The sequence below is a fragment of the Amphiprion ocellaris genome, chromosome 24 (genome assembly GCF_022539595.1).
Source record: "Amphiprion ocellaris isolate individual 3 ecotype Okinawa chromosome 24, ASM2253959v1, whole genome shotgun sequence".
NCBI classification, from domain to species: domain Eukaryota; kingdom Metazoa; phylum Chordata; class Actinopteri; family Pomacentridae; genus Amphiprion; species Amphiprion ocellaris.
The window spans coordinates 13,665,707-13,737,795 of NC_072789.1; the positions used below are offsets into that span (position 1 = coordinate 13,665,707).

The 72,089-nt window shown below is 40.1% G+C and overlaps 1 protein-coding gene and 1 long non-coding RNA gene across 2 annotated transcripts; one reads left to right on the forward strand and one right to left on the reverse strand.

Moving 5' to 3' along the window:
- Window positions 1-21,174: 21,174 nt before the first annotated feature.
- Window positions 21,175-24,550, reverse strand: pou3f3b (POU class 3 homeobox 3b). Its single transcript, XM_035957406.2, has 2 exons — window positions 22,668-24,550; window positions 21,175-22,329 (listed from the first exon to the last, which is right to left on the reverse strand). The coding sequence occupies exons 1-2, from the start codon at window positions 23,877-23,879 to the stop codon at window positions 22,231-22,233; spliced, it is 1,311 nt and encodes a 436-aa protein (XP_035813299.2). The 5' UTR covers window positions 23,880-24,550; the 3' UTR covers window positions 21,175-22,230.
- A 2,010-nt stretch (window positions 24,551-26,560) lies between these two features.
- On the forward strand, window positions 26,561-42,143 carry LOC118471656 (uncharacterized). Its single transcript, XR_004849002.2, has 2 exons — window positions 26,561-26,936; window positions 39,078-42,143. It is a non-coding gene; the product is annotated as an uncharacterized LOC118471656 (long non-coding RNA).
- The last annotated feature ends 29,946 nt before the right edge of the window (window positions 42,144-72,089 follow it).

The following is a 72,089-nucleotide window of genomic DNA, read 5'->3' on the forward strand; positions in this document are numbered from 1 at the left end:
AGAGTAGAGACTTGATTTAGGCAACCAGTATTATTGAACTATACAGATTACTTGCAATAGGACTTTAAAAGAACTTTTTTGTTGTTTTTTGTTTGTTTGTTTGTTTTTAATTTAACATTAAATTAAACTATTTTTCCCTTGGTTTCTAGGTAGATCTCAATTCTGGATCCAAAATATTAAAGCGACATTGCTGTTTATAGTATGTGTCTGCATTTTACAGTAGTGTTTATACATTTTCAAGGGAAAATGCTACTTTTAAAATTAGTGTAGATTACAATGGCACCATTATGTAAATACAGTATATAAGTGGGATGTCCAGTTATAGGGTTAAACAGTAAGCTTCATATTCTGTAATCAATTATACAGTAATTAGCTGCATAGTTGTAGAAGTAAATTATGATTCTAACACTGTAAAAAAAATTTACAGTGTACACTATTAAACATTGACTTCTGAGAAAATATAGCTAAAATGAAAAGAAAATGTTGACATGTATCCAGAAGAAATGAGAAGTCACTAAAAAATCTCTTCCAACTGAACAAAAAGAAAAGGAAAAAGAAGAGCAAAAGCTGGATAATCAGTGCCACATGACAGCAGACCACAAAGTTGTATAATCTCCCCAAAATGACAAATGAAGCAAATAGAGAATGTGTACATACCAACAAAGACAGAATATTTTAAAACAATTCAGCACAGTGACTTACATAGACCACTTCAATTACCCCACTTTTTTAATCTCACAGTCCACATCACATCACAAACGTCACAGCTCATTGGAAACTTGTGCTGTGCAGTGTGATCCTGGAAATTCAAAACATGCTGGCCACATGATGCAGCTAAAAACAAAATCCGCAGTTATCCAGTACACATAAACTATTCCACATGCTTTTTTTGACCTTGTAAATTAACACCAGCCACTGCCCAACTCCTAAACACTAAAACTCGCAAAAGCTTATTCATCTACAGTTTTAGAAAAGGCAAATGGTTCTGTAAATGTTGATGCTAGCAGAGAAAGGATCCCTAAACAATTGTATGATGACTATGTAATTTATTTTTGCATTATTGCATTAATTTACAATTTTAGGTGTGAATGTTAGAATTGCCCATTTTGGTTTCTTCTTAGTTTGGTCTTTTTTTTTAAACTAATGATTCAGACTTTGACAGCACGTGATCATTGTCTCTGGTGCCATTTTTTTGCATTGCAACTGACAGACACATGTACTGGAAACCACTGTCACCTCAGAGAACCAACAACAGTTTACTGCAACAGTTTACCGGTTTACTGCAAGCTGCATGTGAGCACCATCTGTCTTTCATGTAAAATCCCAGACAAAAGGAGGGGTACTGTAAATGTCACGCCACAGGATTTAAACCAGTAGAGCCACATGAGTTATCAGAAATAACACAATAAAAAAAATGCTCAGTCAGTGTCTGCCAAACGCATTGGCAAGGCTACACATAAAACAGATTGTTTTGCATATGTGGTGCAGTCGGTGCAGAGATGGATTAACACAACATTTTGCGTGGATTCCTTGAGTAGATGAGCGCAAGCTGCCACCTTAGACAAACTTTATAGATCGGGATGAAAATAAACTTCTTTTCTCCAGGGAGTGATGACTGATGGCTTGTCAGTACATCACATAGCAACATGTGTTGTTGTTCAGCCACAGTTTTCTCCTTGCGAACGCTGAGCAGCAGGTGGTCGAGTGCCTTGCTCAAAAGTGTATGAACATATCTTGTTTGATTTACAAGCTTGTTTGGGATAAATATGAGCAAATATGTTTCATTTTCCCTCTCTCTAGTTTATACATTCAGTCAGCCAGCTTGAATTAATGTGGAAAAATGTTCAACGGACACATTTTTTGTGAATTAATTTTTTAGTTTTTCTAAATTGTTGTACTGTTTTGCCCTGTGCTTTAGAGCAAATGCTTTGCTGAGATGCATTTATGATTACTGCTATGTTTACTTTTTAAACTATTTTCTAAAATGGACCTATTTGCCTGGATCACCATTGAATCACATGTAACATTGCTATAAAACAGCATATCTCCAGATAATAGAAGTAAAACTGATGTGATAGGAGAGTTCAAGCAACAACAAACAACAGATCTCCCAAAATGAAAGAAGGGGAAAACATGCATACAAATAAGTCTATAATAATAATAAGACGTGATTGAAAAAATACAAAGCAAATGAATCCATAAAGAAGTTGACAATATAAACAAGCAAACAACCATACGGGAGGAAATTCAACATCATGAAGTAATGAATATGATGACAATGTCTTGATAATATGTCACATTTGTAAACCATGAGTTCTTAGGATAATACTGGCCATGTTTTGCTTTGTAGAAGGGAAGATGAAGACCATTAAATTGTCTTTATTGTATGAATAAAAATGTCTCAAAACGAATATGTCAAAGGAGAATATATATATTTGCCCTATACATGAGTGTAGGTTTCATCTGAATAGGAGGAGGAAACTAGAAACTTGTGGTCTTTGAGTGTAAAACACTATTTATTGTTTTTGGTGAATATTTATGCACCAGATTGGGCCATTTCTAACTATTTATGTTACTGCAAAGGCAAACACAAAATTCGGACAACAGAGACAATTCAATATTTAATGAGACACATATGGATCAAATTGCATTTTCAACTCTAGTTTGTATTGGCTCACAATTTGGAAATTTCTGAAACCTATGACACATACAGACAACTAATGAATATTAATGTCATATAAAGTGTGTTTTTGTTCTCTCCTAAACAACAAAAAAAGTTGAGCTGTTGCTTAAGATAAACCAACAAGATGAGTTCTTTTATGGATTGAAATGTTTCCCTTCTTCTTAAGCTACATAAACCATTAAACCCCCACTGGATTAGCAAAGCAACACAGACACAGATCCGTTTTCTTAGCTTGAGAAAAGTTTAGACTTTGGAAATACGTGGGTTTTACAGGATGGTAACAATGCAATAATGTGACTTTTTCTTCTATATAGAAAAACTTTGCACTCGGGTGATGATCAATAAACTTTTACATATGAAAACATTTCAGAAATGATCATGTATGTGATATTTGCCTGTCAGAATTCCAAGAATTGTCCCTTTTCCCCTCAGTATGTGTGTTTTCAGTACAGTAGCATGCTGTGTTTACAGATCAATGCTGTGTGTCTTCACTTAGATTACTTTGATAGAGTTGGAACAGGAACATGGGGAGATTAATCAAAGTGAAGGGGCACTGACTCCCGGGCTGTGCCAGTCGATATGGCCGCGTGGTTAATTTGCCCCGAGGAGGGCTGTCGTCAGGCAGATGATAAACAGTGTTTGCCCCATTTTTCCGCCACAAGCGTGCTCCTGCTCACCAAGAAAAATAGTTTCGACCCATGGTCTCTAATTCACAGTGGGGGGTGAGAGGTGGAACATTAATCATCCTTCTGCTATGGTCTGTCTCTGACAAGCAAGCCACCATGGGTGGATTGGGTGGAGATATTCGTTTGGTGAGCCCGCAGTGGACTTAGGTAAACCCTGCAACTCACTGTAGTGAGCTGACGCCGTGATGACTACAAACTACGGAATTTCTCCATTTCGCTGTGTTAATAAATCCGTACACCTTGTTAATGAGAAACAAACAGTGACAGTTGCTGTGAAAATGGTGAATTTGCACTGAGGCTAGTGAAAGTAAAAGGATTTAATTTAGGGAACCTTATGGGCGTCTGTTTTCATGCCTGGCATGTGCCATTGATGCTTCATATGAGGCTGTAACTCAGTGCCAGGCATTAGAGAGCTGGCTCTCATCCAACTGTTCCAACAGATCTCCATATGGACGACGGGGATTCCAGCACCGTCTTGAAAAGGAAACACTACAATGGGCGACATTGACCTCCTCTCAATTTGCCCTATCCCCAGATTGAGTGACATCCTTTTAATTGTACAGCTAAAACAGCGATGGAGCAAGAAATAATGGAGGATATCACACTGTGGAGCTTTGCCAAGTCCGCTCCTTCCCCCACTTTCCCAAGGATGGTGTGCTGCTGAATTGAGGGCTTATAATACTAGCGAGTTGAGGCTTTGCTCCAGTCATCATTTCCATGCTGCTTTACGCTGATTCCCTAATATCCTTAGCGCCTTGCGTAGGGATAAGCCCATCGTGCCGAAACATGGCTGTCATGCCTATAAACCGTTCACGGCTCTAAAGAATCCATTATGGTTGCTCCACAAACATGGGGACTCAAAGGGCCACTTTGCTCAAGCTCATTTACTCTTTTAAAGCGTATTTATTTACCCTTAGTGCTGCCATGGAGAGGATCTCCAATACTCCACAATACATCACAGCGGGTTGTAGAAAAACTGTATTTAAGTCTAAGTGGTCATTTACACCATGAATCGCATAAATTGCATTTAATGTACTTAGCTGCATATCTTTTTATGATTCACATGTTGATCTTGTGCTGCACAGCAAACACTGTACAGTATACAATATACTGTGTTTGTGCTCGCATTAATCTACAAAAACAAATGCTTCAGGATACACTAAGAAAATGAGAAACTGGTGAGATAGTTTCTTATAGCAATATAGTCAATAGTGAAGCTCAGCTCAGTCAATTTTGTTCTGCTTCTGTCAGTTTTAGATCTTTTCCTTCTGCAGATAAATGAAGAGTAAGGCACTAACACACTCCCCATTTCAATTAATGCTGAAGCCACCCATTCTGCAAACGTCACTACTTCTATACTGTAAAACAAAACATTCACTAAAGAAGATGTTTGACCTGAGAGAGGTGATCAAGAGCCAAAAGGAGAAATTCAGTTGCTTTTTACTGAAGCTATTTGGATTACCATGACCTAGATGACTGAGAACAATCCTATATTCATTAAAGAGTTCATAAACTTGGTGCCTTCATGCCAAAATGGATACATAGCAGAGTTTGTTTGAGAAACAAATCTCAAAATTAAACATATCTGTGATTGCTGTGCAAGAATCCTTCATATCAACCTGTTACAATTGTGGACCGCTCCAAGTCTCAGTTCTTTTCTCATTTACATGCCCATGATTATTCCAATTTCAATTACCAGTTCCATTGTTATTTCTATTCTTTGTCAACTGTAGCCCAGTTCCCATTTCTATCCCATTTCCCTTCAGATTTTTTGTTCAGTTTCTAGTCCTTTTTATGCCTGTATTTTCCCCCTATTTATATTACCATTAAATGTATTTTTCTATTTCTTTTAAATTTCTACTCCTATTCCTTTTATTCCTCTTTCATTTTCCATTCATATCTCTACTCCATTTCCATTCTAATTTCTACTCACACTCATTTTTCCAGTACTGTTACCATTCTGATTCTGTTATCAGCATCTATTTCATTTTGGAATACTAAACCCTTTTTCTGTCCACATTTATTTTCCCATTCCTTGTTACAGTCCTCTTTTCTGTTTTAATTCGTATCCCACTTTATTTTATTTAGATTTTTTTTGCATTGCTCTCATTCTGATGTATATTCCCATCTTCCCAGTCCTATTTCCATTCCTGATCCCATTCCCATTCTTTTTCCAGTTTCCTTTCCTTGGTTCATGTTGTTATTCTCATTTCCATTTCATTTCCAAATCATAATTATATTTCTACTTCATTCCCATTAGTATCTCTATTCTATTTTATTTATTTCTATCAACATCAGTCCTTTTCCAGTAATCACTCCATTTGGATCCCAATATCTAACCTTTTTCTGTTCCCTTTCCTATTCCTTTCATTTTTTCTATTCCTGTCATCATTCATTGTTTTTATTTGCTTTTCCCACTTCCATCATTATCATTGTAATATATATACCCCCACATCCATCTCTGTTCCCTTTGCTACTTTTGTTCCAATTTTCTTTACTGTATTTGCACCTGTTTTAATTTCTATTTCAACTGTATTACCAGTTTTCATGAGGATTTCTTTATTTCTACAGTGATACTGACTGTATTATGGTTCTGCTGTTGAAATGCTACAATATTTCTTCCACTTCTGCAGTCAATCTGACACAGACTGCTGTCACTGCTATTAGTTTAATCAATGGTATATGCAGAAACAGCGATAGTGAATCACAGACAGCTGTGCATTAAAATGTGCACGAGTGAACACCCACACTGATCTTAGTGTGAGGTAAACCAAGTTATATGCTATGGTTCAGGGCTCTGTCAGAGATTACTCAACCTCAGTCTCACACACATGCACACACAATTTGTAGATTATCAACAAGTATGGTCATTGAGTGGAAATTAATTTGCCACTGGTAATGGATAGAGACATTTTGCTGAGATGCGTAAAAACAGCTGAACTGCCAGCGATTACCTGCTGGAATCAGCCTTCATCAATATCAGGATAATTACAAAGCACTTCTGGCAGTGCGTGAAATGAATGGAGCGTGCAACAGATTGGGCGGTGGCCATAGATGTCTGCAGATATTAGGTTTCCTTCTCAGAGTGGCTCCACAGGGGAGAAAGCTACCTGAACAGACTGGAGTTGCAGGTTCAGGAGGCAGTTTGAGAGGGTTTCATATTGAAACAGTCAGATAGAGTAGAACAGAGCTGACTGTGACTGAATCTAATAGAATAGCACATCCCTGAATAGAATAAAATGGAGCACTGACTCAGAATAAAACAGAGCAGAAAGCGCTGGAACAAAAGCAAAGATTAGAACAACACAAAGCTGCACACAATGCAAGTAAACAGAATATAATGCTGAGAGCACTATGTACAGTACAGCGGAAGAAAACACTGACACAAGTGAATGAGACATAAATAGAGTACAAAGATGAAACAAAAGAAAGATCACACAACAGAGTGAGAGAGGGTAGAATAGAATGGAACAACAGCAAAAAGCGGAAGAGAAATACACTAGCATAGTGCAGAGAATGTAATAGATTTAATAGAACTGTGCAAAAAATGAATGGAATGAAATACAATATGGGAATCCAGAATGAAAAAAGGATAAAAAGCACAAACCAGAGCTGAAGAGAGCAGAATTACATCAATTAGAGATATAAAAAAGACAAATAAATATAAATAAAAGATAAATAAAATATTAGTAAAACCAAATTTATTAGCATGCATGTAAAGAAATGCATGAGATGCAGAATGTAGTATGCAAAATAAAATGAGCAAAATAAAATGATACAAATATTTTCGTCCCCCTTGGAAGCTTTCCTCTTTTATTGCCTTTCAACATTGAATCATGGCTCCTCTGAAGGAGTTACAAGCCTCAGCTGCTCAGATGGGAGAGATTGTGCATACAATTGTTGCCTGTTCGTCACCAGTCAAAGCTTTAGGGAGAGTGACTACTGAAAAAAATCTCAAATTAAATCTCAACTTGAGTTTGCCAGAAGGCATGTGGGAGACTCTGAAGTCTGGTTTGCTGTGGCCAAAACTGATCTTTTTGGCCATCAGATGCGACAGCATGTTTGGTGGACACCAAACACTGCACACCATCACAAACATAACATCCCTACTGTAAAGCAAGGTGGTGAACACGGGCAGGTAACTCCTTTAGAGAAGTCATAGGTGTCTTGGTGGCTTCCTTCACTGGGGTTCTTCCTGGACACTCACTCAGTTTTTAAATTGTTGAGGCTGATGTATGCGTGTTATTTGCAGATTTTTTCTCCCATTTTTTCGAATTAAAAAAATTATAAATCGAATGTAATAGTACGTTTAAAAATAAATAACAATGCAATATTCATCCTGTTTGTAAAAACTGAAATTGTTTTTGATGTAAAAATATTGCTAAAATACATTCATACATTTTTTGTAATTTTGCAAATATTTGCTTTTTTTTGTATAGATGAAACTGCTAAATTCAAGTTTAATAATGTAAATATATTAGAAAATTTGATGTGTTTAATGACAATTAACAGAAAAAGGTTTAATAAATCAAATTTTGCAAAAAAAAATAAATGTCAGTACACAGTCAGGAGGACCAACAAAGCTTTCAGCCATAGCTGCTAGGAATATTTAGTCGAGATACAAAGAAAAAAAAACACAAATAACTTCTGCTGAAATATGATACTCTCCCCACAACAGCAGTGTGCTTGTTTCAGGATGCAAAATGAGGAGAAACCAGTAAAAAAAAAAAAAAAATTAAAAAAGCGCAAGAGCCACAAAAGAAGTCACTGATAATATGCCAAACAGCACAGAGACAAGCCTCAAAACCTCTGAAAACAAAGTCATTTGGAGTCATGGTCACAATCCAAATCAGCACCATCTCTACAGTGCAACATGGAGATGGATCTCCAATGTTTTGCAAGATGAATGTAGTGTATTATTAGAAAACACTGGAGGACAATTTGCATTCATCCGCCCAAAAGTTGTCCAGGAGACACATTGATATTCCAACGTGACAATGATCCAAAACACACAATGAAGCCGACCCTTCAGTGGCTTTGGCAGAAACAAGTAAACCTTCTGTCCATCAGCGTCTGTTGATCACAGTATCATCGATCCACTTGGTGGAGATCTCAAACGTGTGGTTCATGCAAGACAATCAGAGAATTTCTAGGGATCTGGAGAGTTTTTGTCAAAAACAATACGTAGCTTTACCATCAAGTGCATCATGCACAAAAAGACCACAAGCTGTCAAGAACTACATGTGTATGCACATCTAAAAAGGGACTATGTTCTATTTTTTAATGACTATTAAATGACTATTAATGGCTGTTCTGTGATGTGTTAACATTGTGTCTGAATCCTATTAAATATTAATGTCGATTGTTATGGTGCCCTTGATTTGTGTCAAATGTTAGATGTTCAAATTTCTGCTACTCCACCCAAACGACTCTGAAACTTACTCTTTGACAAAACAAAGATTTGGTAGTTGTTCTGGTGCTTTGAAAAGGAGTATGTTTCCATGTTTGCTTAAAAGTTGAGGTTTACAGAGAGTTTGATTTCAAGAGGAATGAATTTAAGATCATCAGGAACATACATCTGTGCGCAGAATAGCAACTAAACACAGCACTGGCTGATTTCTTTCTAAAGATCTAAGGGATGTAATAGGCTTATACTCCTCTGGCAGAATGACACTAATCAGCCCATTTCTCTATGTCCAGGTCAGAAGATGGGGCTGTGTAAGGTGGTTTGAGTAGGTAAGCAGGGAGAAGGAGGGATGTTAAGAGTGTTGATCCCTGTCTTTCCCAGACTTCACTTCCATTTCTCACATGGAACCACTTTGGTTGCCCCCCTCTCCCTTTGCCCTCTCCTTTCTGTCCTCTCAGACAGCGAGCAGGAGGCAGTATTGGGTTTCCTCTCCAGCTGAAGGGTTACTTCAGTCCACTGCCAGGATGAAAAGATGACTATTTTCCTCCCCGTCTTCCATACCACTCTTTTTTCAGGTGAGAGGCTAGGGGAGGAAGGAAACTATTACACGAGGGGTGAACCGGGGCCTGGAGATGCAGCTGCCACCCCAGCAGCCCCAGCCTTTTGGGGAGGAAGAGGATCTGGATGTGAGACTAGACGGGGAGAAACCTGAGATCTCTGGAAACGGCTGGGAATGACCTAAGAAAAACTTCCGTAGCCCCTCCACCATCCTCATCCCGTCCTGTTGTGTCCCTAAGTGTTTCCCGTAATGGTCTTAGGGGTTCCCTAAAGGCTCACAGACTCAGGCAAGTATGTGTGAAAGCATGAGCACACAGAAACCACCTACAGGAATGAGCACTAAGACGCACATATACACTTTACTTGATGTAATCAATTTCTGACGTTGTGCCATATTTGAAATTAGGAATTAGAAGACTGCATTGTAAACCAGAGGATGACGCTGATTTGTCCGGCGGTGTCTGCGACCTCGTCGAATTTCTGTTTTGGCTGCACTGACACCTCCAGGCTTGCAAAGACTGATCAAAACCAGACATAGCTGCTTGGCTTGCGGTTGAGCAACATTTGCATATCTGGGTGAATGTTTTAAATGCTGGGCTGGATCTGAAAAGTCAGGGGAAATTCCATCCTTCGCAGAATGTTTTCATTTTGTTTCCATTTCTTCTAGACATACTCTGAGCGAATTCTCGCATGCAGTAGCATATCAGTCTCTGCCCTGCTACAAAGAGATCTCTGGTGAGAAACAATGCTTTAAGACAATGTATAGAACATGACTGTATAATGGCAGCTTGTTTGCTATCAAGTCAGAGTTGCAGCTTGTTTACATCTACACTCCACCACTTTGTCTTCATATGCAATTAGTTTTTTTAAATTGGAAGCTTCCTTTAAAGATAACTTGTTTGTGTGTTGCATTGAACGACTAAGAAAAAATGTATATTTTACGGGTTTTGGAAATAGTGGTTAACTGCAGATTAATTATTTTAGCTGAAATGCAAGAATTTTAGAAGAGGAAATGAGTCCAGTAATGGTAGCAAATGGTTTGAAAGCAAAACACTTTTGCACAATAACCAACTACATCAATTTTACAAACCTGATTACTTATATTCACAGAAGCAGCATTTCTTCCCTATAATGTATACTAAGCATTTTGGGGAAGACCTCTTCAAGTGGATGTGTTACACCTCACCAGCTGACAAATTGCTAGAGTGATTGAACTGAAGGACTGATTGCTAGGTTAATATCTACCATTGATCTTTTCATTGATCATTTGTCCCCTGCTAATGACTGTGACTGGACTGATTTTAAATAATATGTCTCGCTTGTAACCTGACATCAGTGGAAGGGATAAGGATCGGAGTATGACCATTTCTCGGGGAAGGAAACCGCTGCGAAAAATCAGCTTGAAAGGCCAGAGGAAATTGAGACAATATTAAAAAGAAAAGGTTCAATCTGTAAGCTTTTTTCCCTGCTGATCAGAAGGGCTGTGGACTACCGCTGGGCTCCTTAACATCTGGTTGGGCAATTTAGCCCGCTCTGACGACTGGAAAGGTTAAACCACTAAAATCTAATATTTGCCTAGAGGGGGTCAAGGCACTGCAATTACAAGGTACAATCGGCAGGGCTAATCAGCTAGTAGCGCGTACCAGGGGCTCGGCTGGGCAAATAAGCCCTGATCAGAAGCACTGTTCTCTGCCTCTCCTGTTTACTTATTAAACCCTGTTCTCATGTTCAAGGGCCCCACTGCAGCCTCTGGCCCCACACACCCCAAGGCACAGGGGAGTAAATTTAGCTCCTGACGCTTTTAAATGGGACCGCGCCACTTGGCTAGAAAGTAGCCCCCGTGTTAATCAGTATCTGCGGCCTTTGTTGCGAAATGATCTCAAATTACTTTCCTCCAATCTGGCAGGCATTAACACCTTGGGAAGGAATGGGATAGGTGGAGATTTGTACCCCGAGGAGGAAAACAAAGTGCAAAGCAGTGAGACAGATGTGTGTGAGGACATCGATGAAAGCCCACGTAGGCATCACGTCTCAGAAGGATGTGTGTGTTCCACAATGCTGTTTACATGATTGCTCTTTGACACACATTTCCTAATTGACTGAGTATCAAGTGCAGGATTAGTGTATAATATATCAGAACTGTCTGGTGCGCAACACTTTTGAACAAGGCTCGGGGAACAATTACTGGTAATTAAATATGTGCCAGTTACTGGAAAAGATAATTATGTCCTTGGTGTATAACACCAATTAATTACTTTTATTTCAGCGAGCAAAGCTTTTAAACGGCGGCGGAAGCCATACAAATGGCACCCGTGTTTGAGTGCAAGCAACCTCTGTGTTTGCTAATGTGCAAGTCGTGTTCTGCTGCTGCTGAGATGAGCATTAAGGCGCCACACATTCAAGCACACTGTTTAAATCAGATTCAGGCATTTCATTTTGCTATAAAGCTCACGTTTACTGTACAAAATTGTAGCAGATGCATGCGTCTGTTTAGCATCAAAGAAGCCATGAAAAATTGACAGTAGCAGTAGCAGGAGCTGTGGTATTAGCTGCAAACAAGCTCCACCAAGGCTACAGTCATAATATTTTTACCTCTCTCCTCGCTCTCTTTAAGCATTAAACATTGACATAATAGGTTGAATGAAAACGAGACTTCTCTCAAGAGGGCAGAGCTCAACTCTCTCTTGCTAAGAGGATTGGTCAGATTGGATATAGAGCCTACGAGGAATCATGAGTGCTCTGTATATCCTCACACCTTCTCTTTCTGTACTTACAACACCTCACAACGCCAAGATAGCGGCACAAGATTAGCTGTAAACCTTTCCTTCCCCTATGTGCATTCAAAACTAACAGCTTTGGATTCAAACCTGTATACGCTGCTCTTATTCACATATCAAAGCAGGCTTGGAGAGAGGTGAAAATGTACGGATTAGCAAATGATCTCATTTTTGGGCAACCGCCTCTAATGTCTAACTTGGAAAGAAACCTGTGGCCGATCATTAGTAATCTATTAAATCCACGACCTAGAAATGGTTACACTGCGAGCTCCTCTGAGCCAAACGTGGCTGATGTTACTTTTCCAGCTCCCCCCGATCAACCCACCCACCCCACATCCCACCACCACAACCCGTCTCCCTCACTCGCTTTGGTTAATGAGACACAGAGTCAGATGGTCCAAATATGTTTTCTCTTCTTTCACCTCACTTGTCTTTCTCTCTGGTCCAGCCATTTTTATCTGTCGAGCCCTGCACCAACAGCTTAATTCATGCTTCCATGTGCATGCTCATATGTCTCTTTTATGTCTAAATGTTGATATGTAAATAAGACTTCTATCCTGCTGAATGTGTGCATGTGAAACTGTATTTCTCAGCCTAAATGCACCTGCACAAGGGTTAGAAAAAGTCATATTAATGTGTGTTTGCATGCGTTGCCTCTTGCAGTATTAATCTGTTTGCACACTAACATTGCAGGAACTTGAAAAATGTCTCCCCACAAGGTCAACGGATCAGAGTTAAGACACGAGCAACAGAACTGCAACTTAAAAAAGCTGACTAAATGTCACAAATGAAAACAAAATAGTTTCCCAAATATTTTACAGATTATGTTTTGCTTCCCGAGATCTATCTGGCAATGTTTCTCCAGCATCTGTGGTTTTTTTATTTTTTTGCGGCTGTCAGGAAAACCTCCTTTTCCTTGTTGTGCATTGCTTTGAGGAACGGTAGTTTACATCAACAGCACGTTTTAGTCTGCATACTGGACTTTTTTTTACTGTAGGTATCTCTAATTTTTGCACATGATTTGGTTCATACCTGTTTAGTCTTTTTCAAAATGTGAATCTGTTGATGTGCAAATAAAACCAGAATGCAACAGTTGCGTGTCTGTTCTGCTACAAGTATTCCTAAGCCAAAGCACGCACTTGCACATGCAATATAAGCAGGCAAATTGGGGGAACTCAGCTCCCATTAAAAGCAATGTTACCCAAGTGGGAATCGAACATATCTGAGCCTTATGAGTTAGTGTTTAATAAAGGTTACAATTAAACAGAACATGAGAAGATGCATGCTTTTTCATATTGCATTTTTGTGCCAACATTACCACATGTCAATGTGGAAATAAGACTACAACTAAATATTTTTGTGCATTCATTATATACTTTGTGTTCACAGAAGTGCTTGTATTAATAGCGAGATGACTGAGGACTTATTTAGGAACAAAAACAATGTAAACTCTAGATTTTAGTAGCACAGCTTTCTTTTTGTTTCATGCTGGCCTTAGATCTGTTTATAAGATTAGGTGAAGAAAATGATTTCAAGTCTATACAGTGTATGAAAATGCATATTGCTCATACAGTGTAGTGTGGGCATGCAGATGTTTTTGTGTGTGCATATTTATTTGTGCGTGTTGGCTCTCTGGAGGGGCCCAGTGTGTGTCACAGCGGGCCCGGCTCCCCCTTGATCTAAGCAGTATTGACAAACCCATCAGAGCTGGTGATGCATCGTGCTCCCTGCCTGCTCCCCCTCCGCCTCACCCTCCCGCCCTCAGCGGTGCTGCGGGGCTGCGCTGACATGCTGTCACCTTGGTAACTGCTGCCGGAGTGAACGGCCTGCTGGGATAGCTGACATAGCTGACCTGAGCTGGCGGCCGGCCGGCGAGCTGCAGCAGGAGATGTCACCGGTGGACCCCCGAGGACCGACCGACCCCTGTCTCTGTCCCTGACCATCGATCCGTCTGCTGTGGAGATCCGTCACCACCCGGGACGCTCGCTGGGATAGTACAGGGCGCACACACACACACACACACACAGATAAAGACAAAATCTAAAGCCCAGGCATACACTGAGACACATTATTGTTCACTTACATACAGGAAGAAACATATAAGGAAGTAGACAACATGAATCAGCTATCCAAGAAAGCTTCAGATCTCAGCCAGGTCAGTCAAAATCTCACTATTCTAATATCAAACTTCCAAAAAACATCAAGCTCACACTCTATTTCTGTTTAAGAAAGAACTAATCTCCCATGTGATGTTTATACTCATGAGTAGAAAGTTTTGGCACCTCTTCATGTCTTCTCCTCTACTTTTTGAGGTTAGCAAGTCATTACTTGGCAAATTCTGAGTCCTTCTCTCTGTACGGTCGTCTTCTGAGCCAACATAAACAGCAATAGTTGGCACGGGCCCTCCGGTGGCTGTGGGCGTCAGTCTCCACCAGTGTTTGCAGCGCTTTGAAATGCTGACCAGCTTCTTTGACACGAAAGTTTGGAAGCAGCCCGAGCTCTTGCTGTGAGACGCGGGTCCGGCTGATGTAGGGAGGATGTGGGTTCAGTTCCTTGGTTGTGAGGGATTATGGGTAGGAACAGAGAAGATTTACACCACAGGCTGCACATACAATGACTGGGCAGTCTGTTCAAAGATAGGATGGATGCCACTCATGCCATGAGGCCCTCAGAAAGCCAGTGTAGGAACATTATTCTGAGCAGTATTATCATTTTATACCTTAAAATAGCTGCGTTTCAGGTGTTGATTGAGGAAGCTTGAAGAGGAGTAGTTGATCAACTTACCACTGAACAAAATATTCAGCTTAACAAACTGGAAACAAATGCATGAGCAGCTACATTTCTGCAATTGCAAGACCTTCTTTACTTTCCATTTTATTCTACTTTTATCAAATCTAAACGATATAATTTCTTTTCCTGCAGCTGGAATACAGAATGCAAGGCCTCACAAGATGCTCCCTTACAGCGACAACACAAACAGGAATGATCATAGATATCATCAACAAAGTAGCCTCGCTGGCAACAATACCAAAAAGGTGCTGCAGCTTTTGTACAATGCTTTCCAAACACACGTGCACCGACTGAAAAGCCGCCTCTCGTGTCATACGAATAAACAACAGGAGAAGATGTGAAAGATCACTAACTAGCTTCCTGGTTCCCATGGTAACCAACAGAGCAGGGCCAGCCGTCTTTCATGGGGATCATCAACACGGGTGGAGCACGTGTTTAACCCGGTGGATTGACGGAAACAAGATGCTGCACGTATGAGAGTGAATGAAACAGGCTCGAGGGTGAATTTTGCACAAAAAAACTGCATCAAAACTGAAAAAGTGCACAACAGATTTGAACAGGAAACCAATTAAGGTGGTAATACAGCTTCAGAAATAGCGTGTGTGAGGAATTGTGACTTTGAAAAAACCAAATAAGCCCTATAGCTTGCTGTTAAAAAAAAAAGAAGCCTTTTTTCATGTGTGAGATCAAACAATATCCTTGAAATTAGCTCACCAAAGTGCACCAAACCAGGATGGAAAATTAGCAAATAAACATAAAAAAATCTCCTTTTCCAGATTTATAGATAAAAAGGATAAAATCTTGATTGGTTGAAAAACAGTTCTCCCATGTCTTCAGATAAATGTAAAATTTAAAACCCTACTGAATGATCTAAAGTTGTCATAAAGCTGGGAAAAAAAGTTAGTTTCTTGCTTTGGAAATAAATGATTTTCAAAGGTCAGCAACAATATATATTGAATTGAACAAAAGGTTAAGTAAAAGAGTGCATCAAAAGTCATAATTCAGTGGCTAAGAATGTCAACAAGACACTGAACAAACGTGTAGTAATACAATATCTCGTGGGTTTCAAATTTTAGATCTTTCAATGCAACAATAAATACATGCAAGGAGAAAGTCCTGCATCTGCAGCCTCAACTTTCAGAATAAAGTCTTTAAAGTGTAACAAACTCCCACAAAATGTAAATCTTTATAACCCAAACGACTTTAAAATCTCAGATTTATTAATTACCTTTGATTAAGTGTGTTTATTCTGGTGAAGATAATGACAGGAGCGCTTGGATCGTGGATTCAACTCAAACCGCCACTGGGTGGCGCTGTAAGGTCAGGGAAGCTGGACGAGAGAGTTCTGTGAAAGGAGAGAGATGGCTTTTATAGGATCTGGATTATATGAGTAAAAGTGGTTTATTGTGGGTAAATATGATTAAAATCATGAAGGAATTATTGGTTTAATCAATAATATGTTGGATAATTTGGATAAAAATGACATATTTGGATGATTTTATGAGTAAAAACTTTTTCTGTTAGTGACGAAAAAACTTAAACATTATTCTAGTACATGTATAATTCACTTATAAGGCGGCTTATGAGAATCTTACAACGAAAATATAGTTCAAATTAAACATTAATGTCTAGGAGTCTGCTTCAAATTAAAGCTGCAACTTTTCCTCCAGTAAGACACAGATTCTCTTTCAATGTACGACTGAGACAAATTATAGTGATCGAACCGAAACACACGCAAGCTGGTGACTACATTTATAAACACAAATATATATATATATGTTTTTGATTTATTTTTTTGTTTTTACAACAAATAAAATCGGAGTTGTGTGTTGAGTGCAGCGCACTGACCTCCAGCAGACACCCAACCGGGGTTATTTCTGAACTTCCCTTAGAAAACTTAATACAATACTACAGAGAGTGGATTAGAAATGGAAAGAAATGCAATTAGGGGCTAAAAGAATCTCACATGTAAGCTGAGAAAGTTACAATAAGTAATATTGTAGGTTTACTGAGATTTAATGTTTTACCTCAGGACGCACTGTGAGAATAAGATGAATATTTCAGAACAGTAACAATCTAAAAAATAGAATCATTTTGAGGATTCATTAAGGGATGTTTTTGAAACATTTTACGCACAGTGGTGTTTATTCGCACTTAAAAATCCACATCTAAATGATTAATAATCGTAACAGGAGACTATTTTGTCACTTATAAATGCATTTGAATTGTTAATCAAAGCCAGAAAAAATCAGTCGTGTTGTTGAATTAAAGGCGTTAAATCTGAAAGAGAGAAGGGAAGTGGAGGGAGGAAAAAGAAGAAGAAGAAAAAAAAAAAACACGAGACTACAGGAGGCTTTATGTGCTTTTGAAATGCAGACAGGCAGATGAGATGCTGAAGCACATTTACCTCAGTGTGGCTGAGCTGCCTTCCGACTCCATTCACCCCTCCTCTACCTATCCATCCTGCCTGCTCACAAAACCATGACCTTCACAATTTATAGAGAGGAAACCCCCGAGAGTCACGTCATATTTTAAAACGTCCTCCTCTTCTTTCGCTCTTCTTGGTCGTCTTCTTCTTCTTCTCTTGCTGCTGCCACAATAGAGATTTGATAAGCTCGATTTACATGGAGGCCTGTTATGATCTGCTGCTTTTGTTTGGCTCTGATAAATATTCTGATGTCGAAAGAAGAGAAAAAATCTCCTGTCTACAGTGCATATTTTTATATATAAACCTGCATAATAATAATGAGAATAACAATAACAGGAGTTTATTTGTTGTGTATAATAAGAGAATTTAATTTTGCTAATAAAAGCTGCAAAACTTTATCACTCGTTAAATAAATTAAATTGGATTAAAATCAAATTAAACCAAGACAATTAAATTACCCCCCCAATTTAGACTACGTTTATAATTTAATAATCTAAACATTTAAAATGATCTAATCCAAAAAAATAAGTCACACACTTTTGCATTGCATCCATGGAGTTAAAGAAAGTAAGAGATGAATGGAAGAAAATAAAGCAGCATACTTACAGTAAAATAACACTAACAGTGATGATCAAAAGTCAGCAGTCACAACCAGACAGAAGGATATTTTTCTGGGCGTCTCTCTTTTTTTTTCCTCTGCAGCAGCAGAGATAAATCCATGTAGACGTGGAAGAGGAAGGCTCCCTGTGGAGAACAGCTCAGAATAATCCATATTCATGCGCTCGACACGTGGAGTAAATATGAAAGGGGAACCATTGTGTAGATGCACATTTCCGCCAGGTCAGGATGAGCCTGACACCGACCTGCTATACATTTTACTGACTTGAGTCCTGTTTTTTTTTTTTTTTAAACGACAAGTGGCATGTGGAAGTTGTGCAGGCTTCATAAAAGTGGAAGCACTTAAGTTGGTTTACTCTCTAAATCGACATTTACGCAGTTAATGTCATTAAAAGCGTGTGTATATAATTAAAAATTGAGCCGAAGTGTGTGTTGGCTATATATAGATGCACTCTGTAGGCGCAGCATTGTAAATAAGCATAATTATATTGCATTTATAGCTACATCTATAAAAAGAAAAACAGCGCGTTTTCAAACACACACGTGCGTAAAGTTGTAAAACTACACCACAGCGTATAGACACATTTTATTTTATTATTTGCTCAGACGAGGATAGACTATAAAATATAAATCTGAGCAATTAGACATTTTTAAAATATATATTATTATTAGATTTATGTAGTTATTTTATCTCAGTGTCACTGGCTGATTGAAAGGCCGCTCACAGCCACATGAAACATTAATAACAACCAGGCATCAAAAGTTTGGTTTTATAGGATAAATGTGGAGTCCCTCCACTTCCCCGCTGAAGTCTTGTTTTAAAGAGCAGAGCGGTGTGACAACGAGCAGCTTTAATTAGAGCGAATGGGCGCGACGAGCCTGTTGGGCCACTGGCGTCCTAAATCAATAGCAGGGGGAGAAAGCAAAGTGCTCCCAGGGCCTGAACGTACCCGGTGCGCGCGCGCGCGCACACACGCAGACCTGCCGTAGAAACGCACGCACACCCATGCTGCTGCCAACATGGTTTTTGAAGACCCATGAAAACAGGCAAAGCTGTTGGAGAATAGGCGGATCAAAACCCATTATGAGATTTGAAACTCTTTTTTTGTGTGTGTATGTGTGTGTGTGTGTGTGTGTGTGTGTGTCGCCCTTGGTATATATAAAAAGAAAAAAAAATCTCTCACTAGATTGGGATATTTCTGCACAAGCCATGGCTGCTCTGAGAGGGTATTTGTGCGGGATCCATATGCGTGTACAGTGTAAAGGCACCGGGATGGGATTTGTAATAGGGGGAACCTTAAGTGTTCCTCTCCGTGCTGAAGGTCTTGTGCATTGGGCAGCATAGCAGGCTTATCTTAGCACGTCATGTGACTGTGCACTGGATTTTATACAGAGGAGCACAAGAACTGCATGCATAATGAGCACATGCATAGGTAGGCAACGTCAGGGCAAAGGAGAGCCTCAGTGCACCGTGCGCAATTTGTAAAGAAGGCCTTTTTATTCTATTTTACTTCCTCCACCGGCATGCGTCAAAATTTTTAAAAAATTTAAACACAATTAAATTCTCTAATTATGTGTTGTTTAAAAAGCCTCTTAATTAATGTTGATTATTTATCTTTAAGCAGCCTAAAAGAACGTCCTTACAAATAGCATTAGTGCAATAAATAAATAAGGAAAGCAAGGAAATGTAAAGTTTCAGTGGACTGTATATGTAGTGTGTCTCTGCTGCCACTTTTACTAATGGAGACAAAGAAAAATGATGCCTACTTCTCTATATCATTGAATTCAGTTGCTAAGCAACTAGTATGGGAAATCATCCGCGAAATTCAAATCCTGCAGCGAGAGGACACGTTTAGTGAGTTTTGCTGAATAGGCGAGCAAGACAACGCAAGAAAAAAAAAAGAATGAAAGAAAGTTTGAGACCCAGGAACACATTTGCCTCTTGCAGCCGAAAATAGTCCTGTTGTGGAAGGGGGGGAAAAAATCCAACTGCCTGTATCATTTAGAATTAGTGCAGGAAATGATATATTACAAGTACACAGCAGGCTGCACGGGCGCATTGTCAGTCACTTTGGTGGTGGAGTTTGGATATTATTTTGCGTAAAAATCCCCGCACAGATTCCGCCTCTGAGCCTGTCAGAAGCCCCCTGGAACAACACACTTCATATTAATTTGCACCACTCAAATAGAAACCTTCGCTGCTTCATCCTCAGTAAGCTGCAAGCAGGCTCCAAGCTCAGCCTGTGGGCTGCTCAGCTTTGGACAGACACAATCAATAAGCTGTGTGACCCAGTGCCCCGGATCCTAAAACAACACGTCAGCTCACCGAAGCTCTGGACCTTTTTTTTTTCTCCTAAAAACACAACTGGAGAGCTGAGTCGGTCTACAGCTTGTAGAGCAGTATAAGAACACAGCTTTGTTTAGCATTAACTCAATGAAGGCAGCTTATAGATTCAAATCTATTTCAGAAGTCAATTAGTCTGCAGATTACAGTTCTATTTTTTTCAGTTTTTGTTGCTTTGGCACCAATGAGGAGCGCATGAATGCGGCGCTCATAAAGCAGGTCAGTAATTATGCTAAATATGTGTTTATCTGTATTATGTACTGCAGTATCTGGACTATAAGCTGCAGCGTAAATATTACATAACATGCAGTCAGGACATTAAACAGGCTCCATATATCAACCCCTCACAATATGGACGCGCCTGGCTGTCTTTAAGAAATGTCGATCCTCCCTAATTTTTTTTTTTTTTCCCACAGAATATACATTTTCCATCCTGCAGGCTGAGCTCGGTGCTTTTTGCCCAAGGCCTGAAGAGGCAGCAGATGTAAACAAACAGACGAACCATTGTGCAGGCCTGCAACTGACCGCGATGTTTCATTTAAATGGTAATACACAGTTATGGGATGGCGATAAGAGCACTGATGTACATTTCTGGAGGCTTTTCCCATGTTATCACGCCTGCTTGTTTTTGTTTTTTATATTTAGCAAATAAATAAAATCATGCGTTTAGCGTGAAAAGGTAAGTTTTTGTCCTTTTCAGTGCTTTGTTGTAATGGAGGTTATTAATAGCTCGCAGCTTCATCTGGGACAAAATAGTCCACCATTTTCTTCATTAGCTTCAGTTGCTGTGCATGCAAAAATAGCACACAGGGTAACCCCCCTTAGAATAACAAAAAATAAAACAACCAGCCCAATATAAATTTCAAAACACAAGATGACCGCATTTCATTCTAACAAATTTATTGTGTCTCAATCAGCTCGTACGGAACCACTACTGAAATTAAATTACAATCAAATTATCACATCAAAATATACCCTTATTACCTAACAACGGTCAATGTCAGCTTATGGTGATTTGTGCTCCTTTAGAAACGATAATACAAAAATTAAAACAAATAAGGGCAACAACAAAAACAAAAAAAATTATAAGAAACAAAAGGAAAATTAAACAAGATAAGGTGAAAGCATCTTACACAAGTTCCTGGAGGGAGAAAAAATAAATTACCGTTTGGAATAATTCATATGTATTCCGAATAAAATATTAAAACAAGTCATTTTGATGAAAAATATAAAGTAAATAACTCAGATCAGTATCTGATCTAGTGATCTATATTGCCGGCTTTACAGAGTTTTGTTTATTAAAACCTACCAAAGAATACTGCTTACAAAGGGCAGCATTAATAGTATATCCACAGCACCCACTCAGTCACACTTGGCAACAGATTTTCAAATTTTTTTCTCAAATAAGTGCAGCTCAAGTCTTTTTCAAATGTCTTATGCTCTATTTGTTGAAAAAAAATAAAGAAAAATCCACTCACGGTGTCAATGTCCATTAAATAATAATAATAATAAAAAACCCACGTGAAAGAAACAAGGAAAGTGATCTTTGAGATCAGGCGGATACAGTCCTGGTCCTGCTTGTCTTTTCTTTCTGGGCTCATGAGGGCCTCAAGATGGGGGGAAAAAAAATCCCTAATCCTCCGTATGTGTGTGTGTCAATGAAACCATGCAGTCCACCTCTGAGAAAGAAAATTTTGCTGTAAATCATGATGGAAGCTTCGTGGATGTCACTCTTCTTTATATTGTTGCAGTTTTTCCCCTCTGTTATTGTTGGGCATGGAGAAGAAGAAGGGGGGCGGTTCAGTCCCATTTCTAAATATACAAAATGCCTGCTCCTTTGTTTCTTCAATCAAACACAGGATAATGAGGGGGGATCTTTTTGGAGGGGGGAAGAGAAAAAAATAATAAAAACAATACTTGGTTTTCCTCTTGGTGTGTTTCAATGCGCCAAAATTACCTGGTGGAATGAACTTGTAGTTGTCACCCTCTGGTCGCTCGCTTCACTTGCATCTTTTAAGTAATCTACTAAAAAATGCCCCTGAAAGAAAAAAGCAGAAGGAACCTTTTAGGTTAAGACATTTAGGGCCTGGAAGAAGGTTAACGGTGCGTTTTCTGAGGGGGTTTGGGAGGAAAAAGGGGGGGAAGGTTGCTGTTTTTTTCTCTTTCTGTTTTTTGCTCGTGAAAAATAGATAACACATTTGCAGTCTCATTCATATTCCCTCACAATCACAGTATCAAAAAATTTGGCTATCTTGGCGATAGTCTGTGTGTTTTTTAATCAGTTTAATTTCATATAAAATATTCTTGTGTGCTGTTCTATGTTTCACTGAACATTCTTTTGCAGTCCATGGAGGGGGGCGGTGTTTCTGCACTCACATTGCCGACCTGAGAGTACACATCCTCCGGCGTCTGTGCCACTCCTGGGGGCGTCATCCGTTTTTCCTTCTGTCTCCTATTGCAAAACCACACTCTAACCACCTCTTTCTCCAGCTGCAAGTTGTCCGCCAGGCTGCTGATCTCCTGGGCCGAGGGCTTGGGGCATTTTAGGAAGTGGCTCTCCAAAGCCCCCTTGACGCTCACTTCGATGGATGTGCGCTTCTTTCGCTTCCTCCCCTGCGCCGCGATCTTGTCGATGCTGGTGGGGCTGCCGGTGGACGAGTCGGCCTCCTCAAGCCACTTGTTTAACAAAGGCTTGAGCTTGCACATGTTTTTGAAGCTGAGCTGTAGAGCCTCGAATCTACAAATGGTTGTCTGAGAGAAAACGTTCCCGTACAGGGTGCCAAGAGCCAAGCCGACGTCCGCCTGCGTAAAGCCCAGTTTGATCCTCCGCTGTTTGAACTGCTTGGCGAACTGCTCCAGGTCGTCCGAGGTCGGCGTGTCATCGTCCGAGTGCGGGTCGTGGCTGTTGACGCCGCCGTGGTGCTGGTGATGCGGATGCTGGTGGTGATGGTGGTGGTGGTGGCTGCCATGGTCCAGATCCGGAGTGTCTCCCCTCACCAGTCCCGGGTGCACCAGGCTCTGGTTCCCCGGACTCAGCATCCCGTTCACAGTGAACCCTCCCGGCTGGGAGTAGATCAGCGACTGCTGCTGCTGCTGCCCCCCAGAAATGGAGTTAATGTGAGCCGCAGTCGTGCTCCCCCAAGCCCCGGCGTGAGTCTGATGGGGAGCTAAGTGAGGGGGCCTGTGGTGCAGCGCGGTGCCCGTGTGCAGATCGTCTCTGCCGGAGTTTTTCACGTCCTGCTGCTGCGGGCTGCCCGTCATCCCAACGGGACTCGACGACCAAGGCGATCCGGCTTCAGCTGCTGCAACCGCGGCTGCTGCTGCGGCCGCTGCGGCGTGCGGGAGGGATGTCACCCACTGATGGGCATGGCTCAGCATGTGTCCCCCGTTGCTCGCTGCCATTGAGCCTTGCATAAAGTCACTCTGTACCATCTTGACTGAGGGGTCTCCCCTGTAGCCCCCAGACCCGGAGGTAACCGCAGCGCTGCCCGGCTGCATGCCACCACCCCCGGAGTCAGAGTGCACGATAGAGCCGGACGATAAGATGCTATTGCTGGGTAGATAAGGATTGGAAGCCGCGGTGGCCATTCCGTCAACCCTTATGAATATGTTTGTGGATAACCCCCCTCCCTTTTTACAGTCACTTCTTTCGAGCAGGCAAATTGTATCTCATGAATTATTCAAACTTCAAAAGTATGGGTAGGTTTTTGGCAAATACCATCGACGTGCGTAAAAACGCAAAAAAAGCTTCAAAAACGGTGACAGAAAACTGAATAAAATCCGCACGTATTTACAACATTCTAGTTGAGACACTTCTGCATGGATATCGACGAATAAAATTCCAGGTTTTCAAAAGCCCTTTGAAACCATGTGCAGTCCGTTTAGAAAGTTTTGCACTGGGATGAGATTGTGAGCATTAAAATTCAAATATACAGGAAAACGGCGCTGTCCCAAACAAACTTTTGGTGGTCGCAAAACACAAAAAGCCTTGCAAATTCTCCACAATGTACAAAGTCCCAGTTTATGTCCCCTTTGGATGTGAAAAACATTAGCAGAGTGTCCTTAGTTCTTTTGTAATTCAGTCGCCGAGATTTCTCCCTCGCTTTATTCTTTTCTCTCTCTTCTTTTATAGCACTGTAGAGCCTATCTCTTTGTTCTGTTTTGATGTATATAAACCTGCCAAACCGCAAACTCCCGTTGAAGTACAATCCAGTATAACAGTGTACGGTGCTGCTTGTAAGCCTCTTCTCTCATTCGCTTGTTCTCTCTCTCCACCTCTCTCTCTCTATATCTCTCTCTCTCTCTCTCCCTGACAGACCGTGTAGTCCCGCCCCCCTCCCAGTCAGAGGACGCGATGTTTACCCCGTGCGTCCCCATTGATTGGTTACCCGGGGTGTGATTGGCAGGTCTCGCCAGCCTTGCTCCGGGCGCACGAGCCCTCCTTCCGGCTGTTCCAATTGGCTGATTTTTAATTGCAGTCCTAACAAAACGGGGAATACAACTTGGTAGTAAATAGTACTGAGATACTAGTACACAAACAGTGGTGAGGGGGTAAATAATTTTTTAAAAAAGGTCGATGAACTGTAACCTCTAGTTTGACATCATCGAGATCCAAACCACCATAAACGATTACTACTACTACGATTACTACTATATATATATATATATATATATACACTATCCAGCATCAAAATATAGGAGACTATTTGTTTAAAAAGACACAATTGCTACATAAACCAATGTTATAATGATTTACAGCAGCTCAAAGAGATGCGTAAAATGTGCGTAAATCTACCTAGGTGGTTATATATTTACTTTTTGTTCTCATATTCACGACTGATGCAAGGCTTAAGAGTTATTTTAAATAATAATTTTAAGACCTATTAGTAACAATTACAATAATCTGGTTGTCTGACCTGACTGTGTAATAGAATATTGCCACAGTTAGGGGTTCAGATCTCCCTGGGAGAGAGAATGGAAATACTTGGGGGGAAAAGGAAATAAAAAACTAATTTAATGGTGCATGCTTTTTCTTGTACTCTAAACCTACATAGCAAAAAGGTGCACAGTGTGTTCAAATTTTAAGATCAACAATTTTGTTAAAATCTACCAGCTGAAGTTTTTGCGAGCATCTAAAGTAGAAAAATGTGTCCCAGAGTCGTGATTTCTAATTCTATAAAACCCACATCCTGCACCCTAAATCGAATAAAAGTCTATTTAATGGACCTGGGAGCAGCGTGTACACATGTAAAACATGCCAGAGAGGGAGAACAGTCATGATGTGGGTGCAGAAAAGGCGCTGCAGCCAGTGGAGCCCTGCGCCTCGGCTCCTCAGGAGTTAACGCACAAAGGTTGCGGGAATGCTTCCATGCGGAAACGCCGCGCACAGGCAACCTCAGTGAAGCACAGTGAAAGAGAAAGTGGCAACCAAAACAAGGGCAAATTGAGCAGTCCTTGGGGGATTTGGGTGTGCGGGGTGGCGGTGCTGGGAATCGGCTATAGAAAAAAAATCCAGAGGTATAGCCCTTAAAAATGCGCACCATCCCTCAAGATGACCACATAACCCCAGACATGAATGGGGCCTTTGTTTGTGTGTGGGACCCCTGCGCCTATGGATGCACCCATGGGTGGTAATAGGTTACAGATATATAGCTCCCACTGCACCCATTGGTTGAGTTAAGGTGTCCGCAGTCTGCTGAGTCCACCTGGTCAAAGCAAGGCCTGTGGCAGGTGATTCTCTGACCGGATTAAGTTTATCTTGTATGCAGGTTAGAGCTGCATGTCACGCCTTAACCCCCAACACTGCCTCATAAGCCCCCCAAATCAAAGATGACGCACAGACTTTTATTCCAAATGGGATTTAAGAGCAAATATAAGGCAGTGGAGTAGCTGTGCACAGGCTGCGTACTTCATGCCAGTTCCCCCCTTCTTCTTCTCATCCCAGTAGATTTAATTTGGACTGGGCTCAAAACCGGGGGAGCCTCGTGGATTTGTTTACATTGAATAGGCAGGCTAGGGGCCAGAGCCATGGGGCCCTCTATTCATTAATATACAGTGAGGATTTCTGTCTAAATTACTGCTGTTCAATCCACACTGCACGCTTTGAAAAGGGCGTCTCAGGCGGCCAGCAGAAACGTGACACCAAGAGTGCATATGCAGAGAAGAGGGCTCCTTACACAAGACAACCCCTCAAAAATAGAAAAAATATACAATATATATGAAAGGAGAGTCAAAAACCATTTCACAAATGCTCCCTGAAATCACGGAGCGGCGATAAAAAACACTCTTCTCTGATATATGATGTGTTTATTATTTATTTGCTTATTATAAAAGGTCCCCAAGTTCCCTGCTGGGGGAGTTCATTTATTTTGTATGCAAAAAAAGAAAAAAAAAAGAAAGAAAGGGGGGAGAGGAAAAAAAATCATCCCCAAGTATAACAAGAGACGAACAGTTAGTGCTGATTTTCATTTGCATAAATTTTCATATATTTTAGTGAAAATAATAGCGGGAGCCGAGGAGTGCTCCTGCTCAGTTGAGGCAGAGGAAAGAAAATCTTAGGGAGCACCGAGTCGTAGGAAAGGGAGATAACCATTTACAGGCTCCAAATGAACAATGCGAAGTTATTTCCCTTTTCTTGGACACAAGGTAAGTCAACAATTTTCTATGCGGATTTCTTTTTACGCTTGAGGAATGTTAGAGTTTATCGCGCATTGCTCCACTGTGGAGGTAATATGCTTCCTTATAGACTGCTTTGCTGCTTTAAAATGACATTTCAGCCAACTTGTGCGCCGATATGCAGTCATATTCTCTTAGATTTATAAAAACCGAATTGCAAATGCGTGTCCTTTTCCCTTCTCCCGAATGCGTAAAAATCAATACGCGCGTCGCTGTTTGCGTTTTGCGCCCCAGCCTTTTTGCTTTTTATATAAATAGCGGGCAGATGGATAAGCTGTGCTGTTTTGTAGTGAATGTCCACCGGAGAAAAGTGCAATCAATCACATTTTAAGCAGGGAGAGAGGGAGAGAAAGAGAAGGGGGGAGTGTAAGAGAGAGAGAGAGAGCGAGAGAGAGACCCCTCGGTTGAATCCTCCAGAGGGATCGCGTAGGCAAGTGCAATATGAAATCGTTTAATATAAATCGATCTCGCTGCTGCAAAGTTTGTTTAAAGTTTATACGCAGCAGCCTGCCGACCACCGCTTGCCATGAAACTGCACTCATCAAGCCAGACAAAGCTTATGATCGCTTATAAATAGCTTGGATTTTAATGAATGCTGACCGGGTTTGTTCTTTCTATTTTGCTTGTGTGTTTTTCTTTTTGTTTTGGAGCTCTTCCAAGCAGCGAGGAAATGTCAAGAAAGCTTTCAAAAAAAAAGGACACTTTTCTTTTCTAAAAGTACAGATGCAAAAGAGGTCCGGTCACAGGAAATCATTTAGTAATAGCAGAGACAACATGATCTCTAAGAACTCAAAAAGATTTCATTTCAGTGCCTGTGACAACTTTCTGCTGCCTTTTTGGAAGCTCGTCACGAAGGATCTGACGAACATTAACTCGAATTTGAGGGGGAAAGTGGTGCAGTTTGCGCTATACTCTACTAAGAGTTAGTTTTCTTTTTTCTTTCTCACGGGTTAACTCCTTTTCCTTCATTGATGGGGAGTGCATTTCTGAGCCCAGCACTTGGTAGCCATGGTGAGCCCAATAAAAGAGGGAAACACTAGTCGCATTAAGCTGTATGTTTGTGCACTGGAGTTGAGATGAAAAGAGCCTCGGTGTCCCGGGCCAGCAGCAGCACCGGTGCTGGACGGGTAACGCGTTACAGTAACGCCATTACTCCATCTGTAAAACGAAAAATAAAAAAAAGCCCTTATCCATAAAATCAAGCACAAATTATTATTCTAACTGCGCATTTTATTTGATATTGGATTAGCTTACACCATAACGTATATCTGGGGTTTAAATCCGTCTAAATGTATTGATTTGGGGTTTATTAAGCCAAAATATGACTTTTTGGGTGACTTCCCTCAAAAAACAATGAATACAAAAGCTAAAACTGCCATTTTATGGTGCGTAGAAGAAAAATAACATTACGCACAACTTCCCAAACATGTTCAGGGCTGTAATTATTTTTATATGAAATATCAGAGTCGTATTAAAAGCCTACACGTCAGGATATGCTGGCGCTGCTTCAGTGAAGACTGAGGTGAAATCCATTCGTTGCTGGATTTATCAGAATTTAAAATATATATATAAGTGCCGCCAGGTGTCGCGCTCTCTCATGGTGCATGTGCCGCAAATATGTAAAGCTTACACTGCAAAAAACTAACATTTCTGGATCGTTTCTAATTTGTGTAATTAAAATTAGTTTGTTTCTTTTACAAACTAAAACAGAATGAAATACCAATAAACTGCAAATAATAATAATAATAATTGCAGCTGCCTGGCTTTGGGCCATTTTTTTTTTCTTTTTGAAAAAGAGAGTCTGAACACTGACAAACTCTTGAAACTGTTCTGTAATTTTGCAGTGCATGCGTGCATTGAAAAGACACCAACTGAAAGCTGGATGGTAACAAAGATATGAGTGGCCTGCAGGAGGAAAATGATGGGTCACTGTAAAGCAAAGATATGCTAATTCACATTCCCGAAAAACAAGTTGCATGTCAAAATCCGAGGCCAATAAGAATATCCTCCCTCACTCCCAGAGGCAATTAAATGCTTAATTTAATTATCCCAATTCTAAAAGATATCCTGCCCAGTTTTATTACAGGCTGAAAACTGCACATAGATGAGTATTTTCACTTTTTACGCATTTTTTAACGCATAATCCACTGTGCGCCATGGACCTGCTTGTATTGATCCGTGCAGACCTTATGACAGCAGCCTATCAATGACAGCAGACCTAGTTGATATGCAAATAGTCTGTGGTTAGATAGGCCCTGCACGCTGTTTTAAGCCAGTCGCCATCTGCAGTAGCCTATAAGCCATAAGTCTGAGCCAGCAGGTCTTTGTGGAAACATATGACTAACCAGCGACTTTCAGAATTATTAGCAAATGAGGGCTGGGCAGGACTCATGAATCATCCCGGGAATTAGTGCATTGCAATTTCTCTGCATGCTTGACCGGCCATTTAGTGTTACACTATCCAGTGTTGCTCTTCATCATCGTCATCATCATCATCATCATCACCAGCAGCAGCAGCAGCAGTAACAAAGCATCAAAGCATCACTGTGCGTTATTACCCTGCATTATGCACCCATTCTGTCATGGTGCAACAGTGACGGTTATTGGTAGCAGGAGGGAAATTTATTTATTCCTCCAGGAGCAGACCGTCTACTTCATCAAGATGGTCAAATATATCACCAAGTACAACCCGCGTGTTTCCAAATGCTGTGAGTGAGGGATCGGATGAGGTGATGAGGAAGTGGGTCCTTTCTGTTGTGTTAAAGGTGATTTAATTACGCAGATGATAAAAGCGTCCACTTCGCGAGGATCACAAGAGAAAAGCACCAAAATCATTCGTTATGCGTCCTCACAGTCTGATCACTTGGATTCTTACAGCCGCCATAAATTTCTAGATACTGATTTATGTGCGCTACAGAAAGGTGGGTAAACCCAGCAGTGTAGGTGCCTGTAGCTTCCACTGCAGCCCTGGTTACAATATTCAGATTAAATTGAAGCAATTTCTGCCGTTTTAATTATGGCCTACTTAAGTTGCCTATGGGCTACATAATTTATTTTCTTCCCCTTGGTCCAGTCACTAATCCGAAACGACATACGTTGAGTGTGTCTCACGTCAGACCAAACGTTGATTTAAAGCCGAATCCAACTTGGAGCACTTAAATGATAATGTAGCTACTATACCGTTAATTAAATGGGCTACACTGAATATCAGTGTAAGCATTAAACATGCCTTCAATTTCAGACACGAATAGGATTTTTTTCTTAACCCATTCAAACGAGACAGAGGGTCTTTATTAATATTCTATTATTAAAGGGCAATATAGAGTTATATACACCTCTTATTCCACTGCATGGGGTTAGTAATTGCCCTCTATTAGCAGTGCAGCACTGCAGGCCTCCAGCTTGTAAATGGGCAGACATGTAGGTAAACATTATATGTTTATCACAGCACTCTCCAGTGGTGTTCATTTCACCAAGAGTCATGGCTCAGACATGTATCAGCCCAGCAGGTTATTGATTTTGGATTGGAAATCTACAGAGATGTCATAATTTGAGTGAAAATAGAGCTCTGTAGTGTAAAGAAATGCAGCTCACAGGACACAAAATAGGTTAGTTTGTATTTATGAACATTCTAAACATTATTTTTTTCTGCAACAAAGTAAAAAAAAGTGTTTCAAATAAATAGATTTAATAAAGTTTTTTATGTGGAATTAGGAATTGATTACACTTGTCACTTTATGATGACTTCAAAAATTAATTTGAAGTGTGATTTGATTTGAAAAAGAAAGGTCAAAAGTTGCACCAAGGCAGTTCTTTTGTGCAAATAAAATTACATAAAGGAGGAAAAGATGAATCTATGTGGCCTTATCCAAAAGCAGGTGTTTGTATAACACACAAACACACACACACACACACACACACACACACACACACACACACACACACACACACACACACACACACACACACAGAAAAAAGAAGCACTATAGTGCCGGCTGGTGAGGAGGTGAGTGACGGGGAACAGATCGGCAAAGATAGAATGAAGTGCAGCTCTCTGAGTCAGAGGAGAGAGAGAGAGGAAAAAGGTGTGTGTGCATGTGTGTTTGGGCGAGGGAGGGAGGGGTGTGTGTGCATGTGTGTTTGGGCGAGGGAGGGAGAGGTGTGTGTGCGTGTGTGTGTGTGCTTTGTCTGTCAGTCTCCAGCTTCACCCCACCCCCACCTTCCACCTATCGCTCATTGGGTACTGCTTGTCTCACAGTCATCCATATCCCTCCTTCTCTTTCACACATACACATACAGATGTAAAACACATCAGCATGGACACACATGCACAATACACCCCCCCCCCCCCAACACACACACACACACCTCACCTCCTCCTCCAGCAGCATCAAAACAAACCACAGTGTTATTGTGTATGCAAATCGGTGTAAGGACACGCTGGTATTTTTCTATTCTATTAGACTGTATTACACATGCTAATCAAGAATGATATTGTGTTATTAAGCAGAGTAATTAATAAATAAACTAAATCCGCAGGAAACCACATCTATAGGAGTCTAGTTGCTTCAGCAGCCTGGTTTTGTAGCCACTGTGCATGTCTCTCCTTAGTCCCTGCTTTTTGTTTTTGTTTGTTAAACAGTGGCGGTCCCTGAGGATAGAGGGGGGGTTTGTGGCACCTCCCTGCCCAGGATTACATTAATCAAAGTATTTATTTCCCTCGGGGAGCCAGGCGCAAATCACTCCAAATCCCAGTAAAATTGGATAACAGAAGAACGGGCGCACCTAGGGTAACCCTCTCTCGCACTTTTTTGTTCATTTCACCAACTTAATGGATCTAGTTCTATCTAACTTTGTGGAACAGTGTGTGGAAGAGCAGGGTGGATGGAGGGGAGGGGGTGCACAAAGCTAGAGGTATTGAGGTCTTTGAGAAGACAAACAACATAATTGGATGGAAGCAGGCGCTCAGGTAGAGAAAAAACAACACTAACCACATCCCCGATAGGAGTGACTGTGGATATAGAGCTGTACAAATAACAGCCATTCTCTGATTCCCTGTCGAGGCTATAGGCATGTCTGGGTGTGAGCCAGCAGCAGGAAAAACTAGCTTCTAAGATCCTCCATCTGTGATAGACGCATTCAACCTCCAACTCCAAAGCTGCCTGCTTTCTTTCCGCTAAGTCTGGTCAATCCAATGCAAACCCCACAAAATAGTAAAAGCAACAAAAAATTCCTGCTACTGTATTTGCTATGTAATTATGTGTGATGTTTGGGCAAAGCCCGGATGGCTAATAAATCAGCGAATGTTTACAGCCAAGCTGGTGCTGATAAGGCAATAAATACAGCACCCAATATGCTGCCTATTACAGGTAATGCAAATAAAATAATAGGGCTGTAATTTTTCCTTATGTGTTGTTGTGGTGGCAGTAGTGGTGGCGCTGCCTCGTCTTTGATATTCATGAGGGAAATGGGGAGGAAATGTCGTCTCTTGGTCTTTATGGGCGCCACATTGTAGCACAAATTCAATGCTACTGCCTTCATCCCAATCAGGGATAAATGATGGCCTTGTTGTGTCACAGTGGAGGCAACCTCTGCCACACACCGGGCCTCATATGCATGCAAACGCAGTTGTGAGTTTGTAGATTCATGCTTGCACACACATATACTGCCGCTGCCATGTATGCTAAGGGGTATAGGTGGTAGCTGGAGTTGCTGGTGGGGCCCTGACTCAGAGCCAGGCCTCTCAGGGTGAAGCCTTCCTGCCTGCATGGTGAACCACACATGTGTACAAGTATTTTATGTATAGGAATATTCCACTTGTAGAGCACAGAAAGCTGCACATTTGGCCTCTATTCAGTCTATCTGTGAGTGTGAACAATGTATCCTTACTTCTGCACTGAAACCTGTCTAGTGTTTCCAGCTTGTATGCAGATGTAAATACACACGCACACACACACACACACACACATATATATATATATATATATATATATACTGTATGTGGTGAGGTGCAGGTCTGATGCACACACAGAGACAGACAGCACAAACTGTTTGCCTTCACATTCTGGCATCCGTCTGATGATCCATGATGCTTCGCAAATGAGCAGAAAATCTACAGCTCTAATGGGACCAGTGCAGGTTGGAACCAGGGGAATGTAAAGGATTGTGTACACTGAGTGCTGTACACTCTAAAATCTAGCCTGACTGCTACGATGTACATTTCTGTTATTGCTTGTTAAGTCTGTTATGTTCCAGAGGGATTATTACTCAACTTTATGCTGTTAAACAACCATGTCAGGGATTTTGTATTTTCTAGCATATGTGCAACAAATTAATCACACCTTACATTGTTTTAAATTGTGTATTTTTCTTGCCAGTCTACGCATCTTTTGCCATCCATTCATTGCTGAACAGAAATGATCCAAAATTGTTACTATTAATCTCGAAACCTTAAGCATTTTATAAAGCATCTTGCACAATTTTGAAAATTTTAATATATAATTTTTATCCCATTTAGCTATTGATTTCCATATAGTATTTAAAGTTCCTTGAATGCATTAGCTTTTGTCACATTACTATAAAGAAAAGCAGACCTCATAAAATCTAGATCACAAAAATGCCACTGTGATTAACGACACAAGTTAAGTTTGGAGAGTCTGCAAATTTATTCTCATGTTGCGTGATGAAAGGAAGTTACCTGCAAAGGTGTGAAATACTTATATATTAAAATTCCAAAACTCCGTTAGCAAAACTGGTTCGTTTGTTAACTATGTTAATTGACAACTGTGTTGTATTGAAATGAATGGAGACTAATGGCTGCTTGGAAAAACAACCATATGTTTTAAAAAAGACCAGAAATCTAAAATACATATGAAATGCTGCCAAACACACTACTATGGTCCTATAAACACCTTCACAGGGCCACTGTGTGTCCTCAGGCCACACTTTGACTCCCTCTCTATCAGGCAATGTAAGTTTAGTATGTATTATATTGCACTGCGTCTCCATCAAACACCGCGGTGTAAACACGTCTGATTGGCTGAATGTGGCGAGCTAGCTCCAGCTTCAAGGCGTCTACAAAAATGATCAGCGAGTCTCAGCTTCAGAATGAGGCCTTGCTGTTGGGGTCGGCGACTGTTGTTGACGATATGCGACCGTGGCTGACATGTGCTATTCATACGCAAGCTTGTGTGGTCACGTTCAGCAGCCGGGAAGTCTTGATTCATGCGGGCATTATGCACATCGGACGCTTATGGCACCTCTCTCTGTTGCTGTGCAGTCAGGCCCATTTGTTTGGAAATGGGTTTACATACATCTTCTTCTAGATGGCTCTCCCTCTTCCCCTCCCTCAGCTTACAGCTCTTGCACACACACATACAGAGTGGGTAAACTAAGAGCTACAAACACACAGCTTTATGAAGTGCAACACAGGGCATTAAGGTGATTCAGTTCACTCTCTGTCAGCCATGTTGGAGGTTTTCAGCTGGGTGGCTGTGAGTATAAACAGCTGATTATACTTATTATATGTTGGACCATGCATCTTTCAGTTATTTTAAAATATGACACCCAGACTAAGGGTTGTTTTCATTTTGATTTGACACTGTTCGAGTGCAAATCTACATAATATTAGCATATGTAGTCGCTACAGAAAAGCTCTTGCAATAGTTGCTTAACTATAGAACCTAGAGGCTTTGACTATCAGTTGAATTTAAGGTTTTATTTATTACTTTTGATACTTTTGATATCTTGATGCTTGAGATTTTGTGTCCAAACTGCACTGTCTTTGCACTCAACCTTAGATCCCGCAACAGAACTGTGACAGCTGCAGAAATTTCAACTGAAAATTTTATTTTTTCTATCAGTTTTTTTGGTGCGAGGGACAGCTTGTTACACAAACACAACTTTTTCTGCTAAATGTGAAACAGTTTTGGCTATTTAGACATGTGAAATTTCTATATTAGAGTTTTTTTTCGTGTTTTTTTTCCCATTGGACTGAGGTGGGCGGAGCTCAGCTGGGGAAAGATGATGGTATGTAGTTCTGTGAACCAATCATGATTCAGCTACATTCCAATGAAAACCTGAAAACTGCTGCAGGGTTGTTTGCTCATGCATTTTTAATCAAACACCTGAGCAATCTAGATGAAACAGATCATGTTTTTGACTGTTATGATAACTAATACTTATGGATGTTTATTTCACACTTTAAGTGGGATTGTAATTTACTTAGTCATGGATGTTGAATGAACTTAAACATTTTACTTCTGCAACCTATGACCTTGTAGCAAGTTTTACTGCCACGTCTCCCACACTACTGATATCTTTCAAAAGTGTGAAATTTCAGTGCCTGTATTGTTTTTCAAATCCTTAATTGTTATTTGCATATTTACAAATCAAATGTATTTCTGTTTGCACTGTCCCAAACATTTCTGTTAATTTTTGTAATTATTATTTTGTTAAATATAAGAAATTAGCATGCTAGCGGTAGCATGGCTTTGCGGTGTAGGGTGGCTGTTCGCTATTGAGTTATTATGCATTTGTTAGAACACTTAACTGTACTTTCATCATGTATAATCTCAACCTTGTGGAGTTTTTTCTGCAGAACTTTCTTTTCATCAGCTTTCTAACTATGCTATTATTTACCATCATCTTTTAACGGTAACGTTGTGCAAATTCTTCATCCCTCGTTCACAGAATTTGTGTGACATTTCTTCGCGACCTTTTAACTTCACAGTCTCGAGCAGAGACACCAGACGTGATTTCTGGAAGTGCATCAACTGCAAAAGCCTCAATAGAAGTATGATTGGCCACACTTGTACGCACACTCTCTCTTCCTTGCTTCACAGAGCTGCTGCTCGCCCCCTTTCCTTTTTCCCATCTCCTCCCTCCTTCTTTGTCCAGGCCTGGCGTGAGCGTTCAAGCCAGCAGCATCACAAAAGCGGCTTTGAGGAGATTGCATGCTGGCCGCCGACCCCTCTGAGCTCACACCCACCACACATTACTCACCAGCAAGCCTTAGTGCAGACTGCAAACCAAGCTAGGAAACACTGCATGTCACCGAACCTGAGGGGGAACTCATCTTACTCTACTAACCTCTTTAGTCTGTTTTTGTTTCAGGGTCTGTTTTATTTTTTATTCTACCTTGACAGGAGATCTTTAGCTTGTATAAATGACGAGTAGTTAGAGGAGAATTAAACAATGCAGCACAGAATAGAGCACAATAGAACTTTGTTGTTCAACCATGTTGGAAAATTGCCTCAGCATGGACTGTCAAGTCAAATATCCCTCTCAGCTTTTGGCTTTTGGTCGTGCACTGTCAGTTTGTCATTCCAGGAAGTGGTTTTGACTGTGTGTGAACATGTGTACTGAATATGCGTGCTTGTGTGCTCTTCTGTTTGCTACACCGCACATTTTGGTGTGTTTTTTGTTCCAAAAATGAATACCAGGATTTGTTTTTAGCCAAGAAGAATCACATTAAAGCTGTCCTTCTGAGAATTTGAACAGGATTCTGTCTTGATATAAATAGTTTCCACATTTTTCAGAATATTTTTCACACTGTCTGAAAGGTAGTGTCACATTCAACACGTCATTTGTCATCAGTTTGGGACAAAACACATTTTGGGTACTTTTCATGACAACATATGGCACCACACATGCTGGTATTAATATATATTGCCTCAAATTGTATCACTGCTCATGTGGATGTCTTCATTGTCAGAATTGGACAAAAAAACGGCTGAAAGCTTGTTCCTACAACTGCCAAATGAAGGTCTTCCACGGGGACGCCTCCTTTGTCTGACTGAACTTGAGATAATACAAGGTGTCATGTAAAATGAAATTACATGCAGCACGCTGTTCTCTGCTCTGCACAGTGCTGCGCATCTAGTTATCCTCATACTGTAACCTTCATATTGTAGGTGCGAGACGAAAGCTTAGCAAAGCATGGACAATTCTCAACGGTTACGCCTGTGGTTGGTGACTGCGCAAGCGAGGGTGTGTTTTTAAATTCAGTCCTCCCCTGTGTGCACGGCTGTGTTTGTCGTAGACCTTTTCGGATTAGCGGTCCACAAACACAAATCCTCCCGACAATGACTAACACACGTCTCAATACATCGTCAGCATCTGCCACAGAAACTCCAGTTCAGCCAACATTCATCCAACCTGTGTGTTCTCCTCCAGCTATAACTCTGAATGACACTGTTACGTAATGCAGCACTGTTTTCACAGTAATCTGGCTGCGTTTTGTAGACTCTTCTATCCCGATAAACTGCACCCACAGGAGTCTATGTCAGAGCTGTGATCTGTACTCTGATGTTTAAATGTCTGTTTGCCTGCAAAATATTTGATTCAGTAGCTGATCCCATTAGGCAGCAGTCATTCTTCTTATTTCACAAGAGGGGTAACTAACATCCCCAATATTCGCACCTAGTATCTACTTTATACTGCAAGAAATAGCCAATTAGACTTGAGTGAAGAAAAGTTCAGATCATTGGCACTGAAAATAAAAGCACTTTTAGTGAAAAAGAATATACAGTTCAGCTTTAATTATTCATTTTCAGCATTTAGCTCCATTTCTCGTGGCTCACTGCTGTTGTACTGTATCCCTGCACTGCATTTTCCAGAAACAACCTGCCAGTCAAACTGTGTAGGTGGCACTGTTTTGTTCTTTTACATACATTTTCTCTTGTTGACATTTCAGTTTCTTAGCTGTATGCTGCTCCAGGTAGGATGGCCGTCATTGTGTATGCTAATAGCCCTTCTTTAAGCTGAAAACATGTTGCTGCCAGACACAAACCGTGTTTTGAGTGGCAAATTAAAATGTTTTTAATGGAAAAACTATAGGCTGAACTGCACAGGTAACAAAGATTTGCATAAATTAAACAAACAAAACATATGAAAATGTCACAGGTTATGACTTCAGGCCTAAAATGGGACAGTATGCCTGCATAAAAATGCCTCCAAGTAGCCTTGCATTCAAATTTTAACTTGAGTAAAAAGCAGTGAAGTACTAGCCACAACATATCATGAAGTATTTAAAGTGAGTGGACTGATTTAAAAAAAATGCAGTTATATTATATATCTTGTGCATTGTTTTTACGAGCTGTAAAAATGGCCTCTTTTTCAGCTTTGTGCGTGGTGGAAGTGGTCAGACTGAGTACAAGAATTGACCACAAACAAAAAAAACCGATCTACTTATAGAGCTGTGCTGGTTGCACCCTTTGCATTTTAAAATATGTGGATATCAATGATCTTCATGAGACGTGGTTAAATCAGCACTACAAGGCGAAAAAGCAACAGAACTACATACAAACACACTCACCACTCAGGTGTTTGCACTCTGCTTGATTACCAGTCAAACAGCACTCAGAATGGACCAATCAGAGGACAGCAGGACTGTGTATATTCTTTTAAAACAGCCGTGAAAAACGTTGACTATCATGAACATTTACACAGAAGAGTGAAAACAGTACCCAGTTATTAGAAACTACAAAGAAAACTAGCAATTGAAATAGTTTCATCTATATTAGTGCATAATTTAACTGATGTTTGTGAGTAAAATCTTTATCTGCAGTAAAGATCTAATACCTGCAGTTGAAATACAGTGTGAGGGTAGAAGACATATTTAAATCCTGTCTTTAAGTAAAATGCCACACTGCAAAAATACTCCATTTAAAACTAATTTAAAAAGTAAGTAAATGGTGAGAAAATGTGCCAGAAAGACACCACAAATGCCCTCTGTGGGTGTTATATTATTTTCATGTCATGTAACAGCATTATTGTCACTCATGCATCAGTGCAAAAGTAGCATTTTACTGAAGTGGAGCTAATTTGAACTATTTCACATACCTACTGTTGGCATGGTATCATATAATCTAGTCATGTATAAAGTAGGTTGTTAAATATGTATAAATAAAAATAACATTCTCTGAAGTGCAGTGAAGCATGAAGTACCTCAAAATTAACAACCTGAAGTCTCAAATTTGTAAATACAGTAATGACAGTAGTTACTTTCCATCGCTGACTGCAATCTAATATTTGAAGCTTGATGTTTTTATAGTGTGCCCATCTGATTCTAATGTCTGTTTTTATTTTCTTTGTCTCTTCCTCTTTTAGGAGAGCCACAGTCCCCTGTTGCACACACACATCCAGACACACACACACACCAAACTTTGGTGCTAACGTGACACCCCTTCTTGTCCCCCATCCTTCCCCCATGACGCACAACCTCTGGAGGTAAGGGCCTGAGCCGGTTGTGTGAATGTGTGTGTGCTCGCACCGTCTCTCTCCCCCAGCAAAAGCGGACACGCCGTCTCCCCAGCTTCCGCTTTCCTCTGCATGCCTGCTGCTGCTGGAGTATTCACGCTTCAGGCTGTTTTCTTTGAGAGAGAGAGAGAGGGAGAGAGAGGGAGACAGAGTATAAAAATATGCAAATGCTATTGTTGAAGCGCAGAACGAAGGAGGGGAGGGCGCTCCTTTTACACCCCCTCACCTCCCCTGTCGCTGCTGCTGCTGCCACCGTTACCGCTTCCACCTCCATCCATCCATCCTTCCAACCATCCAACTAACCAACCAGTGTTAGGAGAGGGAGTGAGAGCACCAAGAAAGAGAGAGAGAGTGGGGGGGGGATCTCAGGTTTGACTTGACAACAGGGGCAGGATATTAAAAAATATGCTGAAAGGCCACCATTGTCTGTTTCAGCTGAGGCCGTTTTCCAGAACTACACACATGTACACAAACATACATATATTTCTATACACACACAGAAAAACACACAGGCAGAGAGGGAGATGGAGACGTGCAGCTATTGAGATAATGAAATCCATCACACAAACCACAAAGACCTACAAATGTTCCTAAGAGAGGGAGAGAGAGCAAGTCGGAGGACTTCATCATGCTCTGTACATTATATAAGCATGAGACTAAACACAATCTGATAATGCTTTATATTACAGCCCACTACATACAGTACAATTAATCCCAACTCACAGTTGTCGCACTAGTGTAGTACTAAAGCTGAACAATACCTACTTGTAGGTATAACGGAAGAAGATATTTTTAGGGAGTAATGAGGGAACAACAGAAGCTGCACAGCAACAAGATGATGATGGGCAAAACACAAAGTTCCTTTCATCAAATCGGGTATTTAAGAACTATTAATGGCACTTTGGTGTGAGGAAAGGCCTGAGAAGATAACCAGCAAACTTTATTGTGAACAGTTGCTTCTGACAATTTATAGTGGTCATGCTAACGTGACTTTACCCCTAAAACATGGACAAAATCCTCCCAACCGACAATCCATCGATGTCATGCACTCGCTTGGTTGTTTCAACACATGATGCAAATTTTAAAATGGTTTAACCCTCTAAACCCCAGGCAGTTTCTGAGCATTTGTTTTGTTGTTGGTCCTGCCGCATTTGCACTCAGTGTGGTCTAATTTTTCACTGCAACATCAAAACCTGCACCTCAATAGAAACAGCACAACCCTGGCAACAAGGAGCGAGAAATCCATAATCTCTTCTGTGATATTATAATAAACTAATCACGTCATAAATAAGAAAAAACTTATTAATTTATTTTAAAAATGAGAAAAACCTGGAATCAGCATGTAACACATATTTCCAAAGTGTTTTCATACTTGTCTCAGTTCTGTTGAAACACTGCCTGCAGTTCAGTCCAGTCCAGTTGATATGTCATTACGTTTTTTTTCATGTGACCAGTCACTAATGACTTCTCAGTTTTGCTAAGGCGTGCAAATTTTTTGGTATTTTACAGAATTAGGTTACGACAATTTATTTATTTTTGATGTCTTTTTTAAAAAAGATTTTGAGAAAAAACTACGACTTCAGGCTTATGTTTCATTACATAGACGAGCAGTTCAAGGACAATCATCCAGTTGAAAATCTCGCAATTCTTTATGCTCTTGCACTTTATTGCTCTGATAAGCAGTCTCATTTTGGTGCAGTTTCACAGATAGCATGCCTTTTGGGGTTCAGAAGGTTAAGTACAAGTAATCTGCCTTGTAATTGTGTTTGACCGGGCCTTTAAGATGCGCCACAGTGGAAAACAAGCTTACAGTTTTTATAGTAGTATAAATGGGTGACTGTTCCACCCTTGTTCCCTAAACCTCAGCTCCTGCTTTCTTATAATTATGTATTGGTATGTGCTGTGCTAGTATGCTAAACATACAATGTAAATTTGTATTAATTGTGCTGTAGCAGGCTGAAGAAACAGAGAAAGGGATAAAAATTGTGGACTTATAGTGAAGCTGTGCATACAGGTGTTTTCACCTCTGGGAAAACAGATCTTGGCTCAAGTTAAAGGTGGGACTACATTGCTGTGCTTCGTTATGTCATGTTGTACACTTCAGTAAATCTTGTTGCCAGTTTGCATGCTGAAGAAGGGCGTCTGTCCAGAACATGCCTGCATGAATTCATCAATTAATAGTTGTGCTGTTCCGTTCCGCTGATTATTTGCTGTATTAAATGCAAAAACAGCCTAATGACAATCTGCATATATCACATGGTGTATATAATTAGTTTCTAGTGTGAATTTGGGATACAACAGTTAGCAGACACCTGCAAAAAGACCTTCTAACTATCGAATAACTCACATCAAACTGCCCTGTATGGCATATAATAGTTATAATTTATGAACAAAGCTTTTGATACGACTATTTGTACTTTTAGCCAGGATGTACATCTTCAGTACCATAACAGCACACAAAAAAACATCAGGGTAGACAAGACGTATTGATTTCCCTTACTTTTTTCCACACACTCTTTGCAAAAGAAAGAAATAGAGAAGGAGACAATCACGCATATACAAAGAACGAAAACACACACAACCCTACACAGACCAACACACACCCTCAGAAAGCGAGAGAGAGAATATGTGTGTGAAAGTGGGAAGCCCATTTGTAAAGCCCTCACGCTCTCAGGAAGACTTTTTGAAGTGATTATGAAGACAGTTCAGATCAAAGGATTTGACAAGTCTGAGTGCGCGCCAAATATGAGGCCGGGTAATCACACTGAAGCCCCTCCATACAAGATGGCTGTGGTCCCCCCAGCTGCTTTGCAAATGTAATGTGACACTTACGGATAAACAGATTATCAAGAAATGGAGAGGTGGGGTTGGGTGAAGGGACCAGGAATAAATAAAAAAAAGAAATAAAAAAAGAAAGCGAGAAAGAGTCCACAATTTGTAGAAACAGATGAGGAGAAATAGTTTATTTAATGAACTCTGGGGATGGGCAGCGTCAGAGAAATGATGATTAATTCTCCGGTGCTGATACAGGTCTAAACGATATAATTTGGGAATATTAGTGGGAGCATTAGATGATGAGGCAGTATTTCTCGTGGCAGTGTGGTAGACTTGGGGCTTGGGAGACTTTTTTTTTCTCCCTTTCTCTTTTCCTTCACTAGTTATTATAGATTAATCCATAATCCTCACCACCTAAAGACATTTTTGTCAGTGAAGCTCAGGGATAGAGCCGGTAGAATTTTTTTTTTTTTGAATATATCTCTGCTCCTGCTCATTTCCCCTCAGCATGATGTCACATTGTCACATCTCCTACTGAAAATACTCCATTGCCAGCTCTTCTCAGATATACCGTTTCATTTTGGCAGAGCTGAGGTGGGACTGATCAGTTTATGTAACCGGAAATTTTCTACATCATGTACACGGTTTCATTTACTTAACATTATGTGAAATCTGAGCTTCATTGTTCATAATAAGGCAGAAATGCTCATAATGAGTTGATCACCTTTTTCTGTCTTTTTATGAATGAAATGTTGCATATAGCATGAATAGATCAAGGTCAAGTTGTGCAGCTGCGTCACAATGTCAGATAGCATGCTTTTACTGTACTTGAAGGGTTGTCATGTGCCTGGAATACATATAACAGTTTAAAATCCAAGCTCCATTGAAAAAACAATCCATGTTATTGATGTTTTGTTCCATAAGTCTCTAATGCTCTACAGCAACAAACGGAATAAAGTGAGAGCTGCCTTGAATGCAGGAAATGCTGTAAAATAATTTGATGTGTAAGATGTACGGTGAAAACCATGTATCTCCAAATTTGGGAAAAATGACCTATTCAGCTATTTAAAACAATGTTTTGTGATAAAGCAAAAAAGAGGCCACTTTAAGCTAATGTTTTGCTAAATTGAGGTTTCCACCACACAGCAATAATGCATTTCCTGTACATTGTATTCAGCCAAAAATAAAATAAAAATCTGTGTATAGAATGTTTCCTTGCTTTAAACTGTGCAATAAAAGCAGATCAACAGAAGCTGTGCTGTCTGTCTGTTTTGTCCTCTAAGTGTCTACATGTTTCTGCATTTGCCAGTCTTTAGATTAAAAACAAAGTCCTCTACTTTCATTGTAGGAGGCGGTTAAAACGATTCTTGTCCTCAAGTGCCTCACTCAGTCACCGAGTGTCCATTTGTCCAGTGAGAAGAGGGTGTGCTCCTTTCTTTCTTTATCTCTATATATGTATGTGTGTGCGTTCTGAATGACCCTTGTGGCGGGACAAACATCTCTTTGAGGGCACACGGACAGATGGACGGACAGGGGGACTCAGCGACAGACACAGAGGACTGAGGCTCCAGTGTAGCCACCGCCACGTGGCCTGAATCCCCTTTCATCTCCACAACTCGTCCATTTCCTGCCCCTTTGCTCACACAAACACACAAAACCATGATGCAGCATGCAGCCATGGGCAGACGGACAGATTTCACGAAAAAGACTGGCGTTTTAAGATGTCATAGGGAACAAAATTATCCCCACTTTCAATCGGCTTCTGGTCTTATTTATATATAAATATTTTTGATTTGGTTTATTTGCAAATACAAATGCCAAAAAGCTGACAAGAGCAGCGAGACAGAAGCAGGAATACAAAAAGAAACCCCATGGAGCTGATAAAAATATCTCGCCCCAAAAGAGAAAAGAGGGAGAAAAAAAACAAGTTCACCAGCAGAGACACAGGTGAATTTGTCACAGTAACAAAATAATGCCAAAAACTGATACACACCGGCATTGTGAAGTTTGTTTCTGCATACAGAATAAGCTAGAAACTATCAGTAATTATTCAAAACCTGCCTTTCCCTACAAATCAGTCTGACATCCTCCAATGCAATGGACATTCCCTTTCTATTTTATTACTCTTTAACTCCGCATATACTCTGCAGATGTCTTTAACCCAAATTAATCAATAATATTTTATTAGTGTCCATAAATGCATCACGTAACCCACAACACCATCATGTACGTCCACCACAGAGATATTTATATAAGACTTATAGCACAGCTGAAACTTCCTCTTCCCCACTGTGTCAACAAGAGATGTCAGTTTGATTGGTCAGTGCTGAGGGCAGACGGCTATTGATTGGGTGGTCATTAGGAGAGAGCGTCCCGGCGGGAGTATCAGGGCTGACACCGTTAACACCAAGCTCCACCGTGTCGACCACTCTTTAACGAATGGCCATCAACCAACCAGGACCTGGCCATTGACCCACCGGCTTCCTGCAATCCCTTACTGCCAGGCTGGAGTGTGAGTAAAGGGCTGTGGTGTGTGGTGGTATTGATCCCAAGGATGACACACTGGGGCTGCAGAGGGAAACTGTATCGGAGACAAGTTTACAATCAGAGCTTTTTTTTTTTTTTAACTCTGAGAGAGGAGCCTTGTCTCTGGAAGATTCGTCAAGTGAACATGTCTCAAAAAGCACGCATGATGCAGGAAAATGAGAAAAATGCTAATGGAATACAGTGAAAAAAAGCACTGTCCTTACTTACAAAGAGCTACTCTGATTTCATTACAAAGTATTTGCAGCAAAAAAAACCAAAACAATTGCACATTTAGGTTTTACACTTAATATCACTCTGCTGCTATTTGTTTGGAATATACAAAGATTTAAAGAAATAAAACACCAAAATATGCCGCTGCATCTGTTCTGCTGTGTGGGACCAACTGCAACAACATCAAGATTTTTTATCTTCTGGGGGGACATGCAGAAAGAAACGTCTTCTTGTGCAATTATAAACTGACAAACATAGGAAACATGTATAAGAGGATGTAGTTAATCACAATGTTTCCATATCATAAATATCTAGAAATGGATGTTTGCATTTAGTGAAATAATTGAAGACAAACTGAATTTTCCTCATGTGCTCTCCTGACATATTCAATGTGGGCCAAAGCCAGTTAATGACTACAAGTTGCTCCCACATCTCTATCAATAGCAGCCAATAGCAAAAAAAAAAAAAAAAAAAAAAATCCCACTCAAAGCTCCGAAATGTTATGTAGCAAAGTAAGGACAGCAAGGAAGTCTGGGTGGCTGTGGATGGGTGTGTAGCATGTCTGACTTTCATGCAACCACATGCTAAATATCACTGGGCCAATACCGGGTTATCTGTACCCAGTACTCATGGTAGAAAACCACCCAAGAGTTGGCTCAAAATAACCTTATTTTTAGTTTTTCTTTGGCCAACAGACATTAAAAAAAACTATTGATAGTGGGAAAAGTTAACCTTACATTGCGTTGATGTCAGTTTTTGATCTGGATTTTGAAACTATAATCAACCCTCAATGTTAACCAAGTCTAAGTGACCAAACCCTAATCAGACTTTAACTGTAGTATAGTTGCTATAGTCATGATCTATAACTAACCTAACTGACTTGTTTGCCATATACACAGATATTAAAATGGGGACATTAGCATTGGAGGCAAAACGTGAAGTTAAAGCAATGGTAGACCATATTTTTTTGGCATCATTACACATGTTTCAGCAAATTGCAAATCGAGTGGTCTGAGGTGAAACTAGATTTCTACAGCTCTTCTTGGCTCCATTTTCTGCTTTGGATAATCCAGCCAGTGATAGGAGACTTCAGCCAATCACAGGGATTTTCATCCAGGTCAGGTAAGAGAGTATAGAGAGTTCCAAAGTTCACAGTGGGTACAGGATGTGGCTTACTACAGCGTTAATACGGATGTAATTTGAGGATTTGCAGAATCGTCCAATATTGACAGTCTAGTCTGGCAACAAAAATTAAAGTCTCCTTCTTGTACTTCTTTGCAAAGGGCCTGCAAAGTCAGCTCTCTGCTACTTGCAAGAGAGTGTTTACAGTCAAACAGTGCAAGAAGAAGAGAACAGTTTATCAAAGCAGAAAGTTTTTTCTCTTGGGAACTTGAATACTTTGTCACGTTTTTGTCAAGGTGTTGATTCTTCTACCAATCTCAGCAGGCACTGTGAAGGTAGACTGGTGTTTGCTTTTGCATGAGATATTTTTGAACCTGCAGCTGCATGCAACCTGAATTATGAAGATGCACATATCTTCTTATCAATACACACATTTTTCCAAAACTGCTTTAGTCCCATATCACTGGATTCCACATTTACTCCTAATTTGAGCTCTCAGTAAATGAACTCCTGCTTTGTGCAGCATGAAGCTAAATGCTTCGCGTGTGAGTAAATGCACTGCTCACTGTGTATCTCAGGTATTTGACCATTTGGCTGATCAAACGTCTTCATAGTGAGAGTTGGCAGAGGTACAAGTCAACAAAAGCGGATTGGTTCAGCACTGCCGTGCATTCAGGGATGCCTGCACATAAATCTGTGTGCAGGAGAATGAAACTGTGTATGTGTGCGAGTGTGTGTGTGTGTGTGTGTGTGTGTGTGTAGGGGAAAACTGGAGAAAAAGATGTAAGCTTGAGTGTGAAAAAGCAAGCTTGTTGTGGATGACAACTATATTCCATTCTGGCTCAAGTTATTCATTCAAATATCATTAGCTGTACTGATCAGATTAGTTTGAGAAAGGGATTAACATGATTGTGAAATACTGAGTCGAAATGCATGTACACTGGTTTATTCTACTTTTGTATGCAGAAATGAGAAAAAAAAGTTCTATCTGGTTTAATCTTAGGACACATGATACAGTGATAGCTTAAAAAATAAGCTTATTTTAATGAAATCTGGCGAGTTTGGTAGAAGATGGCAATCACAGAGTGAACTGTCAGAGCTGAGGAAATATTTCATGACACTGGGGAAGTGAGGGACGAAAATAGCAAATAACCACACAATGAAGACAGCCTGCGATGTCTGTGTGTTTGACTGACTGACTGTGTGTGTGTGTGTGTGTGTGTGTGTGTGTGTGTGTGAGAGTGTCAGTTTGAGTGTGTGAGGGGGAGAGTGGCGGGCTGTGATCAGAAAGTGAATGAGCCATTTCACTGGCTGCACTTCTCTCTCTCTCTCTCTCTCGGAGGGGAAGCCTGAGCTGTGGACAGCAGTGGAAATGAGCTCGGCCGTGCAGTAAGTGTGGCGACCTCGTGGCTAACCCCACACTGTTTCCACCGCTCTCCCCACTAAATGATGCCTACTGTATCCTGCCCAGGAGGAGGAGGAGGAGGAGGAGGATGGAGCCTAAACTCAGACAGCCTCCCCTCCTTCCTCCTAGTTTGCTCTCATCAGCCAGTCTGGCGGACTAAAGGAGCAAAGACGTGCTATTTCTATCTACAAGGGACAATTTGTGACAGCGCTGATTTATGTCAGTGTGTTCAGCCAGTAGGCACAGCAGCAACAAGGTATATTTTATGCCGTGGATGTATTTTCACTTTGGAGAATTAAATCATTCTGTTGCAATATGTGTTTTTCTCTATTCTCACAGGTTTAAAATGGGCGAGGCTCAATTAGGAAATGGTGCTGTCACATGCTTTCAACCACCAATGAGGATTTAGCAAATGGATTCAAGTTTGTGCTTAATAAAAAATACAGAAAGATGTGTTGTACTTTGATGTTAACAATTTATGAATGTGAATATCAGTGTTACAGAGAAGTACATAGGATTTTAAGTTTCCATGGGTCTTTAAATGTTGCATATTTACCCTCTGAACCTGAACGCAAGTTTGAAAGTCATGTGACCTTAAAAAACAGCAAAATGGCACCATTTATCAGAGCCAGTAGTTTTTTAAACAGACGAAATCATTGAATTTTTTTTCTTGAACTAATCATGTACAATGTGCAGTTCCATCAGTGAAATTATTCCAATCTTAGCTTAAAATTTAATTAAAATCACACAATTATATTTGAAAAAAATCACCGAAAACAGTTTGCACAAACCAGATTCTGTAAAGAGCAAAACATTCTGTGCTCCTCTGTGCAAACATGAAGCCATGACTGACTTACCTGCAACCAGTAGTCATTCTACAAGAATTCTTGACTTCTTTGCTGAACTGTCTGACCTAAACTGCAGGCTGTGTTTAAAGAGTAGATAGGAAACTAATATAGAAAAAAAACATCTAAAATATATTTATTTCTCATTGATATTTTCAAGAAAAACTCCAAGTATTTTCAAATTGCATGCAAACAATCTCACAAACTACCATCCTGTTTTGCATGTTTTAGTATTTTTATTTTATTCTATTATCTTTAGTTTTACAGTTAGATTTTAATAGTTTTATTCTGTTTTGAAGTTTTGCAAATAATTTATTAAGTCTAATAACATGTTGGCCAACTTAGACTGTTTAAAATGTGCTAAATAAATACATTTGTTTTACCTGTGGACATTTGGAAAATGTTGTACATGTGAATTTAAGATTTTTTAAAATTCCTGTAAAATAAAGAAAGCAATTCTTCTATTTTCATCTGCTTTATGATGTTTTGCATTATAATTTTGTCATACTGCACAGCAGACATTATTGAGTTCTCCTTACTTCTATACTATGCATTTTGCCTTGTTGGTTGTGGTTGTGCTGAATTTCCCCTAACATACCGCATCTTGCAACTCAAAAACTTGAGTTTGTATATTTTGTACATGTATGAGTTTCTAATGATTAATAATTCAACTTTTAAAAATAGCAAAATTTGTGAAAATGCCTTCTGGACTTTGGAATGCTGACAAATTAGAATGCCGATACAAATATGTCAAACTAAAGCCGTACAAGAATGTTGGATTTCTATTTTATTTAAATCACGGCGTGGCTAGAAGCATTAGCCCTGTCCACAAGAATGTGCTTTGATTCTGTCAATAAATCATTTCACAAGATACAACCAAATTCTAAATACTTTTCAATATTAAATTGTTACAATTTTAAAGCTCATACAAAACTCTGCAACAAATATGTCTGGGTTCTTGAGCTACATCACCTGAGATGTTTGATGTTTTTTATTAGAAGTACAGCATGTGCTAATTTCATGTAACAAGTTGCCAACCTGCAACGGCACCCCACTTGAGAGCTCATGTGCAAATTTCTCTGCAAAGATTGATGTATTGATATTTGACTGACTCCCAAAGAAAGCTTTTGACTTTTTAATGGAATTGCAAATGTAAAAATAGAGGTTATACAAAAGGTTTTTAAAGAGTTTCATAAGCTTAAGATGAATCAGACAGTTTGTCAGCACATAGAATAGCATGAAATCCAAAAACAGAAGTGAAAAAATGGAGAAGATGTGGTGCCGACATGGCTGTCAAAGATCAAAGTACACCACAGTCAAATAACAATAAGAACTGACTGCTGTGATTAGAAAGTTTTAGTACCTAAAATTGTGTCACAGGCCAGAAAGTGACAAATTTCTTTCCTTATGATAACAATAGAGCCATTGACTGTATATGAAGATGAACCCTCTGTGATGAGACGTATCATTTTCTGCCATCTTGACAGTGTCCAACTCCTCTGACCTCCCAGCCAAAAATGAGCAAAGAGGTGGAGTGTGAGTGGAGCTGAGACGAACCATGTGATGGCACCCTCCCATCACTTAAGGCAGCCCTGCCATTACTTTTGCATAATTTTAAGCCTTAAAACAATCTAAATGGTTGAGTTTAACAAAAATTCACCCCCTCTACGGTGGTAAGAATCATGCAAATTAGCTATAGAGAACAACACCGTTTTCGTACCATGCTGCAAACATGTTTATTTCTGCTGCAAAGTTGAGCATTTTAACATGGGGGTCTACTGGGACTGACTCACTTTTGTAGCCAGCCTTAAGGGGTCATTCAATGAACTGCAGTGTGGGCTTAATTTTTCAACCCCAGAGGTTGTCACTTGCTAGAAAGTCAAGAACAATCTAGACTTTATCTTTGTGCTGTTGCTCTGCTATAATGGGAACCAGTGCCGGCTGCAGACCTCTGTATGCTGAGGTATAATAATGTTTATGACAGATTAAAGGTGCATTTTGGTTTTGACTTTGAGTACTGTAACATCCTCAGGAGGCCCGAAAGTTGATGTTTGACACAGTTTTCTTGTTGTCAGTTTTGAAACCCAAACCCTAAATCAATCAGTGTAGCCTCCATCATTGCCTGCTGTACTGTGATTAGTTTGTCATTGTGGGGTGAAGCAGGATCTACAAATTTTTGTTGCTACAGTTCTTTGTTGGGTGCCAGTGAATGTCCCTCACGGTGCAACGTTACACTTTCCTTTTGGAGTGACAACCAAAGACGTCTCCACAATTCTCCCACGGTTGTCTGGGGCCACAAAATTCCACAATGTAAAGGTTTCTTTAAAGGAGGAGGCTGAAATAGGTGAAAATATGAAAGAAATGGGTAAATTCAGAGAGAGAGGAGGGAAGAAGAAGTGGAAAAAATCTGGGACGATGAAGAGCGAGAGTAAAGAGAGGGAGATCCATACCTATACTAACTGTGCAGGGAGAGCAAAAAAGAGGATGTAAGAGGAGGAAAGAGAGGGAGAGCAGCAAACATCCAGCTCTGCTTGGAGCTAACCCCTCCTCACAGGGGAGCCAGCTGGGCAGATTGCATGTGAAACAGAGGCTTTGATGGTTGCAGGTAGCAGCTTTTTTGCCCCCCTTGCCTTCCCCGCCTCTCCCTCCTCCTGGTTCCTCTTGCGGAGCAACAGCCCGAACCACAGCGGCCCTTCAGCAGGCACAGGTGGTATTGCTCACTTCAATTTAGCTCAAACCGCCGACTTGAAATAGCGCGGCTGTCATAGGCAATCTGCGGCGCGAGATGGACTGCTGACTTCAGCGGAGGGGAGAAAACGTTGAAGTAGGACTGGAAGAGAGCGAGCGGCAGGAATAGAGGGAAGAGAGAGGGGAAGGAGGAGGAACCCTCCCCCCTGCTGAGTTCTTCCCATCCAGCAGCAGCACATGTTTACTGTGAGCTTGGTGCAGGCAGAGGTCAGAGAAGCCAGCAGTTTATTTATCACAGAATGGGACCGCCTGCCATATGGGGGGTCCAATCTGTTAGAGTCCATCCTGCTGTCCCCTGCAGGGGAAAAGGTGCTGCTGACACGTGGGACAGCTGAGTGAGACAAACTTTTACAAACAGCATGTAATATCTGGTGCTAATAATCCTAGAATAGGCCTTATAGATGATATAAGACACCTTTGGGCCATATTGGGAATGTGTTAACATTTAAATTTGAGAGGAGTAGTTGTAACACAGGCTGCGAAGTAGAATCTCAGTGCAACAACAGTAAATAAACTTGTGATAGCTGACACACAAGTTTGAAAAACCCGTGATCAATGAAACAAAACTGAGTACATTCATAAATTTTAAAATAGCACTGATGCATGAACACAGTAACATATATAAAATGACCTGTCAACACCAGAATTTCCTCAATTCTGGACCTAGACTATGAGTTGTGTCTACCCACATCTTGGGTTGAACTGGGAATTCACAGTTCCCATATCTAAATTGGAATCCCGATATCTAGGAATGGGAAACAGAAAAAAAAAAAGTTTCATTTTGCAAGTGCTATGTGTACAAAAGTACCAAAAATGGAGACAAGTAAAATCAAACACTTTCCCAGGAATGTCCTTTAAGTTGCTTCCCAACTGTGAAATTGTTACATTCTGTGTCTGAACTTGAAGTAGCATCAGTGTGTCACCATTAAATTCAGCTGATAAAACAAATCAGTGGTGATAAGTTGCAAATAGACATTCCGTATACATTTGGCCAGCCTTGTAAGAAATGGCCTCTCGACAGAATGTGTCACCTGCATGGGCCTACTTCCTTCGCCAAGGTGGGGATAAAACTAAGTGCAAGAAATGCTCTAAGATCTTCTCGACGGCAGGGGACTCAACAGGAGGGCTTGTAAAGCATATGAAGTTGGTTCATGATGTGGACATAAAGTGATCAAGCGAGTAACCCAAAGTATCGACCTCAAAAGATTCTCAAGACCCAATATCAATGCGGTGTTCAAACCTTTTCACACCAACAAGAAACATACTCCCAATTTGGAATCCCTACACCAGGCACTGCTAACTTCACCACTGACCTCAGACGAATCAGAGCAAAGCTTCTCCTCTGCTAGGAGTTTTGTGACCAAAATCCAATCAACACTTAGGGATAAGGCTTTGAACGACCTTGTATTCCTCAGGAACTACACTACCAGTCAAAAGTTTCGACACATCTTCTCATTTAATGGCTTTCCTTTGTTTTCATGACTATTTACATTGCAGATTCTCACTAAAAGCATCAGAATTATGTATGAACACATATGGAATTATGTAGTCAACAAAAACGTGTGAAATAAGTCAAAACATTTTATATTTTAGATTCTTCAAAATAGCCATCCTTTGCTTTGATTACTGCTTGCACACTCTTGGCATTCTCTCTATAAGCTTCATGAGGTAGATAATATTTTTTTCAATTCTTTCAAAAGTGTAAAAACAAACAAACAAAAAACCTCTCTTTCATGTTAGGCTTGGAAGACAAATAGCAAAACACTGCAGTTTTTCACACCCCTAACCATTTGTGAAGATGCTATTAGAAGTGGATTAAAGTGTCTTGGACTAACAGAGTATGCCTTTAATCAGGATTGTGCTTCTGTATGATGAGACACTGAAAACAGAAATTAGGCCCTCAGTCCAGAGGTAGGTCTATACTTTTCATGAGTAGTGAATTAAGTTTGCTAATATGTCAACTGTTTAGACTGGGGCCTGTATTTTTATTATAGTAACGCTGTGTTGGTTTTTATTTTACATAAAAGCAAATGTCCTAATGGTCAGTAACAATAATGCAGCTACTGTATGGTAATACAACCTTAAATCAATTGACATTTAAGTAAATGTCAAATGACATTTATTTAAATGGGTTACAATGTACAGTATGTACAGTATGTACATTGTAACCCAGGAAAAATGGGACACTGAAAAAGTTTTGTTGACCATCTAGCAGAAAACCTGCTCTGTCTTTATTGGACAGCTAAGCTGTCAGTCGAAGTGAGTAAACCAATGTAAAGCAAAACCAACTTTGTATTTTGAATTTTTTGAATTGTCTGCTTATGTTAGTGAACTTTAAAGGATTAAAATATATTTGTATCAAAAGGAAACTCTCTATTTTATTTTATTATTTTGTTATCTTTTTATAGAATTGATTGCATCAAGTGTTTTTGTTTTAATACAGTTGGTTAAAAAAAAAAAAGTTGTTTCATCAGTTTTCCTCCAGCTCAAGAAGCTGCACCTAATCAAACAAGCCCTGTCCTTTAATACATTTTTATTATTAATATTAATTAAATATTGCATCATATATGCTACAACATTCACCTGACATGCCCTGCACACAGAAGAACTGGTTACTGTATGAGGAAAAGCCAATCTAAGGATAAAACAAACAACTTGAAGCATTAACATGTATTGTGCTGGAAACTTGGCCAGTGGGAGATACTGAACCATTGAGATGCTGCCAGTTTGGAGTTGTCATGACCCATAATAGAAGTAAGGTGGAAAGCATTCTTGCTATGGCCTGATTTATAATATTTGCACATTTTAGGTGGGCTGTTACCAAATACTGCAACAATCTCAACAGCGATAGCATAGTGAGCTGCTGAGTTACAATAACCTTTAACTTGACACTGACATCAGAGCTCTCATTATTGTTGGTTCCAGATGATTTGGCAGAGACTTCAAGTCAACATACCCTTTCTTGGAACTAAATTCAACACTTGATTGTTGTAAAGAAGCTTTGGAGCATCATAAACGATCCTGTAATCACTGCTCTGTCCTTGTACAGACTGACTACTTTATACAGAATAAATATTCCGTAATTAATTTGAACTTTTGTATGTTTTTCCCTTTATTAGCCTCTTACTTTTTAAGTGTTATATAACTCTTTCTCAGAATAGGTCTGAAGCTTTTTAGAAGCAAAATTTCTGGACAGTACAAGTGAAGACAAAGTTCACAGAAGCTGCATCAAAGTGGTTTTCCATTTGGGCTTCTGGAAAGAATTGCTGTGACTGATGATATAAATGTGTACCTGCCTTTAAGACATAGCAGATTGTACAAAAATGAAATAGCCACGTAAAGTGCGTGTGTGCTGCTGGCTTTGTTACCAAAAAGGTAAAACTCCAAGGTCCTGAAAATAAACCTCAAACGTTTTGAACCCAGAAGAGAGGTGAGGAAAATGGATTTCGGTTCAGAGGGGAATGAAATGCAGATCTTACTTTACGCAAAAGCACAGGAAGTTCTTCCTCCCTCTATTTTCTATCATCCTCATGTCTGTCTCACTCACTCATTTCTCTTTGTCTTTTCCCCAAAGAAACACACACACACACCGACACACCCATCTGTGGTACAATTGTCTTAAGTGCAGATGCTCTCTTCAGAGGTGCATTAACTGGTAATGCCTGCTTCTGAGGATCCCTGGGTGCCTGATATCCAGCAAGTAGACACAGAGAGCACCCAGCAGTGTCGCACAGCTCACAAACAGCAAGGGATTTACACACACACAGAAAAAGCAACAAAAACAGGAAGCACACGATTAGAATGAGCTCTGAGAGACTCAAAGCGTTTCTTCTTCGACAGCGTGCGTTTAAAGCCTTGTTGTTTTCGCCCGCAGCTACAGCCAGCTCGGATGATGTTGAGTTCCTTACAGAGGGTGAACTAGGCTGCTTTGGCTGAATGTTAATGTAGACTACAAATATCTGAAAAAGAAAAAAAAAGCATGCAAGCTCACTCTCACCGTGTAGGGTTTAATGCCAGCTTTAGTTAAATCAGCTAATTTTGTTGTTGAGCTGAGAAACCAAGAGATGCAGCTTCAGTATGCATGCAGAAAAGGAGCATCATCTAATTTGATGATATATATTTATACTGAAGGGTTAGTAAAACTGCATACTTTTTCAACTATTGTTGCAGAGTTTTCTAGGCTTTGATGACACTAGAGGCATGTTGTTGTTGAAATTCTACCATTTTTAGCTGCCTTTACTCAAATACAACTAAACCATAGTTTGAAAACTAGTCACATGATCCAGCAAAAAAAAAAAAAAGCTGTTTTATTTTGCACAAAACAGAAAAATCACCCAAAAAGTAACATAGCATTCTGATTAGATAAGTCAACAGGTCCAAAGTTTTGTACCCAGCAACCCCAAATGAAAAAGACCATCAGAATCAGAGACTAATTAGTTCAAACTCAAAATGTGGTGCAGTTTATGAACCACTACGTGATCAGATCTGATAGCAATTCTGCTTGGACACACTCAGGATTCATATATATGGAGATACAGTCCATAGGCTTGGAGAGTTACAAGCAACATAATTTATTCCCACTTGTCACTTACTGTGTGAAAATGGTTGATTTAGATGTAAACATCCATCACTTCATACTTTCACTCCTTTTAACATCTGACATGAATGCATTGCCACTTATATAACAGTTGCATTGTGGTAGTATCATGCAAGAATCTAGGGTGTGCTTCACCTCATAGATGTTAAATATTAGGTTTGGATCCTGTGGCAACATCTAGGGCTGAGAAATAAGGCTAATGCCAAAGTGCAGTGCCTCATGCTGGCTCCAAAAGTGAGTCAAACCATAGATCCCCAAGTAGGAAGGCCACCTTTACAGCTAAAATAAACAGGTTTACAGCAAACAGCTTTTCAGGAAACCAGGAGGTGATGTCATGGAGGGTTTATCCATCTTTTTATGCAAGCAACAGTTGAGATTTCGATCAAAAACAGCCCTGTGTTAAAACAGCATAGGGGGCTATGTCAGTAAAAGAAGGGTGTTTAAGATACTAACAACCCAATTATAATCGTAGACAATATGATCAAGTATGGCAGCTGGAGTAAGAGACTAAAGCATTTTAAGGCTTATTAGAACATGTGAAGCTCACATAGTAAATGTTATGTATGCAGGAAAAGTAAAGCTCAGCTATTCAAAAGAATGAGAAGGCTGCATTTTCTCACATGCGGCTGCTGACTGTTTAAGCGACACCTGCCATTCAGCTACCTTTAGCTTTACCCTGCTATTTTAAACAGCAAAACAGCGTGGTTCATATGAACGTTTTCTGACCTGGCAAACTGTATCGTCACAAAAGTGGTATGAGGCGTGAAACTACTTGGTTAAGAAAAGGGAAGGATCACGGTCATGGTCAGAGGAGCCAGTAATGAGTTTTTTCAAGCAGCATTGATGCTGCTTTGACCCAACTGTTCACCCCAACTTCCACCCAAACAGGAAAGGCCAGTCATTATTTGCTGAAACGCAGAAGTGTGAGGCAAAATGCCCAATGGTGAGGATAGATCATCCTCAGCCATGACGAAGACAGTAAACTGGCTCCCAATGTGAGACCTTTACAGGTGAAACACAACTGTAGCATTAAACTCAAAAATGATGTTTGTACTGGATTCACATTATGAATGATACTGCTCCTTATTTCAAGATTCCCTGACTGTGTCAGGACTTGACTTCAAAGATGCTCCCCCTTATTGGCCCTTTGGCTAAAACACGTGTGTACCGACAGTATATACACGTACTCTGTCTTGAAAGACCAAACTGAGTTCAGTGACACTCATATCATCCCTATCTGCCCAAAGCTCCATCAGGTCAATAGTCTTTCATCTGAGGAAAAAACGGCAGACTGTGCCTTTAATTAAAGAAGTGGCTGGCCACTGAGTTGTCCATCAGAGGCGTCAGAAGAGAGAGAGAGTAATAGAGAGGGAGAGAGAGCAGGGACTTTCATCCTCTGGCTTCAAACACTCTGCTGAAAATGGAGTTTTAGCCACTCCGGCTCTAACGTAGCGGACGGCCCTCAGCGCGTGACGACTCGCACCCCGCGGCGTCAGCAGGGAGTCTGCTCAAAAGCACGCGCGCACACACACACACACACACACACACACACACACACACACACACACACACACACACACACACACACACACTATGAGACAAAGATAGGAACACACATATAGTCCATATGTACAAAAATCAGAGAACGGAAAAAAAAAAACACACACATTTGACTCATGTGCACGCACACACACACACACACACACACACACACACACACACACACACACACACACACACACACACACACACACACACACACACACACACACACACACACACACCCACACACACACACACACACACACACACATTAGAGGAGGAACTGAGTAGTCAGTATGGAAGCTCCAGGAGCATAATGACTGCTTCTGAGAGAGAGAGACTGCAAAAGAGCAGAACATCTCTCTGAAAACCGGACTCTTTTATGTAACAGCTCTTTACAGACCTATAAACTAAAGTAACAAAATGTGTGCCAGCGCGTGTGTGTAAGTGAGAAAGGATGCAGTTAACTTTAGAGAGCACTGAGTCATCTTTCCACATTGACGGCACAGCGGTCTTACCTGTCTCTTAAAAGCATAACAGTACAATGAATCCATGGGTGTGTGCTTACCTTGAAACAGATACCCCGATAACACCTACGTAAACTCTCATCTGCACTAAGGTGACAAATGAAATGGTGGCAGAGCCCGAGAGTTGAAGATAAATGGCACAACCTCAGTGTGGAGCAATTAAACCTCTCTCTATGCCCACATTATTCACTTCCTCCTCCTCCTCCTCCTCCCCACTCCTCCCTGCTCCTCTCTCCAGGGGGTCCCAGCCTCACTTTGTTTGTTTTAATTATTTTTCCGTATGCAAATGAGTCTTTCCTTCATAATTGCCGCATGAGCTCCTTGTGTCTGATTTAGAGAATTGAGGTGGGATTACAGACACAGAGAAAGTTTGGCTAAGGGGGGGGGACAGAAAAAAAAGAGCAGTGGTTATCGATTCCAAGGGAGCCATCTTTGGAGAAGTCATCAGCTAGTAGCAGTAAGGTAATCAATCGTTCATGTACATTACGCCACCTCCTCCTTCTTCCATGTACTAGCAGCGTGAGAAGTGTTAATGCTACCTTGCAACATCAATCACACACTGTGAGACAGGAGGGGAGGTGGTAGGAAGCAGAAACGAGTGCGAGAGGAAGGAGCGAAGGGGAGGCAGAGGAAGAGAAATGCATGCACAACAAGGGGAGAGGAAGAAGGAAATATATCAAAGGAGTTGGAAATAATGGAAATGGCAGGTTGAAAGAAGAGACGAAAGCTGCTCTTTGGAAGATGCTGATGATTACTGCCTGACTATGAACACTTCCAAAATTAAAGATCTGAGAGCCACAGAGCTACATCGGTTCCTTCACTTTTGACCTTTGCTAAAGGGCAGTTAGTGTTGAACCTTAAAGATACCTTGAGCAAAAATTGACAAGAAATGGACTTTTGACAACACTGAAGAAATAGGTGATGTGGTAATAACAAAGATGTGTTTTCTACAGAAGTTAAAATACATTTTTTTGGGGGGTGGGGGGGGTGGGGGGGGGGCATTGACTGGGTCCATTAAATCAGTCCTGAAGTCAAGCATTATTTAGAATCTCTCAAACACCATTAGCACCTAGTAATACCACCCAATTTCTGTCTGGACAGTGCAAAAAGCAGATCAAGATGGAGAGCTCAGCTACAAGTGCATTTAGTACCACCTCTAGCGATGACCAACTTTAAAGTGCATAGAACCACATAATGTACTGGAGAATATATAACAGATTCCAGTTGTTGGTTCCCATTGGTACATTTAATAACCGAATGAATTAAATGACATAATAGTTTGGTTTGTCCATGGCATGTAAAATGACACAAACGTTTTTTTTCTTTGGGTTAGGGAGACGTCGTGTTTTAGATTAAAGCAATTTGTTAACGTTAGGGGAGCTTCATCAAGGTCACGGACACTTGTTTCTTGGGTAAAGAAAAATACAACGTTGTCTTTAGTGTGTGAAGAAGACTTTTAGTTACTGTAATTAACAATGAGCTTGGGTTCTGCCACGGCAGCCTGGAGGCAGAGAATCTGAAGCAGTGGGACTGCTGGAAGTCGGTTGTTATAAACAACGCTGGCGTTGCTCTGCGACACTGTCATATAATGAGTATATGAGGCTGGGCCTCCGCAAAGTTGGCAGAGGCTTGGTGGACTGTGGGACGCCATCGTGATCGATTTCATTCGCCAGCTCTTTTCGTCTAATGTTGCACAAGCGGTGGTTGACTTTAATAGAGTCTTTGTACCGTTTCTTCGGTTGGTCTTGGCGTCTTTTTTGCATGTAAGCTTTCTGTACAGCAGTCTGGGAGGTCAACAAATTACACCAACAAAATCTCTTATTAAATCCAAACTGTCCTCCCTATTGACAAAAAACACTGGAATCTAAAAATGAAACGTGAAACCACATCAAATCTGTCATGCCATGTGCAATAACATGCTTTTATATAACCACTAATTTTAAATTCACTTATTCTTTTTTGATGCAGCTATTTATCAGATTCACATTGTTTTTAGAAGTGAATTCATATGGTTTCAATGTCTTTCACAGTTTGTAGGCTGCCCTACTGCTAAAACAACCTCCTCTTTTGGGACACTGCACAATTTAAGATGGGTTTGAAGTGTCTAAAGCCTTTTTTCAGACACAGGATAATTAACATTGCTAGGTTGAGTTTAGGTTATGACATTTTCTTTTTCAGACACAGGTCATTTTTAAGTTAATGGTGCTCAATAGGACATGAAGCCGACAATTTCTTAACTGAAAGGAGCGTATGTAGCTGTAGCTGTACAGGGGATTTCACAACAAAATGTGTGTAACAGACATGTATTTCTACACTCAGAGGAATCTAACATTCTCTTCTGTTTCACTGCTGTGTTGATAGAAGAAAGACATTTGGTTGTACTTTTCCACTTTAAAGATATACTGAAAACTGCTTCATGGTGTCTTCGGTAAAGCTGAAAAAAATCTTGTAAGAAAGCCACAGGAATCATGGGAAATATGGTTTAAAACAAGGAAAGACTCGAATTAGCATTACTTACTGGTGTAAGCTAGAAGCTACAAATCATCTTGACTGTAGTCTCATCCGTATACGACAATTATCCCAAGGTACAACAGTTAATTAGACAATGATATATTGATGTTTGAAATTGCTACACATAGTACCTTTAATAAACACAAAGAAGACAAAGAAAACTGATACCTTACTTTGTCTATAAAGATCACCCACAACAGTGTAAAAACTAACTTAGTGGACTTCAAAAAAACAAACAAAAAACCAATATCAATATTTTCAATGAGAAATGGAAAGATGCAAAAACAAGAAAAGGGATGGAAAAGTGACAGAAAATGTGGCAAGGAAGAAAAACAAATCAAAAAATACATTTATTAAACTGGCACTCCCTTTTTTTGCATAAATAAATCAGTCCACTTTTGCTATCCCATCTCATTGGAAGAGATGTTTTGGGGCAGGTGTGTGTGCTGCAGAGCCTTAATGAGGTATGCTGTATTAAAAAAAAAGAGAGGAAAAACAAGACAAAAAAGGATAGGGACAGAGATTGAGAGGGAGACATGAAGATTTGGAGGGAGAGATGGGGAGGGAGAGGAAGAGAGTACAGTGAGTTGGCTGTGCGCTCAAAGACAAGAGAACAAACCCCTCAAAGTCATTCAGCTAATCCATCTCGACAACACTGAAGCCTCATCATATCGACCCCTCCCTAAGCTGTACACACAAACACACACACACACACACACACACACACACACACACACGTACACACATACACACATTTCACTCCTTTCCTGACAGGCCCTCTCCCCCTTCTCCTGCCTCACCACCACCACCAGCTCCTCTCCGACTGTTGAAAGGAGAGAGAGGGATGAAACGAACAGGAGGTGGAGGAAGGAGGAGGAAGGTCAGGAGGGATAAAGAAGGGAGGAAGCGAAGGGAAGAACAGCTGAGGTTTACCCCGTGGGCGATGCAGCGGCGTGGACTCTGGATGCCTGAGTGCCTCCCTCCACCACCACCACCACCTGACTACTACAATAACTAGTAACCTCCTACGACTGATGGCTTCACTAACTGACCACCCACGTCTTATGCTTTCTAGCCCAACGTTCTCCAGAGAGAATAAAAGGTGGGGAATCCTCTCTTCCTGAGACGAGGCTCTTGCATAAAAACCTAACCAGCCCTCGCTGCAGTTTTTTAAATTAAATTAAAAGATGACAGTTTTTCAGGTTCTCAACAAGATTCATGACCTAATAGAAGGAGGTGAAGGCGATTTCAAGACACAATATGCAACTTTTTGCCTGGAGCCAGTGAGGTGTTTTCATTGGGCCTACCTTCCTTCCTCCCCCTCATTTGGTCAGGTTCTCACCCCAACGCTTGTCCCTCAACTTGATGAGTTGTCAGCCTTGAATGGGTGTCCAGCCTGCGGCCGAGGTAACGAGCAAATGCAGCCAATCTGCAATTAAAGGAAATATAAACAAAAATATGACCGAGCTCCCCTTTCCTTCAAATTGGTTTTCTGTACTGCATTTCAAATAATTGTACTGAAGTTCTGGCTGTTTTTTTTTTTTGTTTTGTTTTGTTTTTTTTTTACGAGTTTGCATCACCTATGGCCATTTCCTAACAAATATCAGAGCATTTGGTTTTATCAGCGTGTTTTTTAAATCTTCCAGTCGGCTGTTGGTTCAAAAGGAAGTTGCACTGCCTCAGAACTCAAAATATATACTACCGTTCAAAACTTTGGGGTCACTTAGAAAAGTCCTTATTTTTGACAGAAAAGCAGTTATTTTCAATGAAGATAACATCTAATTAATCAGAAATATAGTCTCGACATTATTAATGGTCTAAATGACTATTCTAGCTGGAAATGGCTGATTTTTAATGGGATATCTACACAGGGGTATAGAGGCCTATTTCCAGCAACCATCACTCCTGTGTTCTAATGCTACATTGTGTTAGCTAATGGTGTTGAAAGGATAATTGATGATTAAAAAACCCTTGTGCAATTATGTTAGCACATGAATAAAAGTGTGAGTTTTCATGGACAACATTAAATTGCCTGGGTGACCCCAAATTTTTGAACAGTAGTGTAGATGGAAAAGGTAGATGCATGGTAAAAACTGAAAAATGAAATATGAATAAAGTACACTTTATGAGTTGACACACTGTGACAGTCAAACTTGGTCAGGCATGGCTAACAGAGTCTGCTGGCTAATGTTTGCAAACTATCAGAGTCTAACTTACATTACTTAGTCTACTGAATCACATCTCAGTGGAAGAGCCATTTAGATTCTTTACATAAGCAAAAGTACCAATACAACAATCTAGAAATACTCCACTCCAAGTACGGTAAAAGTCATGCCTGAAAAATCCTACTTAAGTAAAAGTACATAGCAGCAAAATGTAGGTAACATCTTAAATTTGAAGTGCTGGTCTGGTGACTGTTTATATCATGACATTGTTATATCTGCTACAATTAGATAATTATTAGTGACGCATAAGCTTGTCAGCCGTATGTTACTATTGTAGCTGCTGCAGGTGGAGCTAGTTTTGAGGAGTTTATACGCATATGAAGAGCCACCAGATGATTAATGGGAAAGAAAAGAAAAGAAACAAAACAAGTTCTGATCAAAAAAATCTGTTTTCAGTTTGTGGACTTTAAGTTAAGAATACTTAAATTATTAATTCAATTAATCTAGAAACAGTATGCTTTCATAGATTGAAAACATACCTCATCCATTCATCCATTATCTATACAACGCTTAATCCTCATCAGATGCACAAGAACATCATGATATGATTTCTTCACTGCAGTGACAAAATAATCTCAGTAATCTTTCATTTACTTAAAACTATACTATGTGCATGAAAAAAATCTTATTCCATTAAACAAACATATTTTGGATTTAAAAATCTCCATTAAAGTGACTGACAAACAAAAGTAGCTCGTAAACGTTTTGACAATGTTGAGTCATCCTTAAAGGGAATCAGTCCTAAACAATTATCTTAATTAGTGAATTTACAATAGAGGATGGCAGCTGGATATTTACATATTTACATTGGGTTTTTTTGTACAATTTCTTGGATCACTTTGTCAACTTGGAGATTTGGCAGATCTTGGCAGATCTGGAATGCCATAAGCACCACTTCTATCCATACGCAGGGGCCTGACTTATCTTGGCAAATGGCAAAAAGTTTTCTCAACCCAAGATTTCCAGCTGATTGTACTATTTCTGAATAAAGTTGACATATTTGTTCACTCAACTTTGAAAAACATGTTCAAATTTTGAAGTTGGGCTTTTTACAGTGTAGCATATAATGGAAATACTCAAGTAGAGTACCTTAAAAGATCCATATGCACAATATTTGCATAAATGTACTCAGCTACTTTCCACCACTGGTATTTTCATGCAACATTTTTTAATTTAGTGTGATCCTGTTAAAGCTGATTGCAGCTATAGAGGCTGCTGTTCTACAAATGCTTGCTTTAAAGTGGCAGCATGTGATTTAACCTGACAAATTATTTAAAGAATTATCATTGTGGGGAAAGAGAGACAACCTAGTTATTAATATGATACATGCGTTAAAGTAAAAGGAAAGTAATTATGTAAATGGAACCTTTAAATCATACTATATGCAAGCACACATCTTCATGAATAAAACTGAATAGTGGGACTGCAATTGCCAGAAACAATAGAACAAGCACTATAATCAGGTTAAAGGTACCTAGTTGCTAACTGATGATTTCCTTGCTGACAGAAGAATAGAAGAAGACAACAAAAATGCCTTAATGTGAGTCAATGAAGCAATTAAATGGAATCTAGCATGTATGCAAGCATCTTTTATTCTGTTCCAACAAGTGTTAAATAATAATCTATCTGAAATGAATTCTACTCCTTTGAATGTACATACTGGACTAGAGGAATAATAATCTGGTTCAGTGGTAGATTAACAAGTGTTTCATCTCTCCTACACACACGCTGAAGGTTGACATTTCTCATGAGAACTAATAAAAATTACTTCCCACCAAGTAGACAAAACTCAGGGAATTACTGACTGTACTTGTTCCTCAAACCAAATGTTCAAATGTTTATCTCCTGATCCAACTATAAGATTAAAATGGCAATAAGTCAGAGCTTTTCGCAGCCTGCGAGGAAAAGATGTGCTTCCAAATTTTGCTTGGGCTTAGGCTTGTTTCCAAATCCTCGCTTGGATTCTTACTCCCTGATATATGTGATATTTTCTTAATTCAGGCTAAATGTAGCCTACCAGATTTTATTTTTTTTTTAAAGAAAAGCTGGAAATGAGCAGTCACAGACGTAATGAACAGCTTTACACATTATTAATGGCTGTTGATCAAAATCACCATGGCGACCGGAACGCAGCAGGTCATATCGACATTCAGCCAACCGCTTTCTGTGTCGCTCTTTCTCCCCCCTCGAGCAGCGGCAGCATCTCTCACTAAAATGGTGAAGCGCCGCCAGAAAAGTCAATTTTTCCTGTCCGACAGTGGATTGGCTGCCTGTGGAGAGGGGGATTGTGGGAAGGCAGGGCGCCGAGGCTCTGATGTTGTGTGGCCGTTGGCACCATTTAGATGCTCTGCCCCCAGGACCAATGGCATTACTAAAGATTACCGCGCCATGCTTGGCAGCAGTGTGTCTGTTGCATTGTGTGTTTCTCCCACGTTGTGTGTGTGTGTGTTCGAGCATGTGCAACCAGTCCTGTGCTTAGATGTGCATGTGAATGGACCTATGTGTGTGTGTGTGTGCGCGTGAATTTTCTGGCCTGCATGTGTGTCCCCTCTGGACAGCTGGCATGCCAAAGCCTGTTGAGCTGTTTGTCACACTTCCCTCACTCAGGAGAGCTCAAACGGCGTGCAGAGGCCTTTCACGGCTGACATGCTGGAGACTGTACTGACATACACACAGACAGATACACTTTCTTATTTTAGGCAGCAGTGCTCACGCTGAGAAATTCACCAGAGCATTTTGCGCCTCAGTCTTGTGCGATATTCCAGATGATCCAAAAATCAAAGTTTATTCTCCAGCATAAGATCATAGAGGCTGTAAACAGTGCACGAGTTTGGTAGAAATTTTCAGCTAATTAGAGTATAAACCATTATCAAGTTAACAAAGACAAGAATCAAGTCCCAGAGAAGCTGCAGGTCCTATTAGCCTAAATGGAAGTGAATCTGCAGCACTGGATTTTAACATTTCCATCTCAAACATGTGTAAACAGTAATTAATATGTGAGATCAAGTCTTTTTAATGCATAGGCAAAAAAAAATAATTTAGATTGAGCTTCAAAGAGCCAAACCAATTCATTTTTAAGTTAAATCTAACAAATCAAATCAAAGCAAGCCTAAAGATGGTCATTTTGAGACTTAAGTTTATTTTTTTACCTTTTCAACATGCCTGTATGGTGTGAGAAGCCACACCATGAGGGAAACGGCAGTGAATACCACAGCTGAACATTTCCTTTTTCAAAATGCAATGTCCTGATCAGTCTCAAGAACATGTATTCAGATTTTGGGATTTCGTACGTAAGAAACCTATGGTAACAATCCCGTTGTGGTTTCAGGTGGGACTTTCTGAATCCTTACTCCCCTTCAGAATTGGTTTGTGGCTCAAACATGAGACTGAATTAGTCCAGTATTACAATTTGCTATTGTGTAGCATAGAATATTTTTTTTAATAGTTTCTGAGCAGAGTTGTAGGGGAGTTGGTGTGCTCAAGCTACATCATGTGATGGAGGGGTGGGTGAAGAAAGACGCAAGGACCAATTTGCTACAATGTAGATCCATGCATAGTAAAAAGGTAAAGGTGCTCTTTGCTCTGTTTTTAGGTTTTTCAAAATCTAACCCATGATGAGAGACTTTGACCAATCACAGGGCTTTTTTAAATAGGAAAAAAGTCCACTGTGGGAGTACATGTATAGATGTGGTGGTTGAATGGATTAAACACAAGATGTCCAGTCAGGAGAGTGATAGACGCGAACAATGAACAGTGACTTTTGGTTTCATTGTTTTAACAGTCTTCCTTTTCTAGATATTTGCCTACAGCAGCTTTAAGTCGAGGAAAATAAATACTGTGCAATGGTGGATATAAGGCCTCATAAGTCTGTCTACGTAACCCAATGAGCATATACAACCCACTAATTGGGTTTTGATTTTAATTTGTATCCTCTACTACAAGAATGTTAAATATATATGATATAAATATAAATAATGAGCATATAAGTGCTTGTGTTCACTGCCTCATCTAATAACATTGCAGAATCCTCAGATCTTAGCAGTTACATCATTAAGTAGATTGTCATTTATGTAATTTTTTTCCCAGTTCTACATCATTTTTTTCTCATCCAGCTGAGCATCAGTATCTTATTTCCTCTGCAAGACACTTTTTGCTACTATTTGCTATTTGCAAATCCACAGTGTATAAGACTGAGCTGCCTCCCTAAAATGTGACATACACTATGGTTTTAGAAGTCTGACATTTCACTGAAATCTCCGGCAGTGTTCTGAACACTGACACACCGCTCTCTTTCCAGATGCCAGAAAATATGAGGAGCAGTTTGGCAGGTAGTACTTTAGTATGTCTGCTCCATTGTACTGTAATGGAGAATATGTCCTGCAAAACTCTTAGACAGTTCAGTTCAGTAAGATTCAAGACAAATACATTTAAATCATAAAAGATATGAGTAATTAACAGTGATTGTTCCTGTGTCTGTGTATATGTGTGTGTGTGTGTGCATTGTACAGCATAGAAAAGTAACTATTTAAATTGCCGCTGTGTGCATTTTTTTTTTTGCACATACATAAATATGCTGAATGCTCTGCGTGTGTGTTTATATGCAGCATTTGTCTCTGTGTGAACACATCCCTGCATGAACAATTCTCCAAGTATTAATTTGGAACTGCTAATCCTTTTATATTTCCCCCTCCTACTCCCTAAAGCTGCAAGCATCTCTGGCACACACACACACACACGCATGCACACACACACACACACACACACACACACACACACACACACACACACAATAGACCAACACTGTCATGTATTCCCTGGCTTCTCTTTTTCATCCCCATACATGCTGGCAAATATAAGCCTTTGTCGAGGTCAGTGTAGTAAAATTTCTGGGTATTGAAGTTCATGTACTATTTTATAATACAGCATTGCGCATTAAAACTACTCTTCTGTCTTATTTCAAATCAAGCTGCTCTTGTTTCTGTTGTTCATCTGCCTTCTTGCCATCCCTACCCCCCACATCTACACTCTCATGGTACTGTTGAAGATTTTTTTCCCCCCTCCATATTCAAATTTTTTTTTCATTCCTTCCCACTGTCACTCATAGGGAATCCAAAGGCAACTTTGGATTGTTGGGTTTTCTCTTCTGTTTATAATGTGTAATGTCTGTACCTTACTATGCTAAGCACTGTGAGATGACATATGTTGTAAATCTGCGCTTTATAGATAAAATTAAACTGAACTGAATTAAGTCATGTCAAGAAAATTGTATATTTTTGTTACATTTGTCAGGTTTGGCTTGTGAAAACCCTTTTATAATCAAGAGGATGCTTCTCATAAGTTTTATGCTGTATACAAAGTGCAATCAAATAGTTTAATAACTATGGACAGGTCACTTAGATGGAACAGGCACAAGCCTGTCAATGCAGAGTTCTACTGTAACATGCAAAGGAGAACATTTGGAACAAATGACTTGAACTCAACCAAGTTTTTTAACTGCAGTGACAGAAACATCACTCCCAACTCGCCCTGCAACTTCTTCTTCGTTCACAAAATGAAATTCAAGTTAAAGAAGGCATTGTGTTTTAACACAACGAGGGAAACCCAACATGATGGTGCTTCACATGCTCACAGAACAGGACTAGAAGGCAACGTCCGAGGTGTGGCAGGAGCATTGGGAGTGAAGTATCACTATACAAGAAACTGCTTCGACCAGGATTGTGGTCAAATTTAAATCATGTATGGTTTTGGCTTTTGATAGATGGAAGTGCTGATAGCACTTTGTACAAAAAATGAGGACAGGGAATACCAAATTAGGGAAAAATACCTGAGGAACCAGATTGAAGTAGATAAAAGTGGATTGGAAAATGGTGGGACTGGGAGGATGGAATGGGAGAAATGCAGGAAAAAATGAAAAGATGTAAGAGTAGATAAATTAAGGAGAAAAGAAAGGAAGAGGGATGAGAGAACTTGTGGGTTAATAGGAAGAAGAAAAAAGGTAGAGATGGATGGAGGGAAACAAAAGAAAGATGAAAAGCTCCTATTGTTTGATAGAAATATCAGAGAGAATTAAGACAAAAAGGAAGGAAACAGAGGGGAGGAAGGATGATGGGAGTGAAAAAGGGGGGAGACAGTGAAGGAGAGAAGATGTCCTCACTCTGCCTTCAGATCCATAAGCTCCAGAGCAGTAAATTTCTTGCCATTTCATGGCCGTCAGTCGGGGCCAGTAAAACGCTGCTGCCGCCGCCGAGAAGACAGACCCCGGGGGGCCGAGGTGAGCCTGAAGGACGAGCTGTCCCTCACACACTCTCTTGCACACACACATTGCTCTTTTTCTCACTAACACACAATTTCTCTCCTTTGCGCTCTTTCTTTTTGTCATTCTCACACACACTTGCACACACTCTCTCTCTCTCTCTCACACACACGTCCTTCCTCCCCTTTCTTCACACCCAATTTCTCTCGTCAAATTTCCTCTTTTTGCTCTTTTTCTTTTGCACACACTCACGCCGCTCCCAACGAGGGAGACCCCCCCGGTGTCCCTGAGTCCGGAGGCGCCTACAAATCCCAGGGAGCCTTGCTGTGGGACTGCGAGGGTCATGGCCTTGAAGCCCAAAGTCCCATCCTTCATTTCCTCTCATTTCGGGAAAAGGACGAGTGGGAAATTCCTTGGGAAAAAAAAATCACAGGATCACAGAAATCAAGGGCAGCCGAATTAAGATAAGGCGTGTGTGTGTGTGTGTGTGTGTGTGTGTCCACTATGCAGTGAGGAAAAAAGGGAGTGTGAGAGATAAAGCGCATTAAGGGTGTTTGGGAAGATGAGTGTATGACCCATAAAGATATAAAGAGGCTGATGGTCTGGGCTTTCCGCAGGCTTTATCCATTAAACTGATTCCCATGGCTCTGAAATGACAGATAATACACACTGACTGGTTGTGACAATTCCTCTGTCGGCCTCGATGGCCAGTCGGTCAGCGCACATGTAGTGTTAAAACACTGGAGAGTCGGGGAGAGAATTTTAGAAAAGTGGGACAGAGAGAAACAAAGAATATGACACAAATATCTGAAAGGAGATGAAAGTGTTTGCAAGGATTAGACATTTCCGTTCATATTTATGTCTAAGGAGAAGAACAAAACCAAAACCCCTGATGGTCAGTCCCACATGCATTCACCTTAAACCTATTTTTTGGTACTTTTTTGGCTACCTAATACATATTTAGCTGAAAAATCAACCTGATCTCATTCCTAGGGCATCAACAGCATGTAAAAATTCAATGCAGACAGACTTATCAGTGTTTTTTCAGTTTAAGAGCCTAATGAAAATATCTTAGGGGCAGAGGTAGCATAAGTCAAAGGCTTTTCACCCAAGAGACTCAGATTGGTATGGCACCTAAACTACTTCTTTAAGTGTAGATATAAAAACTAATGGGATTCATTTAGGAAAAGATCATAGTTTGGGTTAAAACACAGTTTCAAAACTTTAAGCACATGTTCCTAGACAAACTTGTTACCTGTAAAAGAGCAATGGTAACAACACTAGCGGAGAACATTTAGCTACAAACTCATGGCATCTATTTCTGAGGTTCAGGGAATTTTAGAGGGTTGTCATCCTCTTCTGCATGTTGGAAAATGACTCTGTGTGTTCAAATGTAATGCCAAAGCATGTCAATAAAGCGTTGAGTTGAGGCCAGGCTCCATAAATAGTTGGATTCAATTTTATTGCAACACACAAAAGTATCCACTTTCACCTAAGAGAGTGAATCATGTTCAAAGATGGTTTCACAGGTGGTTCTACCTGCTAAAAAAAACAAACAAAAAACTCTTCTATGTGATAAAACAATGGAATACTGAACAGTGGTGAAATCTCTCCTGCAGGGAAGCCATCTTTAGTATGTGTAAGCACACAGTTGGGTAGCCATATGTGAAACAAAATGGTACAGAAGGTGTTAAAAATGTTAATGTAGAGACTACAGTATGCCTTTTCTCTAAATGCACTGCTCTGAAAAGGCTGAATGGAACAGGCAAACTTGCAAAGCACTTAAAGAGAAAGAAAAATAATGAAAGATCAAAAGGGATAATATGACATCCAAAATCTCTTTCCAGGAATTTAAGAGATTTTCAAAGAAGAACAAGACTGTAAAAATAGAGCAATGCATTTCTGTAAACTATTAATGCAGCATATGATTATCAACATTTTTTATATGTTGCCACCTTCTACTGGCACTAGTAGGTATACTGCTTTACAATAACTGCTGGAAAAGGGCAATCGCTTATGTTAAGACTAGTTTTCATGTTTTTGGTGCAATGACAAGTCAAAGGTGAAGGAATGTGCTGGTGCTAGTAAGGCTGTTCTGATTCAGGTAAGAGAGATTTATCTGAAAAGCAGTTTTAAAAAGTAAAACCTAATTTTTTTTTCAACTAAGCACAATCAAATCTAAAATTTGATGATAGCATAGCATATCGACACAGCAGGGAAGCCACATGTCTTGTGTTATTACCATTTTTGGTGAAAGTTTAGGTAGCAAAAGGCAATTTATTTACGAATAATTGAAGATGGAGATGATGATGTTCTATGAGGGCTTTACAGTGTTCTTATCACTTTTTATCATTGTTACCATAATGTAGTACGTGCAACATGTCAAACTTGGGGCTGTAATTTGCTATAGAGGTGGCATTACGAGTGCAGTACTTCAGTCTGAGACAAATTTCCCCTTGGGGGCAATAAAGTATATGGCATCATGTCATTTTAATAGGAAATACTTTCTGCCTGTCATGGTCATATATTAACTACAGCTTGATAATCATATGAGCCACTGAAGCTGGTCTGAAGGAGAATGAAGGTGCTAATAGGGTGAGACAGACTTCTATCACTGAGTCTGTTAGCAGTGGTAGGAAATATCCAAGTACAGAGACAGAGTGTTGCTATGGCCACATTCTAAAAACCATGGAATGTGACTTAATCATATTGATATAAATAAATATACCTGCAAAATTAATAAACTTAAAGTCAGTGATAAAATAAATAAAGGCTGCAATAAATTGCTTCATGAAGATCAGAACTGCAATTTTTGAATTTTTATGGCTAGAAATAAGATGAATATGGTCTCCACACTATGCAGAAGTGCCTTAAATATGCATTCTTTTTAACAGCCAGCAGGGGGCAACTCCTCTGGTTAGGGAAAGAACTGAGAGAATGAGAAAATGATCCTTCTTCTCAATTGATTCATTACGTAAGTAAACGTTTTTCTAATGAGCTAATAGCCTCAGTCACTTGTGTCAAGACTTTTTGAATGCAACGTAATGTTAATTTTATAAATCATGGTTCCAGTTAGAGTAAAATTGAAAATAAAGCATGCATGCATATTGACTGACAGGTTGAAAATCAGAGATGAAGATGGATATGCTCTCAGGTGGGGCTATTGTTTTGCTGCGTTTAGTGTCCTCGCATTCTCCGGTCGAATCTATTGCTTGATTGTCACATTTAGTTTGAAAAATCAAGATGGCCAAATGCCAATTTCAATGCTTCAAAGCAGCAGTCGACAAACTAATGGGCGACATAGTCTGCTTTTTATTTACAGCTTGGTTTTATCTGGTATTGGATCGGAAAGGAAATCAGTGACATCAGACAATGTGACCAGTGTTCAATGACATTGGTTGTCCTTTCTTTTTGTGTGTTTTTTAAAATTTTTTAAATCTGGTTAACGCCAAATGAATAACACAACACCAAACGCCAAGAAATACACAGCTAGTAGCTTAGACTTGTGAATGAGTGCTGTAATTTCTCCCAAACAGAACCAAAAAAAAATGCAGC

What these genes read in the sequence shown, in the direction of transcription:
- pou3f3b (XM_035957406.2), bottom strand. Translation starts at nt 23,879, where the DNA reads ATGGCCACCGCGGCTTCCAATCCTTATCTACCCAGCAATAGCATCTTA. An exon ending in TGTACTCTCAGGTCGGCAAT is followed by an intron (nt 22,330 to 22,667) that starts GTGAGTGCAGAA and finishes TTTTTCTTTCAG; the next exon opens with GGGCATTTTTTAGTAGATTA.